Consider the following 72089-nt stretch of genomic DNA (forward strand, 5'->3'; position numbering starts at 1 on the left):
AAGGAAGAGTCAAACTGTCACTATTTGCAGATAACATTATATTATTTAGAGAAAACCCTAAGACTCCACCAAAAAAACTGTTAGAATTAATAAAGGAATTCAGTAAAGTTCCAGGATACAAAATCGATATACAAAAATCTGTTGCATTTCTATACACTAGTAACAAATTATCAGAAAGAGAAATTAAGAAAATAACCCATTTACAATTGCCTCAAAAAAAGAAAATACCTATGAACAAATTTAACCAAGGAGGCAAAAAACCTGCACACTAAAAACTATAAGACATTGATGAAAGAAATTGAAGACGATAAAAATAAATGAGCAGATATTCTGTGCTCATCAATTGGAAGAATTAATATTGTTAAAATGTCCATGCTACCCAAAGCTGTCTACAAATTCAATGCCAGTTCTATTAAAATTTCAATGGCATTTTTCATAGAAATAGGACAAACAATTCTAAAATTTGTATGGAACAACAAAAGACCTCAAATAGGCAAAGCAATCTTGAGAAAGAAGAACAAAGCTGGAGGTATCACACTTACTGATTTCAACTATATTACAATGCTATAGTAATCAAAACAGTATGGCATTAGCATAAAAGTAGACACATAGATTGATGCAACAGAAGAGAGAGCCCAGATAAACCCACCTATACATGGTCAATTAATTTACATCAAATGAGCCAAGAATATACAGTGGGGAAAGGATAGTCTCTCCAATAAATAGTGCCTGGAAAACTAGGCAGCCACATGCAAAAGAATGAAACTGGACCACTAATCTACACCATATATAAAAATTAACTCAAAACAAATTAAAGATTTGAATATAAGACCTGAAACCATAAAACTCCAAGAAGAAAACATCGGTAGTAAGCTCCTTGACACTGGTCTTAGTGATGATCTTTTGGATTTGACACTAAAAGCAAAAATAAACAAATGGGACTACATCAATCCAAAAAGCTCTGCACAGCAAAGGAAACCACCAACAAAATTAAAAGCAACCTACTGAATGGGAAAAAATATTTCAAATCGTGTATCTGATAAGGGGTTAATATTCAAAATCTATAAAGAACTCATACAACTCAATAACAACAAAAAACAAACAAAACGGGCAGAGGATCTGAATAGACATCTTTCCAATGACCTACAGATGGCCCAATAGGTAAATGAAAAGGTGCTCATCGTCACTAATCATCAGGGAAACGCAAATCAAAACCATATGGTGGTATCATCTCACACCTATGAGAATAGCTATTATCAAAGAGACAGGAAATAAGTGTTGATGATGATGTGGCGAAAGGGCAAGACTTGTGAATTGTTGGTAGGAATGTAAATTGGTGCCGCCATTATGGAAAACAGTATGGACATCCCTAAAACTTAAAAATAGAACTACCATATGATCCAGCAATTCCACTTCTGAGTATTATACAAAGAAAACAAAAACACTAATTCAAAAAGACATCTGCACCCCATGTTCACTGCAACATTACTAACAAGAGCCAAGACAGGGAAGCAATGTAGGTGTCCAGTGATGGATGAATGAATAAAGAAGATATGGTGTATATATATATGTATATAAATATATATATAGTGGTATGTATACGTATTTATGTTGTGTGTATATATATATATGTGCAATTGGACATTTTTCAGCCATAAAAAAGAAGGAAATCTTGCCATTTGCAACAACATGGATGGACCTTGAGGGCATTATGCTAAGTGAAGTCAGTCAGACAGAGAAAGACAAATATCATATGATCTCTCTTACATGTGGAATCTAACAAACAAAGAAACAAAAACTTACAGAAAAAGAGATCAAATTTGTGGTTACCAGAGGCAGGGTGTGGAGAATGTGGAATCGGATGAAGGTGGTCAAAAGGTATGAACTTCCAGTTACAAGATAAATAAGTACTGGGGATGTAATGTACAACATGATGACCATGGTTAACACTGCTGTATGGTACACTTGAGAATTAAAAGAATAAATCCTGAGTTCTCATCACAAGGAAAAAACTTTTTTTTGTATCTATATAAGATGATGGATGCTAACTAAACTTATGGTGGTGGTCATTTCACAATATGAGTAAGTCAAGTCATCACGCTGTACATCTTAAACTTACAGTGTGTATGTCAATTATTATCTCAATAAAACTAGGGGGGGAAAAAAGTATAGGCAATTGAGTCTCATCTTGGCTCAGCATTAGAACTGCCTATGGAGCTTTTGAAAACAAAATCCAATGTCATATGTGCACACACAAAATTTGTAAGGCTCCCAAGGTTATTCTGATGAGCAGCCAAGAATATCACTATTTAAAAGTTTTCAAAGGGAGAGTAGTTCATTTATTAAAATGTCTCATTAACAGTAATCACCTGCTTTTAAAAATATCCATCTATGAGGGTGTAAATGAAAAAGGAAATTGACACCAACTCAAAGAGCAGTTTGGAAGCAGAAAATTAAAGGTAAATGTTAAAAGAGAGAAAGAAACTGCTTTTTTTCTAACAGATATTACCTGCTTTTTTATCTCAAAGAAATGAGCTGATGAAAATAGAAAAAAACAAGTTAATAATAGGAAGGAGAAAAGTAGCATTCTGAATTTTTGGGTTCGGTTTTACAATTAGCTTTTCCACTAAGCAACTACCATCATAAGCACTGCCTTAATGGATGCCCACTGAAACACTCTACAAATAAATCAGAGAACCCTCCAGCCCTTCCCTCATTCCACACTACAGTGAGAATCCAGCCTGTGGTGTTGCCTTTCAAGCTTATCACCAAAAACCCATTTGTAGACTCAGTTGTCAGCTGACACCATTGTCAATTGACTTGCATGAAAAAAGGTATCATTGTTAAATAGATAAACTAAATAAATTTTCTAAACACACACCCACACATTATTTAGGGGGAAGGAAATGTTTATTTTTCATTAATCTTTCGAATGCCACCACCATAATTTTTTAGGTTTAATATAGTAGCAAACTTGATTAATAACACTTCCAGGAGTTCACAATTTCAAGGCTAAGGTTCCTAATAAGGTAATACAGTTATCGATTTAATATAAATGAAGTTTTTAAAAAGGCTAAAAGCAGTCTGACCTCTTAAAAGAAAATATAAATGACCAGACTTTAGTCTTAGTAACGTAAGTACATTTCCGTACTACAAGAGTCGAAGAGAAAGACCTTAATTGAAGATCAGAAAGAAGCACCCACAATGCATCTGTTTTGGTCATTAGCATGCTAGTATGAATAAGGCAATGTGTCAAGCATTGGCATACAAAAAGTGTAGCGAGATGCGCTGAAGGCAGGCAGTGGCAGCGGGCAGGCACAGCGCAGGGGTCTCTCCGGGCGGTACATCAGTCATCTTCTCCTCCACAGAGAAGCAGGAGGGCTTTCTTATAGTCCCCAGATGTGTCACTCTGAAACCCAAATGTACTCCGTTAACCTCCGTGACTCACAGAAGCCACAGAAAATAAGAAACTAAGAAATATCTGGCAACCAATTTTATTCACATGACTTTTCTCCCAAGTGGGTAATCTCTCTGCGTGTGACTTTCACATCAGGAATGTTACACAGGGAGTTTCTTCCCAATGGAACTTACATTTAACTTTCTAATTTTACCCCTTAAAGGCACCGTTCTAGCTAAGACAGTGAAGTATCTTCTTCCCTCTAGTAACACAGAGAACAGGGAAGCTTTTACGACCATATTCAAATCAAGCTTTCTAATCAAACTCTAAGTTTCTATCACATAGTATATGTCTGCCTGAGGGGGCAATGCTGGGACTGCCTGGCTGTCATGGCTTTCCTTGAAGACTGAAGGGCACAATATGCTTTGCCTCTGCTTGTCTCATACACAGATGTGTGTAATGAATTCACGTTTCAACCTGTGAGCGCACGGAGAACTCTCTAGTGCTCTTCAGCCATGCCACACACACTAAGGTAAAAGCTTGCTCAAATGAAAGAAAGAGAGACCAAGAGGGAGGGGGAAAGAAGGGGGAGGGAGGGAGGGATAGGGAGAGGAAGGGAGAGAGAGAGAAAGAGAGAGGAAGAGAGGAAGGGAGGAAGGGAAGAAGGGAGGAAGGAAGTTAAAAGGTCTCAAGCCAAATTTAACTATAGGCCACAGCATCCCTTGCTTTTAAAGAACAAAAATGGTGGTAATACCTAAGTTCTTTCCTTATTCCCGATATGACCCGGTTGGTTCTTTCCTGAACTATGAACCAATATCAGAGACAAGGTGCTAACAGACAATAAAGAAAGGAAAGACCAACACGAAAGAAAGGAGGAACTAATAAAGACAGCTGGAACTCATGAAAGAAAGGACAAACACACTACTATCATGGGCAAGGGGTTGGCTTTGTTGAGTCATCTGTCGCCACTCCTGAATAACGCTGCTAAGCTCCCCAGAGCCTCGGCCTCACCCACAGCCAGTCTGTCACTCAGGAGCCATCGGCTGCACTTCAGGAAACATTGTGCCGAGCTCATAACTCACAGCTCCAATCAAATCACAAAACTTTAAATGTAACACGAGAACTGGGTTCCCCCCACGCATGTCTTGCACGCTATACATCGGTCTGCTGTGGATTCCTAGACACAACTTAAAGAAAGGTTCTACTACCTTAATCATGGAATAAAGAGAGGTGGCAAAATTCTTCCTAAACTCCTTCCTAATGTTAAACAGGTCAATCTCACTCCTGGAAACCACGACTCTGATGAGGGTATGATCATCTGTCCCAGCTCCCTTTAAAAAAGAAAGAGAGAGAAGCGCATTGTTTAAAAACATCCAATACAGCATCAAACTCCCCTGAGTTGGGGTGAATCACTAAGTAAAACAATTTAGTACAATTAAGCTACATGTTTTCAGGAGAAAAAACAATCTCCAAGTCTATCATCTAAAACACAATCACACTTGGAGAAAGACAATAACCAGAAAGATAAATTAATTTGATTGAAGATTCAAGGTATGCACTCACCTTCATAGCATAGTAGAGGGTTTCTGCAAGGTAGGCAGGTATACTTCGAATAGATTTCACTGGGAAAATAAATAATAGTCAGATGCTATTCTGATATGAAAAGGATAAGTAACTAAAAATCCAAAGCTGCCCCATGCTTATAGCTCTACTTACTTACAAGTATCAAAGGGAGGCTAAAGAGATGCTCATTTGCAAGCTGAGCTGACCTGCTTGCTCACCAGGTATTTTCTTAGATACTGGCTTGAGTTCTCCTTAGAGTTCTGAGTGCTGCATAGAGAGGCGTGCAGGACAAGGGGAGCACGTGTTTTCAAGACCCCTTTGCTCTAGGAGTACCCTTTTGCTATAGCACTTTTGGCAGCCCGGGTTGTTATGCCACAACCTTTATCCTCGATAAATTATACAAACATCCGGGAAGTTTGCATTCCAAACGTTCAAGAAATAATACAAGATTACTACTCTATCTAATCTTCAACAAACCTTGGACCATCTTCCTGCAATCTTAATCTAGGCATTCTCTCCATATTCTTTACTATCCATGATTCACATAGAGCAGCACGAGACGTACCCATTTCAGGAGGAATACTCAGATAAACTGATAACAGAAAAGAATATCTCCCCTGAACAGGTACACATCTATTGCATGTTAGGGCTGCTCAGACTTCAGTCTGCTTAGCTTCAGACATCTATCATGTGAAAATTCCATAATATACAAAAATAATAATCCTTGAATTGTGCAGATTCTTTTTATTCTCTTTTTTTCCAAAGCTTAAGAAAAACAGCTACCATTAATTTAAAATGCCATAATTTTTATGTGTATTCTAATTCTGAAGGGGCTAAAAGTTTTCTATTAAAATTTACTAACTACACGGGCTAGCCCCAGTGGCCTGGTGGTGAAGTTTGGAGTACTCCACTTCAGCAGCCTGGGTTCGGTTCCCATGCATAGACCTACACCACTCATCAGTGGCCATGCTGTGGCAGTGGCTCACATACAAAAGATAGAGGAAGACTGGCAACACATGTTAGCTCAGAGTGAATCTTCCTCAGCAAAAAAAAAAAAAACAATAATAATTCACTAACTGCAGACTCAAAAGAAAGGCTACTGTTAGTGTTGGTTCATGCACAGCTTCAGTTTATTCTCCTGAAGACAGAGAGTACAAAAACTTGAGCTCCACACCAAACACTCAGAACAAACAGCAGACAAAGTTCACTTCAAACCCATGTGAACGCTAGGACCACGGGGAACTCACAAACTAGAGCCTCTCTGGATTTGGAGACTAAAGATATTTTTTCTAAATCAGATGCCAATTTCTCAGTCTGCCTCAAAGCTGTCAGGATGGTATTAAAAAAGGATTCTAAAATTCCACAGGTATCAGAAATAACACTTGAAAGCCTCTCCAGTAATACCCACGACATTTCAGGTTCATAATGAAATAGTAATTATTTTTAATGCAACTTAAAACAATTTTTAAACAATTCTCTTAGTATCTCCATAGGATTAGATGAACTAACCAGATAATCATGTATTTTCAACATCAAAACAGACTTTGAAAATTGCAAATTAAGGAGTTTACTTCACCCAAATATCATGTCAAGCTCTTTTCATGAAGAAACAGGTGGTTATTTTCAAACACAGCTTCCATTGCATAAAATACTTCAGCTCTTAACATCATAAATATTATACACATTGTAAGATTACCTACCAACAGCAAGGAGAAGCTGCTCCAAATTACCAGAAGTCTCTCGGTCAATGGTTTCCTCAATTTGAAATCCTGATATAGTCATGTATTTGTCAAACACTAGAAAAATGAAAATGATTTTTTCATCATGTAAGGACTGCTCATTTCAGGAACAAAACATTTACTCTGACCAGGTATTATCCTACTGAACTCAAATCTCTCTTTTTTTTCTTGCTGACAGAACCATAGTTTTGTTCAGAGTCTCAATGCCCCAAGCCCTATACAATGGATTATAAGTGTTATCTGTTCACTGATTTCCCAACCCCCCCTTACTAGCTATAACCAATGAGACCTAAAGTAAATCTGCTGGAAAGGATTCTTGGAAAGCTTTCTCTTTCCTTATAAAAAGTGACATAGATATGACTAGTTTACCCCTTTCTTTTCTTCTTGCTGTGAAACGGTTGATACGTTTGGAGCTAGAGCAGCCATCTTGTGACAAAGAGGTACCAAGCATGAGAAAGAAAACCCAAAAGACTAAGGACAGCACAGCAGAAAAACAGAAAGAGCCCAGGTCCTGCTAAATCAGCCAAGGAATCCTACCTACAGAAGGCTCAATTTTTAAAGCTGCTATTTGTATGGTTTTCTGTCACTTGTCATCGAACTCAATCCCAACTAATAGTGCCACAAGGATTGATGAATATCCAGAGATGAGGTCCTGCATATCACTATTTAGGGGGAAATACTCGTAGTGAGCCACCACTTAGTGATTTGTGACTCTAAGAAGAACAATCTAGAGGCCCACCTCCCTCATTACCCTCTGATAATGAAGGGCAGACGAAAGATCTCTAGTTTCCTAAAAGCTGCAATAGCAGCAAAAAGAGTTACGAGATACCTCAAGGTCACCAAAAGGAAGAAATACAAAAATTGATTCATTCAGTAAGTGCCTGTTAAGTAGCAGGTATTCTGGCGTGCCGGCTCACGCACTTTCAAAATTAACCCAAGTATCTGTATCATATGCGTTTTTTTCACTCACCCCTTCTCAAATGAGACACACTTCGTGTTCCAAAGATGGTGATAAACTTTTCTTCATCTGTCCCCCATTTAAGCTCTCCAGCTTGAAACAAAGTCTGCGAAAATTTCAACCGCAGTTAATAAACCGTTGCTCCCTCTCATTCCTAAGGTTCTTAATTGTGCTTGTGTTTTACTCTGTGAATGCTAATTCACCTGACTCATCGTCTCACACTTTTCATTCCTACTGTTTCCTACTCTGAAACTCAGCTCAGTGAGTCTGGAGCTACTCCGGAGCCTGCCTCTGAGCTGGGCCACAGAAGACGAATGGGTCAAAGCAAGAAAGCAGAGCAATGGTGCAGGTTAAATGCTCCTAAAATGTCGACCGGGACTTCCAATGCTCCAGGAGCAATGGTGTGGCTGGTGGACAATTCTGATGACCTCTCTGTTGACAGAGCCATTTACAGACTGGGGAAGAACGGAACTAAGAGGTAAGTTGTCCGCATTGTGTTTTGCTTGCTCTGTAGCTGTTCAATAACACATGATAAAAATTAAACTCCATAATGTCCCTTTACAACTGAACTTTCACCAAAGCCAGCTACAAAGTTTTCACATTTCTGAGAGATCACAATGAACTTTTAAAAGGTTGTGGGTACAGCACAGTGCCCAGCATATGGCAGGCACTTAACATACACTTATTGAATAGTTTGAGAGTCCATATTTACTTTTTGACATGGAAAAGGACATATGCTTTCCAGAGTTCATATAACTGCTGAAAAAATAAAATTACGTATAAACATGATCATTAAATATGAGTCCACTTACTGAGATGTGGATAATTTATTAAAACTCAAAGAATCAACCTTTAAAATGTCTATACTATCCTTTTAGTTATTCACTTCAAGGTAAGTACATCCATTAAAGCAGGACGAATGCAACTTGCTGAGGCTGCTACTTGGAGCTGGCCTTACACCCACAGTAGCAGACTGGGGAAGGACAGGAGGCAATCACAGCACATTCGGGTGTAGAAATTTTAATCCCACTAGTATGTTTAAGGAAGTAGATTACGGTGGTATGATCTACTTTTTACTATATATATATACTATATACAGAGAATTTAAAAAATAAGACATCTTTATACTCAATTTTGAAATTAATTTATTTTAATGATAAACAATATCAATCCCGGTCATGTGAGCATGGTCTTCAAAACTGAAAAGAGAGTTACTGTGGAAGTCAAGCAAGTATCTAAATGTTAGAACTGTGTTATAGACCTGCCTTAAAACAACGTTTTTTAATCTAATTACAAAAATGACACAGGTTCATTGAGAAATTTTGTAAAACAGAGAAAAAACATAAAGAAGAAGATAAAAATGACCATGAACAACAACATTCTGGACACTGGGTACTACATCTAGTGTGTTTTCTACATACAGATAAGATATACACACACACTAACACCCAAAGGGGGAGGGCTCACCCTGTACAATATTGCAGACATCGATGCAGCACTCCTTTCTTATCAACTGTTCTGTATTTTTAGGAATTCTCTCTAGTAGGAACAGCAGTTAAGCCTGTTGTATGGGAATAATTGGTGAAGTGGCTATTTTTAACTATAATCTCTTACTTTTCTTGGAAGAATTACGTTTGGGATTTATTTTAAAACAATGATTAAGTAAATCATATGCAACAATAACAATGGCATTTGCACGTAGAACAGTATTTAAAAGTTTTGTCTTGTTTTAACATAAGGGTCCTTTCTGCTAAACGAGGATGCCCACAATCCACAGAGCTGTTCCGGATGAGGGACCCTCACACCTCCTCACCCTCCCCGCTTCCCTCAGAGGGGGCTTTACAGTTTAGCCCAAGCACAGTCTGATAACCTCTGGCTCAGTGCACAGTACAGAGGTTTTGGAGTTAAAAAATATCTGGTCCTTGTCCTTATCTGCGAGTCTTAGATGAGTTACTCAATCTCTCCTTGAGCCTCAGTGTCCTCACCTACAGAGTTGTGTCCAGTGCATCACTAATGGAGATGATAAACTCACGTGATGGATGCATTGAACAGTGTCAGGTAACCCACAGCGGTGCTCAACAGACACTGATTCCCTTCTCTTTCCCCTCCTTTCCCCTCCTTCCCGCAAGGGCTCAACGTTTCTCCAGGGAAAACGTAAAACAAGGACTTGACAGGGGAGGAGGGAAAATCAGCTCAATATATTAAAATTGTTAAAAAGCAAAGTGCGTTATCTATAAACTGTTCAATTCCCAGGTGAAAGTCTCATTGTGGCTCATCAAATCCCCGAAATAAGAGGAAACCTCCGGGTGCCAGGTATCAGTAGAAAAAATTCCAAAGCTTATGAGAGGGCCCTTCGGTTATCTCGGCTTACTCTCAATTAAGAAATCTTAAATTCCCATTAGTGATAACAGTCCAACTGCCCTTGCTGCACAGAATAAATGGGTGTGTTCCTTTTTACAATACTGAAAGGATCATTGTTTTCAACAGGCTGAATTAATTAATACTAATACATTTCAAAAAGCAAACACTAATAGCCAGTGTAGCATGTTCTGTGTCGCTCTGGTCACTGAATAGGTAAGGGAAGCCCAGACTGTATTCAGGGGATATTTCAAAGGAACTTCCGCAGGAGGTCTTCAGAGGTACCAAGTTCCGCATCAGGGTCCCGATCGATGGTCCTATCCCTGCATGACAAGGAAGTGACACCCACACAGCCTCGGGACTCAAAGTGCTCTCCCAGGACCAGTGTGGGCATCACTGAGAGCTCGTCTGAGATGCAGAAGCCCAGGCCCCACCCGGACCTTCTGAGTCAGAATCCATATGAGCCTGAGAACACTGCTCCACACTGGGGGCTCCGAGGAGAGAAACCCGTGAAAAGGAGGGAGAATGTCCTGTCCTGCTCAGTGGCCTCATGCTGCAGCAGTGCTCTGGTTCCATCACCACTGTGCTGGGAATCTGCCCGCTAACGAAGGCCTCCCCGAGGTCCTCTGAGACTACTGGAGCTGACTTCCTTCACTGTGACCCTTGAAAAGCATCCAGAGCTCCTACTCTTGAGAGCAGGTGTGTGAGAATCAACACCGTCTCCCACAAAGCTCACAAATAATTAATCCCAGAAAGGAGTAAGGTGGTCTCGGGAGTGAACCACGCCCCTGAGAGCTGGGGGTACGGGTCTATAGGGCTGCTCCAGCCCTTGCCCCTCAAGAAAGTGGAGTTAAGCCAGAACCGTGCTTCTAATCATAACCCCTTCACACTGTAGAGGAATGAGAGGGGCTGACAGGTGAGGATACTGAGATCACTGTCATCTAGTGAAAAAGAAAGGGCTGTGGGGTCAGACAGGCCCAGGCGGGACACCAGCTCCACCTCTACTCAGTGGGGGCCATGGGCTTGTTTCTCCAATTCCTCCCGGAGCCTCAGTTCCCTTATCTATAAAAGGGAAATTATCCCCTCCACCGTAGAGTTACGCACTAACTCACTCATCGGTTATTTACTGGTTGCCTACTGTATGCTAGGAGCTGAGGATACAAACCGAACCGACAGCTCAGAGGGCCCTGGGTAGGCAGTCAGGTCAACAGGCAGCCTCAATGGAAGGCAGCACCGATTGTGACAGGAAGCTTGAGATGCCACAGTCTTCCCTGTAAGGGACACCTGACATCCCCTGGTTGTGGGGTGGGGGAACGGGGGGGGGTCAGGCAGGGCGACCTGAAAAGTAGCTACCTGGGGACTGATGCTAGAAGAGGAATTAATCAGGTGAACAGGGAAGGAGGGGCAGGAGAAGAAAGAGAGAGCAAGGAAGAGCAAGGAAGGAGGCATAAGAAAGCAAGGGGCAGATAACGAATAAAAGAGCTCATAAACCACATTTAGGGGCTTGGACTTCATCCTGAGGACAGTGGGACCCAGGGAAGGGTTTTAAGGTTTTAAACAGTGACACCACACAACAGCTTTGCATTTTAGAAGGGGTAGTCAGGCGAGCATCAAATGCTGCACAGCCAGCCCTCAGTAGATGTTCGTTTCCTTTCCTTTTCTCTCTCCAGCTAGACAGAGCTAACAGCATTTCAAATCCATTATGAAATCAACCCTAAAGAACAATGCCCTCCTCCTTCTATCAGCAAAGCCAGATCACACACCCAGTGGCTGTTCCATAGAGAGCAGTCGATTGGAGGGGTGAATCTGCTCTTCCTTCTCAATGGTGCAAGACTAACAATCAGAACTGTCTATTTTACTAACTGAAACGTGACCACACAGACAGGGCTGTGCTATGTGATTCCAGGAACCCAAGTAATTCCTTTATTACCAATTTCCAGTTTTCAAGTCTCATGTTTCAAATTCTCTGATGCTTATTTCCTGCATTTGATTACGTTATAAACCACACTGTGACTCTACTGGGATTTAAAAGCCACTAAGTGCAAAATTTCACTTGGGAGTCACTAGAAAGCAGTTATAAAAGAATTTAGAACTCTATCAAAGGAAAGGTGGAGGAATTTCTAAATACCAAAATAACTTGTCGTCTATTATGTAATAAAACACCATTTATCACTACAATACTTTATTTTTTCTTCTTTATCCTCTCCTGCCAAGAGACTACTGCCTCATGAGCAGTGGAAGTAATAACACTTGCGGGTTTTTTGGTAGAATTCTCTATTTTGTGAATTTTCCATAATCACAAAACAATAATGTATCTAGGTAGAACTCATTATTTATACATAACTTATTTCATTTCATTTCAGCTTTGGGATAAAATATTTTGTTGACCAGATCAAAATGAGAGGAAACTACTTACTTGAGTCTTATGATTTGTAAAGGACCCATAAATAAGATTATTTTTAGATGCTATTACAACATACATTATGATTTTTCATTAGCATGGATTTTTTCATTTATATATCATAATAAAGTCATCATATACTAGGTCTCACTCACCTGGGCATCTTGTTCAACCTGCGCTTCATCAATTCCCGCATCAGGGTCTCTGTTAGCCTATAAGAGGTGACATGTCATGTTACTGAATTACACAAGCATTTTCATTCAAAAGGAAAAATGGTTCCACCTGATGGTTATGCACATAAAGCTGTTCCTCTTAGGAATAATGTGCTTTTATTAAGATCATTATCAATCCTCCTATACTTCACATTATCACACGGCACCATCCAAAATCAATCTGACCCTCTTGATTTTAAATTCTACGAATAAAAGAGCATAGTGATATTCCAAAAAGTACGAGTTAGCTATTAAGAGTTTAGGTCAGATATTCTGAAACACAAACACATACCACACACCAGACACTAGACACTAGAATCAAACAAGAACCAGAAACGATTAAAAGAATTTTAAGTGACCTTACTTAACTAGATTCAGACCAGTCCAGCTTCAGACTTTTAATCAAACTATAAATAGCCTCCACCCGATACCTGAAGGAGAACCACCAGCATCCTCTGGTAGAAGCCTGAAGTATCCGCCACCACGTCGTCTTCCAAGTTTGAGCCATATTCTGCAAGAGAATAATTTCATACTTACGTACAGCTTCTTTCAACTGGAAAAAGACACCTTACCTCATTAATCAAACGGGAGAGACATGAAGGAAGAAATATCACATTAGCATAAATGTTCTCTCCTCCGTCTCTGAGTTCTGAGTGCTCTGAAGACTAAAGGCAAATGCTTTAAGTGAGTGGCTGGACAAAAACAAACTAAAGTCTCCCAAAAGCACTCGATTCAACCCTAAATCCTGACTCAGCCTTTCAGAAACGCTCTCAACCAATGTACTTGTTAATCTGTAGACAGAGGATGGTATTGGAAAGCCTTTAAAGTGCAATCAATCCTAATTCCAAACTTTGTTTGGCTTTCTTTCAAATGTTGTACGTGATTAGTTTCCAGAGGTTTTCCGTCCTCTAAGATTCTGAGTTTTCTTTCTTCAGGCACGGCTATTCCTTCCCCTAGCAAGATATTTTTTCTCTGCAGCAAATAAAGTTAACTCTGAGAGACAGCAATGGTATTTTAAAAATTGCCCCTCCCCACCTCTACTTCCAGTTATTCAACATAATTCCATAGGAAAGAGGGGAAGTGGGATCTACAAGCCCTTTCACTAACTCTCAAACAGCTGCTACCGAAGGAAAGCAGGTATTCCTCTAAGACATTTAAATATTTAATCATTATTGAAAGCAAATAAACTTTAAAAGCTCAAAACTTATATTTTAAAAGGTCTAAAAGAGTTACATGTTTATTTTAACCAGTTACCGAAATATAAAACCTTGAAGGAATCCTTTATTCCTTCCTCCACTCCAACTCCTACACATAATCAACCATCAAATCCTCTCGAATATTTCTCCCCTCTCTGATTTATCCCCTCACACCTCCCACCACCCACGCTGGGCCCTAACTTCCTAGCTTACCTCCCCACACACAGCTACCTCATCAGTCTCTTGATTCAAATCTCCTTCCTTCCTCCATTGTGCCTTCAATACTCCACTGCCTGTTCAGGCACTTACCATACCTTTGAATCAAGTCCAAACTTCTAATCCAGTCACGCAAAACCATCTCTAACATAGCCTAACTGTTTATTCAATTTCTCTCCGGAAATGGACATGCCCATATTCTCCACTACAGTCAGGTTCTCTCTGTTCTCTCAATATACTTTTCTCACTCCAGTCTCCAGGCCATTGCACATAGCAACCAAAATGCCAAAAATGCCTTCTTCACTTACCCAAAACCCACCTAATCTTGAAACCCTGTCTGATTGCACCATGAAGCCTCTCCTAACTTCCAAAGCCACAATGACCTCTCTCCTCCAAATGAATTCTCACATTAAACATTTTTGGTATTTGACTTTAGTTTGGATTTTACTATCCTTTAACTACTGCACTTATTTCTAAGTCATGTCACACACCTAAAAGGATTGCAAACTCCTTGAAGGACAGGAAGAATGTTATGCCATCTTTTGTTTCTTTCATGACAGCCAGTACACTGCCAGACACACAGCTAGAGCACAATCACACAACTGAGAAGGATGGGCCATCTGTGGTTATTATACCCTGGCAGGGGGCACTCCATCTGTCATCCAGCAGCACAAACGCTCGCTCACCAATGTCAACATCCCTACAGAGAGATCTCTGAATATCACATCAAATAAAACTCAAAGGTGACCACCTGCAGTCGAGATACATGTGTCACCTCTGCCTTAGCGGTTGGGACCAGTCCAACTACAAAAAGAGAAGCAGAACGGGAGATCCAGCACTTCGGAAAGCTAATTATGTAGTTGCTGTCAATTCCACGCTGTTCTGACTTACATCATTTCTAAGATTAATAAACAAATGCCAAGAAAGGAACCCATTTTCCTGGCTAAAGGCTTGGAGGTCTGCTGATTGAGCTGACAACGTGGATGGTCTGGCCCTCCTCGGTCAGGTGGGGAAAGAGTCTGTTACAGAAAATCTAACAACAAAGGAACTACACTCTGACTTGACTTTTTATGTCATTTTCTTGGTTCCATTCACAGGATATGCTTCAGATTGAAATATAGATTTTTTTCACAAAAAAAAGTCATACCAAAAAGAAAAATCAAACTGCAGAGTACTCAAGCACTGCCATTAGCTAAAACAACACACATTTACTGCAACAATTTTATCAACTCTGATTTGGACAAGGTTTCTTCTCCCAGATTCCAAAAGGCCCTTTTAGATAATTCTCAACTTCTACTAACATAGAACTGTAACTTCTATTAAAATACAACCAAATTTTTCTAAGGAAGAAAACACACTTCCATCTTAAAGTAAAAGAAAGACAACCTCTATAGCCCTACCCTGCTAGCAAATCCTATGTCAAGCACCCTCCATCTTCATCGGAAGCCTCTTATAAATACTAAAACAGTTACAGGTCTATTAAAAGGCAGTCTTTTCCTCCCTGAAGGAGAAACCTAGCCTGAATCATTGCCTATTCATTCATTCATTCATTCAGCAGTCCGGTATGGGCTGCCCCTGCAACTATGAAGATCTGCACTCACTCAGAGAAATGAAAAAGCGGCCCTGGAGACGAAGGGGAAATAGAATCCAAAACATTTACCTTCTTCATAAACTTGTTTTATGGCTCTCAGTTCTGCAGGTGTCCTTGAAGCAATAATTTCTGTCAGTACTTTTTCATTAGTCCCAGCTCCCTGTTTAGAGATTTTTAATAGAGAAAACGTCAATAAAATTTAAAAAGAGTCATTTTCCGAAAATAGATGTTACCCAAATAGCATAATTATACAAATATTATCCAACAATATAGTCACTCGTTTGTATACCAGTTCTATTAGTTACAGAAATAAAAAATTTCAAGTTAATTTTCTCTCCAAAGACAATTTTATCATTTTTTGTCTAATGAAAAACAATGTTTATTGTATGTCTATGTGTGTAATATGACATAAAACACTGTATAAATTTGTAATTTTATCATTTTAATTCTAAAGAGTTTAAAAGTAAAACAATTTAATGAAATAATAAAAAAGGCTGAAATGGTAAAAATGAAAACTTTACACAAGTTCATATGGAAAAGCACTGATACTTAAATAATCTGTACCTCAAAACATAAACCCTGCCCCCAAGTTAAGTTCTCTATGGATCCACAGGGAAATTCCGCACCAAGGGTAACAATAAATACAGCATCATTTGATTACTGGGAATTGGATCAGTATAAAGGAATTGAGGCTTGCTTTCTGGATTTCTCAAAAATTATTTTAGTTGGTTTTCCTTTTTCCGATTAGTGAAGTCCTATCTACATCGTCAAGTTAGAACAGACAAGCAATGATATAGCTGAACTTCATTTTAAAAGACAGCATATTTAAGCCTTATTCTTTTTACATTTCTGTTTCTTTCCCAAAAACCAAATACTGAAAAACCTAGGTTTATGCTCTGGCAAAATTTCAGCTACTGCTGACATTTCAGAAGCACTCCACAAAAACACCCTTTTTTCAATAAACTAAGATTTTGTTTATTCCAAAAGAAACACTGTAGGAAAATGAAGAGAATAGCATAGAAACGCTCCTAACTTAGTAAACTCTCTTCTCCTTCACTGCGTAAGTAAGAACACCTGAGCCACAGCATCTCCTTGTTGTTAAATCTCAGTCCACCCATTGAAAATCTAACCTCCACCAATTTCCCGTCCCGTAAGTCTAAACAAATGTTTCAGTGTAGTCACATTTATACAATATTCCAAACACCAGTAGAGGAAATATACATTTAGTTATTTGCTAACGAAATTATAACATTTACTTCATTTTAGTGTTTAGAAGTATAGGAAAGAAGGAAAGGGTATTCAAAAATCTTATCGAAAATTCTCTCTGAAGCTTTATTTTTTAACCTAAAATGATCAACATTATTGTTCCTTAATCAGGCAACTTTCTATTTTAAAAGATAAAATACCTAACCTGTGACTTTTTTAAAATACATCTCAAAATTAGGAAACAGACATGAAAACAAAATATTAAAAGCTGTAAAAACTAGTAAAATTTTAAATAGCCACTATTATTGAGTTAACAAAACAAAAAGATTAAATGACACACTTGCAATTTTCTCTCTCCTTTTCTTACTTCCTCCTACACAGTTTTGTCATCCAAGAAACCCTCACTGAAATAATTCAAATAATTTTTAATATAAAAAATAAGGTGAATTATCAACACAAAATAATAATATTCATGACAGGAGTGTTGCTGTACGCATCCTTTTACCTTAAGAGCATGCTTCAGTTCATAGGCATCATAAAGCCGAGAGGGTTTCATCAGAGCCACAATTAATTTTTCAAATTTTCCAGTCAGTTCTGATTTCAGGTCATCCAGAAGGTCCTAAACTCACAGAAAACACAAATTTGTTAACCAGGCAGAAATTTTTTTTTTTTTTAAAGATTTTATTTTTTCCTTTTTCTCCCCAAAGCCCCCAGTATATAGTTGTATATTCTTTGTTGGGGGTTCTTCTAGTTGTGGTATGTGGGACGCTGCCTCAGCGTGGTTTGATGAGCAGTGCCATGTCCGCGCCCAGGATTCGAACCAACGAAACACTGGGCCGCCTGCAGCGGAGCGCGCGAACTTAACCACTCGGCCACGGGGCCAGCCCCCAACCAGGCAGAAATTTTAAGGAGATTCTTCTTAAGTATGAATGGCAGCCCTTTGTCCTGATGAATTCTGTATGTTGCCATCTCCACGTAGAAACAAGGCACCCGAGCTACACAGACCCCATAGCTTTGAATAATGCACTTCTGACATCTGACCTAAGGCTTAAACTAAAGCAGAGCCACTTACGTGTCAAGGAATTTGTTTTTAAGAGATGTTTTTCTTAACTTCAACAGTTTAAAAAAACGAATACTTTAAAAGTGGGCTAAAAATATTTTATTTTTAAAATATTGTTGTGAGAAACATATATCTTGAAAAAATTTCCCCCCCGAAAAAAATCACAAATGCATTCTTACAAAGGACAAAATCTGGCCCATCATACCTAGACAGAACAATTTTTTCTTTTCTCTCAATATCTAGTAACATTCTAATACATAATGGATAATGTTCATGACTGTGCTCCCGGCTCCTGAGGGACGGCTGTGTACATAATTATGGAAAGAAAAGCAGTAATTCCTCTCCATTTCAGTTTCAGCACACCAGGCAAACAGAAATTATCCTTAAAATACTTTTTTCTTTTTCCTTTGCATTTGTTTCTCAATAAAATGATAAACAGAAATTTTCAGAACAAAACGACACTGGAGTTTTTCATGGATTCATTAATTCATTTAGTAACAAACAATTTTTACTTTGAATTGTTAATCAAATAAAAGCATTTAAATCAATCAATGAAAAACTCATTGATTAAAACACCATTCCAAAAGGAACCAAGACTGTGACTGCGTCATAACAAAACATATTGTGATACAGGTTTGCACCTATACGAGGGGACAACAAAACAATCCTGAGTGGGAAGCACAGAGGAAAAGAAGAGGGGCAGTCACCACCAAGCGGCCTTTTGGCACCTCTACAGCACAGCAAAAAAACCAATAATGTGAGGACAAGTTGGGCAGTATTGTATACCAACAGCTGATAATTAAGAAACTGGGGGGGAGAAAAAAAAGAAGAGGAAGAAAGTCAGAATCATAAAATAAATGATGTTTACGAAAGAACATTAGTAGATTTCAAACTAGTCTAAAACCTACAGCTGCTCTCACATTCCACCTGGGGATGAAGTGCGGTCTTACCCTGCCAAACAGAGTTTTAAAAGCCACAGCGATTTCCTGGCGCTGAGCATTACTTCGGGATGTCAGCAGCGTCAGGATGCTCTCCTCATCCGTGCCTGCAATTTACGTTCAAACGATTACATCTCAGCATCCACATGCCCACTATCCCAATAACCTTTGTAACCAGCTCCCCAGTCACTTTAATTCCATACTTCACAAAACGCATTTTATATATTTCATTAAGTAATTTATTGAACTATAAAATTTACAATACGTAAAATGTCATCTTATTTCCAATATATACTACCCCTTATTCCTGACACATTGTGAAGTCGGCACAAAAATACTCCTGACTTTTTAAAAACTGAGTGCACCTAGCTTTTCTTGCAACAGATAGTTACTCAAATAACAGCTATTCACAAGGCGCAAAGTGCTGGGTGTTGCAAGGGATTGAGAGAGGAGAAAGATACAGACCGTGGTTTCAGGTTACACACAATTTAGAGGAAAAAATATAAGGACACACAAATAATGTGAGCTAGGGGAGAACGTGAGGAGTGCTCAGGAGAGGCCCAGGGGTTAAACGGGGTTCACAGGAGGTTGTCTTAGCTGACAAGAGGTGGAAGGGAGTTTTGGGAAAAGCTCCACAGAGAAGGTGACACCAAAACAGTCTTGAAGGATTTTGATAGGCACTGATGTAAGGAAGAAGGACAGGCTTTAGAATGCAGGAAAAGCTCAGCATTAGGAAAATACAGGGCTTTCATGAAGAGCAGATGGTCCAGCATGGCTGGATCAGAGACCAAGGCAATCCGTAATGTGAGCCCAGGCCCACAAGGTGGGCGGGGAAACCAGAGAAGGCCTTGCAAGGCCAGAGGGCCTGCACCTACTCCTGCTCCAAGAGGAAATCTCACAGGACATTTGGAATTGAGAGTGACTCGACACAGCCAAGTCTGAGGAAGGTGGATCCCTACCCATGGACACTAGTGCAGAAGGAGGCTGAGGACAGGGGCATCGGCTATCTGTGGAAATCCTCGAGATGAGACTTTTTCAATGGCTAGAAAGAGAAGACAGTGGAATGAAAGAGACTTGCAGAACTGAACATCTGACTGGGCACAGGGAACAAAGAGCTGCAGAGCTGAGCACTTGGCAACGTCCGCTCATCTACACAGTCAGCCACCATACAGGAAAAGCTGAGAAGCACAGAGGCCGAATGTAACTTCCTGTTCAGTCCATGTGCCTGAGCACTGGATGGTCAGTCATATTATTCTGTTATCTTAATCAACATCTATCTTTTCTCTTTCTGTGCATTTCAGATCAAAATGTTCTAAAATTACTCTTACTGTAAATCAATGATTTGTTTGTTCCGAAAAACAAATGCCACATTTTTTTAGAACAAAAAAGGCTTGTATTCACCCAGGCCTTTCATGGCCTTCCGAAGAACTTCCGCATCAGCCCGCTCATCAAATCCAGGGAAGTCAGTCACGGTGCCTTTGAGAACCTGAGACAGGAAACACAGTGACATTATTCACAGCATGACTAACACGATGAAGCAAATAACATAAACAGCAAGCCACTCACTGTGTATCATGTTCCGTCTTTAAATAAATTTACCATTTTATAAGATCTATAACCCCATTTGAAGTGTGAAGCATGGATGAGAAGGACCAATTCAGCTCCTGAGCCACCCTGGCCCACCTGTAGTATCATTAGTGGGAAGGTTGGCTCCCAAGGTCCTGTTCCCTTGGGCATCGCCCCCAGGGGTCCAGCTCCACCAACACCTCTTGATTCATGGAGCGCATTTCCTTGCAGGCTTCTTTCCCATTAGGAATCACTTTGATCTAGGAGCATGCTGAGCCTGCATGAAAACTTGATGGCCCACCCTAGGCATTGAACCCTGAGCAAAACTCTTCTTACACAACTGCCATCTAGTCCTGTCTCTTTATATTTACTTAGGGATTTTAAGATAACCTGGCAAAGCATGAAAAGATATTTGGTAGTTCACGTGCCAGAAGAATACAAATCTTTGAATTTAGAACTTTATAAGGGTATATTGGAAGATATTTTTATAAAGTTTCCTGTTACCAATTATTTTATCATATACAGTGCTTTTTTTTTAATTTTTTTAAATTTTTTTTTTGAGGAAGATTTGCCCTGAGCTAAGGGCTGCCAATCTTCCTCTTTTTGCCAAGGAAGGCGGGCCTTGAGCTAACATCTGTGCCCATCTTCCTCTACTTTATATGTGGGACGCCTACCACAGCATGGCTTGTCAAGCAGTGCCACGTCCACACCCAGGATCCAAACCAGCGAACCCCAGGCCACCAAAGTGGAACATGTGTGCTTAACCGATGCGCCACCGGGCCAGCCCCTCAGATACAGTGCTTTTAATCATCAAAATACATTAATGCTTCTCAAAAAAACTGTAATATCATTATCTCTTCAGAATCAGAAGGCTTTACTGGTACTGAGTCATGAATTTTTATATTATAATAAAGAGAGGCTCCAAGCATTTACTTTTACCAATAAATGTTTTTGAAGTCCTTCAAAACTCCTGCTAAGGTTCCATCTAAAACCAAGGAACAACAGCTCTAAGGGGGAGGGGTTCACAATACCTGCCTGCTTCACAATCATGTGTGTTTTATTATGAATGTGTGGAAGCACAACCACCTACAAGGAAAAGAACTTCCCTTTCATCTCAGCCTCCAATTACTGCATTTGCCAATAATATCATAATACCAACCCAATAAAAAAAGGTGACAACAGAGAGAGAGAGCCATGGGGAAGAATTTCCATGGTCACAGAGCCAAAGGCCAGCTCTCTTCAGTGGCACTAAATTATGCCTCCTGAGAAAGCAGCACTCATGGATCCAGGAGACAGTGACAAAGACTGTCTCCTTGACCAAACTTTAGACAGGTTCTTCTGAGCCAACTTTTCAACTAGGTCTCGTCCTCAGCCTGCCTAGCTCAGTTGTAGCAAGAATCCTAAGTCAGTTTAGGGAGGAATCCCCTAACCCTTGATAACTGACTGAGTTCCTCTTCTCCCATCTCTAATGTATGAGTCCACGGGCTACCTTCAGCAAGAAACATATTAGGCCAGCTTAGCAAGAATCTCCCTACCCTTGATGTCTGCTCTTAGTAACTTTCCACCCACTGACCTCCTCCCCCTGTTTGTTGGCTGCAAATCCCCAGCAGTGTTTGCTATATTCAGACTTGAACCCAACCTCTCTTCCCCATTGTAATGGTCATGACCCCTACTGCAACAGTCTTGAAGAAAATCTTCCCTACCATTTGAACAAGCATCAGAATACTTTTTTCTTTAACAGTTGTCTCTCCTCTTATTCAGGAAAGACGGAAGACTCTTCTTTCCTCCGAACAAAGAGTCAGCCATGAGAGAACCTACAGGAAAACCTCAGTGTTGTGATTACGAGGCCAAAAGAACACAATCCAAGAGGAGGGGTGCTTCTCAGTTTGGTCTCCCAGATTGACTTGTAGCAGCTTTCATTCCCTCTGTCCCTGAGCTAAACAAAGGAGTGTGGCCAACTCAGAAAAGGAGAGGGAGGGTAGGGTTTCGCTCCCACTGATTTCATGGGAAAGGTCATGAAACTAAGCCAGAGCTCTTCATTCTACCAAGTAGAAAATCCACCCACAGCCAGGCTAGTCTCCATTTCCACCCTATTTACAAAAAATACAGATGCATAAAGACCAACAAATTCCTTTCTATTAGTCCTATAGCTTGAGCCATATGAAACTGATGGTTGAATACTGGCAATTTCATATGGTTCAACATAATTAAAAGGATCAATAGGTTGGGAAATAAATAAGACTTGAGAAGACAAACCTTCAAAATCAGCATGGCTTGGGAAAGCTATTTCTCTCAGGTCTAACTGCAGTTTCTATGTTTAGTGGGACTTCAAATGGCTTATAAAGATACTATCAATATCACTGTAAAAATGAATAAATACCCCAGGTTCTTGCAATGTGAGAACTTGGTACTGACAGATTACTTAGTTCACCTGGCTGTTTATTCATTCACTCAACAACCATTTTTTGAATGCCTTCCACGTGCCAAGTATTGTACTAATCACTAGGAAAACATCATGACCGAAAAGTCAAGAGGGATGGCAGGAATGTAAAGAATCAGTGGCGTAGGGCATACATACACAGAGGTCTGATCAGGGTGGTGTGAGCACATACAGGAGGGACTCGGTGAGAAAGGTGTAAAGAAAAGAAATCAGAAATACCTCCCAAAAATGTCTTAAATGATGCCTGTGATTTTGCCAGGCAGGTTCATGAAAGTAAAGAAGTGCAGGAAGTTATTTCAGCATGCACACACACATGGAATAAAACAATCTAGCGCTTTGGACAAAGGGTTAAGTATTTCAACAGACTGGAACAAGCAGTAGGTTGGAGAGAAAAACAAATAAGGGGAAGGTCAAGGAGATGGGTGAGGCGGGGCTCGAAAGCCACGTGAGGAAGAAGAGACTTCACGCCACAGGCAACGGCAAGCCCTCAGAGGACATTCACACAGGGAAGAACAAAGTCAACTCTGCACAGTGGCATTACCGGGGCAGCAGTGGAGGCAATGGCATGCACTGCGCAAGAGTGAAGACAGGAAGACTGTTGAAAAACTAAGAAGAAGAAGATGAAGACCTCATCTAAGTCAGGCGCAGTGGAAATGGAAAGGAGAAGACACACGGAACGCGGTCAGGGCAGAAGGGAACCATGCAGGATGATTCCTTTTATGGATGAGGGACAGGCTGGCTGGTCTTGCCTTTCTTCACTGCAGCCATACTGGGAGAGAAGCAGGCTTGTCAGTAACCGGGGCACAGAGGTGGTAACTGGTGCCGTGTGAGGAGGCTATCAAGCAAGCCACTATTAATGGGGTGGAAAGAAGAGCCAGAGGAGCAGGGCAGGTCATCTACAATCAGAATGGCAGCTAACATCTGCTGAGGGCAGCAATGAGCCAGGCACCGTGCTCAGAGCTCCATAGGGATCATCACAGAGAAACCCCATTTTACAGATGAAGAAACACACTGGCTTGGAGAGGTCTGGCCAATTTCCCAAGCGACCAGAAAGCAAGCAGCAAAGCTGGGACTTGAACACAGGCCATTGGGACAGAGGGCTCTTAACCACAATGCTCATAGCCTCCCAAAAGTAAAAAGAAAATCCAAAGAGGATGATGGCGTGGAAGCCAAAGGAGAAAGACCTTCCAAGAGGAAAGGAAGAAAAGGTGGTGTGCAGTACCACAGGGAAGTCAAGTAAGAGGGAAGACCAAAAACGGTCCACTGGATTTGGCAACTCGGAGGTCTTCAGTGGCAGAAAAAGCCTAATTGTAGGGCACTAAAGGATGAATGGAGCGCATGGCCGTGTACTCGCATTTTACAAATGACAGTTTTTTTAAAACATGATTTTAAAAACACACTTTATCCAGTTTACAGGCTGTGAAGATGTTGCCAGTAGATGGAGAAGTTAAAAACAAAGGAGAGGTTAAGAACAGAAAAGACAAGAGATTCGCCTTCAAAAGAAGAGCCATCTGACCCCTGAGACTGAACGAAATGATGTGAAAGATGGAAGGAAGAGAAGGATCCTAAGAATCTCAGCTACTAACTAAGAAGAAATAACCACTGGTTGTATTTTTGAGAGCTTTCCAGAAACTGGGACGCACTTTTGCTACACTGCATGTGATCAGAGTCATGGTCAGAGCTAGCAAAGCCACATAACGGTCTTAGGGGACCAGACGTGACTCACAGACATGAATCATCAGGGCAGAACCCTTGTTTGGACATCCTGTCCAAACCTCATCCTTCACCACACAAAGCCGTGTACTCTGGGCAATTGTGACTGGAGATGACTCATACAGGAGGGCTTCCCCTGCTTCCTGTGGCTCCCAGTGGCCTCAAGTTAAACTCTCACACCTCATCCAGGTTAATTCCACCTACAAGGAGGTACTGCTCCCTTCCCCCAGCCTCAGTCCATCCTTGTTCCCTTATCCCCTGCCACCAATGCCTTACCAGGGGAATTATCATCTATTCTCAGACAATAGGGGGCCCAACATATAATTCACTCTTCTCTCACCTTCAAAGTTATCCATTCTTCTGGCTCTATAATTTTGTAGGCTTTTTCTGTTTGTTTGTTTGCTCTAAATGAAAACGTTCTTTTCCTTCAAGGACTAGGTATGCCAAAATAAAATGAAACCAAAAATAAGTGAAGGGTTGCTTGTCTACACACAGAATTAAAAACATAGGAAAATAATACAGAGATAACTTCAAATTTAAAGATGAGAAAGCATTTGACCGTCTGCAACACTTTAAACTGAAGCTTTCCTGAAGACACAGAGGAGAGCTAATTTTTTTAATTTGTCTGCCAGTTCAATGAAATCTATATTAATCAAACATCTACCCAATGTCCCACACAATACTAATCAGGAGCTAGAGATCATGAAGCAAACTACTATAGCTGAGCAACTGCTAAGCAGCTGTACGGTGATTTTTAAGTATGGTTTTTCTAAGGCTCAAGTTTTGCAAAAAGCCCTCTGGGGTCACCAGGAAAGGTGGACGGGGGGAGGCCAACTCTGTCCATTTGACAGAGTTCTGCCCACCCCCTCCAGTCAGAGCAGTTCAGGTCTTACCTGATGGACACAGTACAGGCCCATTAACATTTCCTATGATAATGGGCCCCGCTGACGAGCAAAGAAGAAAAAACCTGAAAATCACGTACTAAGAAAGAAGTGAGAGAAAAGAGAGAAAATCATGTCAGTGTGACATGATTGTGATTTGCGCTGCAAAGTAAAATAAAAATCAGAAAGGGGTCGGCCCCATGGCTGAGTGGTTGAGTTCGCGTGTTCCGCTTCAGCAGCCTGGGGTTCACCGGTTCAGATTCTGGGTGCAGACCTACACACCACTCATCCAGCCATGCTGTGGCAGCATCCCACACAGAAGAACTAGAATGACCTACAACTAGGATATACAACTATGTACTAGGTCTTTAGGGAGGAAAAAAAAAAAAAAGAGGAAGATTGGCAACAGACGTTAGCTCAGGGCCAATCCAAAAGAAAAAGAAAAATCAGAAAAAAGCTAGAAGCTCCGACAGGACTGACAAATACATAGAATCAGATCTCAAGCCCTAGTCCTCACCCTTGCTCCAATCCCATCAAAAAAGTGGAAGTTAGAGTTCAAAGCCTTAAAATTGAATTGGCTAGAACTATTGCTTAGTTTTGCATAACTTCCTGTCCCTTTCATGTTCCTTCTTATTTTTGCTTCTTTCCATTTTGTCTGATTATCCTACCTTTCAGCTCTTTCTTAAAATCAAGTGTAAGGGAAAAAAGCATCACTATAAAATAGCTTAAGTCACTGCAGAGTGGCAGAAAAGAAGTTTTTGATAACTTAACAAAATAAAGATTTTGTCAATATGATTTAGCTTTTTCTTGTTTCTTTAATTCTCCTATGGTGACCTCCCTGTCACTATAAGAATGTCTCCCCTTGGCAAATACCAATAAAACGCAAAGTTAAACTGCCCATGAATAACAGCGATACCTTGAGTCAGTTACAGGGCGATCGCCTGACCCTCCACTGACTACACATAGGGGCCCAGGGCTATTCTACCTAACCGTTCAACCAGGCATTCTGGGAACTGCACTTGAAACCTATCTCGCTGATCAATTCATTCACACCAATGCTTCAGAAAACAACCAAGTTTATAGATTTCTCATATTAGAGAAGCGTGCGCATGAATTCACAACCTTATTTCGTTTTGTATCCAGACAAGGTGCAGAAATCTGATGAACACGGCTGGTCCTACACAAAGGTAGGAAAAAAGTTAACTTCAACTAAATCTTATTTAGTTGTAGGAAGAGATGGATAATACATAAACAAATGGATGACCTCTAGAGATGAAAGAGGATTTAAAGATCATATATACCCTGCTGTTTACTAGATAGCACCACCTAAACATTTTGGAAGGAACTCAAATTCAACAAATCCACCACTATCTCTGTCTTTCCCCCTGCCTCAAACCTGCATTCCCTTCTCAAAGAAAAACACCATCAACCATGAGGTCAAGCAAGCCAGTCACCTTGACCCTGACATGACCCTTCACCTCCAACTACCCACTCATCAATCGAATTTGCCCATTCTCTTCTACAGTCCCTTCCTGTCTAAAGTCCCAGCCACTGTCTAGTTTAAGACCCTGAGATTTCACTGATATTACAGCAACAGATTCTGATGTGGTCTTTCAATATACAGCTTTCCTCTTCTCCTCTCCCTCAACCCCTGCACCGCCACCCCACCTCCCTACCCACAAATGCAACATCACATTGGCACCAGAGTGATCTCTGTTAAATACAAATATGACCATGGCACACCCCAACTTACAACTTCTTAACAGCACTCCATTACCTACGAAATGGTTCATATTCTTTAGCTCTGGCTCCTTGTGTGCCTTTCTAGAATTGCTTTCCAAGACAGGGCTCCATCTCCCCACTTGACTGCAGCTTCACTCCAGCAACACCAGACTGCCTGCAGCTCCTGGTCCCGCCAGACTCCTCTACAGCTCTGAGCATTTAACTCTGCTGCTGTCGCCTCTACACAGAACGCCTTCCCTCCTTTGTCCCATATGATCAATGTCAGCTAAGCAACCTCAATTTCCTCTTCTGTGAAACAGAAATAGTAATACTTAGTTCCAAAACTATATTGTGAGCACTAAACAATGCATACAAAGGACTTGGCAATGCATCTGTGATATCGATAAATCTTAGGCACAACTCAAAAGCTTCAGACATTCATGAATGCAAAGTAAAGAGAAGTTAGGAACTGGTGTCCAAAGAAATGACACCAACTGGAATATGCATTCCTTCCAATTAATGAATTGCTTATAGGTTTACACATTATATAAATTACTAAACTGAAAGGCTGGTTCCAAAAAACACTTAAAGCAAAGGACTTAGGAGCACTAATTAAAAAAAAAATCAACTGATGTGTCTGTGAAGTTTTAGAATAGTATACAGATTATACAAATAAAATTTATTTCAGAAATGGCTCTATGATGTAAAAATATTGTTATTTTTCTACTACTTTGAAGAAAACCACAGACTGTCACCTCTAACTAGCTTGCCACCTGTGCAGCTCTTCCAAGGGGCACTAGATGCCAGACAAGGACAAGGAAATTAATGTTGCTGAATGCCAATGAACTGCACAGTGGCTTGCAAAGCAGCCACGCAGTTTTGGATCTGGGTCTTTCTCAGCATCCAAAATGAAGACAAGAGTCAAAGGAATCAGAAACTGCGAGAGACTAACCCGAAGCAGCACAGGCCATGGGTAACAGCTAACCCTGATCTAAGATCCCAAGAAAGAATCATCTCTACGGAGAGATTTGACCTTAAAGTGAACGGCATGAAAAGATGCAATCAATACGCAGCCAACTCCTCAGGAATGGACCTCATCTCAGATTTACTCATTTACATTGATTTCTGCTTGTTCCGCACAGGGCCTTTGTAAGTTACAAAGCACAATGATTTCCAGCCAACCAAAAAAACTTCTAACCTAACCTTGTACAGTTTAAATACATATCAGGGAAATAACTCTGATGTTCACGAAGTTTCTAGTGAAAAGTTATGAAGACTGATTTTGCCTTCATGACATTCCTATTGCCCTGAATATATTAATTCGTTATAAACTACATTATAAATAAAGTTCAGAATGCCCAGAATCTAATTTTTTAAAGTTTCATTATCTTAAAGAAAACTAAAGATACAAAAGCCTTAAATTGAAATAAAATAAATGGATCATTCATCCATGAAATACAGCCAACTCTTGATTTTTCCAAACCAAAGAATACACAAGTACAGAATGTACTTTTAAGTAATTAAATAAAATAAATTAAAATATCTATGAGCCAATTTGGCTCTAGCTAAACAGTGAGATAAAAAAACCTACATGAGCCAGTTAAGCAATAAGAAAGAAATAGGCTGGGACCCAATTTAAGAAATCTAACCCAAAATATTGTAAGTCAGATTGAGGATCTGCATATACAATAACTGACTCCTGGACTCTTGCAGCTGTTATAGGTAGAGTGGTCCCAACATTAACTAAAAAGAAAACAACGCTGGTATGGAAGATAGAATTCATAAACATGAAGAATTACTGCTGTGGGAGGCTACAATTTCACTTTTTAATATCTAAGTCATTAATATTTAACAGTACATTTTAAATTGCCAAAACGTGCACCTCTAAGACTCAGGCATCTGATTCCATTACGGTGCAGATGGCTATGGAGTGGAGGTCTCTGGTCCCCAAACAACAGGCCAGCAACAGGCACTACCATAGAAACCGTTTAAAAACAAACACTGACGCTGCTTCAGCTTTCCTACAATTACACTGGAGTCCAGGGGAAATTTTAGACAATAAAAGGGCAATTCCATAATGTGGGCATTGTGTACACCATCAAAAGGTAAGCATAAAGACAATAAAACTATCTTAACATTAAATATTTTAACAAAGTATTTTACTTCTATGGTTTCCAAAGATAACTAATCACAAACCTAGTGCAAAGTTCAGCACTGTGCCTTTCCTAACACTCCTGGTAACTTTTATGATGACTAAAGACTGCAGTTTTGATAAAAAAAAAAATCCTGGTGTAATACTGTGATAGAGATTATGTACATAATTTTAAAATGCAAGTCACCATTTTCCCAGGTTTTGTACATATAAGGGCCGTTGAACTACATATTTTCATTCTTTGAAATCGTCACAAGTGAAAAGACATGTTCATTTATGCTCTCTTGGATTGAGAGTTTCCATAATTAAAAGGAATTGACTGAAAAACTTCAGACATCGGGTAAACTCACAAAAAGATTTGAGAAACAGTCGAACGAGCAAGGATAAAGGGAATTATTCTTTGATGCTTGCTAAATCATCATTTATATCACCACACTAGTATATCAAGATAGGAAAAATAATTCTCAGGGAAGGAAAGTTAATTCCACATAACAGTATCTTTTATACGGGGAAGAACCTAAACCAAAATTTCCACTGAAATGAGAATGGTTTATTGTAATATTTCTTAAGTGCAAAAGAGGAAGAATGAAAGCACTGTATAAATTTAATAAAGTTACCAACTCATCTTAATCTTCCCATTTTCTCTTGGAAAAGGCCATGAAACCTTATTCAATTTTGATAAGTCAATCTGATTAAAAAAAAGTGAACTCTAAATGAGAGAGGGCATTGTTTAAACAGTTAAAACACTTGTTTAAAAAAATTTATCTGTACTCTGACAAACCAGGTAGATGGATGAGATTTGGAAAAATTAGTTTTGGGGTGGAGTTGTTAAGCACTGATATTTCATTCACAAAAGACTATCACACGGTCAATTTTTTTTTTTTTAAAGACTGGCTCTGAGCTAACATCTGTTGCCAATCTTCCTCTTTTTTTTCTTCTTCTCCCCAAAGCCCCCCCGGTACATAGTTGTATATTCTAGTTGTGAGTGCCTCTGGTCGTGCTATGTGGGACGCCGCCTCAGCAGGACCTGATGAGCGGTGCCGTGTCCGCGCCCAGGACCCGAACTGGCGAAACCCTGGGCCGCCAAGCAGAGCGCGTGAACTTAACCACTCGGCCTCGGGCCGGCCTACACGGTCAATTTTTAAAGACTGCTATATAAATTAAACGATTTTGTCTTTCCCATATGGTGAATAAATGTTAAGAACAGCAAAGAGAGCCAATAATTAGGTAATCAACTTCTTAAACAATCTCAAGGCAAATTCAATTCAGAACTCGTTCCACGAGTTCATTACTTAAGAGAAGCAGCTCTTCTGTTTAATCTTTCGCATGAAAAGAAAAAAAAAATCAGTGCCGACGAAGAATAGTTCCTTTTAGTAAAATCAGGGCTGAGCAACCTGAAAAAGTTCCACTCGAGCTCCACCGCAAACAGCCAGTGCCCATCCAATGTATTAAAATACAGGAAACTTGGAGTAAAAACTAAAGGAAGCCAAAAAAAAAACCACAGCGTTCGCCTCACGTGACCAAGACGAGCTGTTCCTGCTCTGGTTCTAATTTTAGCGGCCTCTGGATTTGAGGAAGGGCCCCTCTTACACATTCACTCAAGAGAGGGAGCGCGCCACCCCCGGCCACGTCACCGGCTGCAGCGGCCGAAGGGCGGCTCCACCGGGTCCGCGCGGGTCCCGGGGAAGAAGCAGGGACAGAGGAAAGGGGTTGGGGCGAGCAAAGGGGAAAGTGGAAAAGTGTAAGATCTCCCGAAGGCAGATTCAGTTGACTCCTAAACTTTTTTGGCTTTTAGACAAGTTCTAGGACTCCCTTGGTGCAGCTGACAAAGTTGGGAAATCCGAGCGCGCCGCGGGGTCGCCCGGCCTTACCTGTGCCATCGCGAATGCTCGGGTCGGGAGAAGGTGATGCACGACTGCAAGGGAACAGAGACAGCGCGGGGTTAGCGAGCCAGACCCGCGCGCCCCGCAGACCGGGGACAGCTCCCCGCCCGCGTCCGCACGCCAGGCGCCCCCGGCCCCCTCTCCGGAGGGAGCCCCCTCCCCAGGCTAGCGGGGCACTCACCCAGGCAGGAGGATCCAAGCGCCCGGAACCTCCCGGAGAGCGGCGGAGCGCGGGACGGCGGCGCGCTGGGCAGGGCAGGGATGCGGACGCGGGACGCTCCGGGCAGCGGCGCTCAGTCTGCTCCGAGCAGCGGAAACCCCGCCGGCCCCGCCCCGGCTCCCCGCCCGGGCTCAGTGCGCCTGCGCGGGGCGCGGCTTGTCCTCGTCCTTCCCGCAGCCTGGGTGGGGCCCGGCCGCTGCTGCGTTGGATCTGGAGGGGGCGCTGCTGCCGGAACCCCAGGGGACCGCGTGCTCCACGCGCAGCTGGGGGGCCGTGGGGTGCTGTCCCAGAGTCCCGGTTGGGGGTCACAGGGACCTCCCTTTTCTCTGTGGCCGCAGGAACGGTGGCCTCGCCCGGTGCGCGGACTCAGCGGGGCGTGGGCGTCTTTTTGGAAGACGAGACAAAGTCGCTGGGGCCGAGAACAGCGCGTCTTTGCCATGGTCTAGGAAAAGCTTGAGGCTTGGAGGACCATTTCCCAAGTTTGTTTTTAAGTGTGTGTGTGTGTTTTAAGTGTGAATGGTTGCTTCCTAGATGGCCCTTTCTTAACTGCATAGTCCTTTGGTAGCTTGCGTGGGGTATTTCAAACCCTCTGCCTGGGATCGATTTCTAGTTTCAAAACCGGTCTAGAACTTTACTATAACAGGTTTGAGCCATGTCCTATATTAGTTCGATATAAAATATATGAGCACCTGAGGCGGGGGCGGGGAGGGGGTTGCAGGGTATGGTACTAGGCTGGTGCAGAAGAAACCACGACAGCGCCCTTCTCAGACTTACTGGTGTGGGGGAGGGGAGGCACTAGGGCGGAGTGCCCGGGACAGGACAGAAGCTTGCAGTAGTAAGTTCCAAGAGTAAGACACAGTAAGATAAACTAGCAGAGGAGCAAAGTGCTGGGAGATGCAGGATAAGAGAGAAGAATCTAGTGTGCTTTGGAGAATAAAGAAGAGGTTTTGTCGTAAATTAAATGGAGAACTAATGTGGCTCTTTGTACAGAACTTTTCATTTGCTTTCCCATGTGAGCCACAAGCTTAATCAGGCCCTGACAAAGTCACAGCAGAGCGGTTGTTTACTGGGAAGGGGGCAAAACTGCAAAGTATGTGGAGCTCACACACCCGCCCCTCTCAGCTTGCCTTCCTTCTTCCTTGGGAGCCCCTTTTCAACCAGCCCAACACCTCATAGGGCCTCAGGTTCCCCACTGCAGCACCTCTTCCAGAGCATTCCTGACAGGCCTGTGTATCTGAAGGCAGCCCTTTCCTCTGCGTCTCTCTTCACTCATACTTTTCATGTTCTCTCTGCCCTACACCAAGAGTAGCTCCTTTTATCTGGCCTAGAGGATTCTTCTTCCAACACACATTCACTTGAACTCGTTTCTTCATTGCCTCTCTCACTTTCTACTCTCAGAGTACTGGAATTACACCAGACTTCAGAGATCCTATATTTAACAATCTTAATTTTATGATGCCCATCATGGGTTAATGACTTGCTCTGTGTCCTGCAGCTAGATAGTGATAGAACCAACGAATTATTAGACCCAGTGTCTTGGGTCTAATACCCTAGTTGGTATTGCTTTCACTTCCAGTTACAGTAGTCCCCCCCATCTGCGGGGGATACATCCCAAGACCCCCAGTGGATCCCTGAAACCATGGATAGTTCCAAACCCTATATATACTGCGATTTTCCTATACATACATACTTGAAGTGTGACAGCAAAACTAGCACAAATTTCTTTTTCCTTCTTCACAATTTCATAGATAGAAGATTCGTTCTTACCATACATTTCAGCAACCTCAGCATACAATTTTTTTCCTTTCCTATTAAGTCAAGAACTTTCACCTTTTCACTTAAAGGAAGCACTTTACGGCATCTCTTTGGCATATCCAAATTGCCAGCATCACTAGTCTTGCTTTTGGGGGCCATTATTAAGTAAATGAAGGGTTACTTGAACACAGGCAGTGTGATAAGTGACAGTCAATCTGATAACCTAGGGGCTACTAAGTGACTAACAGGCAGGTAGCAGATACAGCTCGCATGGATCCGCTGGACAAAGGAATGATTCATGTCCCAGGCGGGATGGAGAGACATTTCATCACACTACTCAGAATGGTGCACAATTTAAAACTTATGAATTGTTTATTTCTGGAATTTTCCATTTAATATTTTTGGACCACAGTTGACCACAGGTAACTGAAACCACAGAAAGCAAAACCAAGGATAAGGGGGGAGTACAGTACATGATTTATTCAGTTCCTAGTCTGGGCCGGGCACAGTTCTAAGTGCTGAAGATAGGATAACACAGTAAACAAAACAAAGTCCCTGCTCTCATAGGTCATACCTTCTGGTGGAGGAGAAACACAATAAACAAATATGTCCAGTATGACGTGTGCTATAAGGAAAATAAAGCAGGGCTAGCAGATGGGGGTGAGGCTACTATTTTGCAAAGGTGGTTGGAAGGTATTCTGAGAAGATGGTGAACAGAAACCTGAATTGGTACAATGTAATTGTATCTGACAACTATTTCCTGAGCACCTGTGGAGAAGGCAAACACAAGCGTTTACACTTTAATGTTATAAAGCATGAGTGCAAATACTAAAACAGAAGACAGACTGTAAGCCATGAAAGAAATGCAGGAAATGCAATCAAAATGCAACTGGTTTCAGAGGAGACAGCTAAATTTTGTCAAGGGATTTAAAAAATTGATTGTTGTGACATTTGAATTAGTCTTTGAGGGAGGACATTCTATCAGACAATAAAGAAGAGAATGGGTGACCTGGTTAGGTGAACAAGGAAACCAAAAGAAGGCATGTGCCTTTGTGTGTGTGTGAACTGAATTTTCTAAAATGGCTGGAGTGGTAAGTGCATGAAGAGAAACTGCCACCTAAAGATTCTGCTTTGAGTGGTATGTTTAACTGATGGATTTTGAAGGACGGATGTTTCTTAACTAGTGAGTGTTATAAATAATGGGCACTCAAGAAATCGCCTTTGCCAGCTCTTAAAAACAAGTGTCTGTCATCCATCCCCAAATGTCCCTGATCAGTGTCCAAAGGTCATCTTCAGAATCTACACCAGATTCCCCAGTTAACCCTTCCATCCTCTGAATTAAAATTCTCTTTCTGTGCATTTAAAATTAAAGTCCTTCCTAGCGTGTCATCCTTATGTTGTGTTAATTTTAAATATTGCGTTATAATTTTGGTTGGTTTGCTGTACTGTTCTTAGACACAAATGATGGATTTCAGCTCTTTTCTGATGAGACAATTAGGTCACATCCCTACCTAAAATTTTCTTTTCATTGGGGAAATAAACCAAATGTCAGATAACTGATTTACGAACACACTTTTGAAACTCAATTGATTTGTAAACATGGGATTTTCCCTATTTCACTCCTTCCCTCAATTATTTGGATCATTGAGGAACCAGCCAATTTATTCTAAACAAGTCTCTGAGCTTCTTCAGGTTGCAGTTTCTACATCTCTCAACTCCCATATTTTGATCATGTGTTCATTGACCTACTGTTTCCCTTAATTATACTGATCCATAAAGAGAGAAAAAATGAGTAGTAGGCTTTATGTCAGTAAGTACAAGACAATTTTTCCCTAATTTTAGAAGAATTGGAGCCTTGTTTTTTAGAAGAATATAGAATTTTCAACTAGTCTACTTTTTAAATTAATTTTGTTTAATAATTTGTTGTAAATTATGATTACTCAAAGAAGAAGGAAAGTAAATTACAAGAGGCAGAGGAAAGACGGGAGAACCCTGAGGAGTGAGGTAGGGGTCATGGATGCCAGGGGAGGGAGGAGCATCCTGCCTGTCACATCAGAGCTGGAAAGAGCACCCCCTCTGAAGTCAGAGGGAACTGGGTTCAGATCCCCACGCTGCCCGTGTGCCAGGTGTGTGATCTCTCTGATCCTCAGGTTCCTCACCTAGAGTGGTGGTTAGGATTAAATGAACTAATTTGTAAAAATGCCTAAAAAGTGTAACAAGATTGGTTTCATTCCTTCATGCTTCTTCCTCCTTGGAAAACTCTCACCACTCTTCTCAGCTCCTATTCTGATGATTCAGCACCTACTTCACATCAAAAACAAAATGAACCTCCTCCGGACCCGCTACTGCTCTACTGCAGCGGGACCTGTTCTATCACAGCCCTCTCTCAGATCCCAGCTTTCCAGCCCATCCTGATGCTTCCTGGTGCCATTGCCTTTCTGCCTCCTGTTCTTCCTCAGCCAGAGTCTTCCATGAGTAGCTCCTGTCAACGTGCAGCTAGACTACACCCCTGCCCTCTACACTCTTCTCCATACACAGGCCCCATGGTCCCCATCTGATGGTGCCAAAGACTCCAGGAGCACCACTTGGAATTTAACTCAAGCCACCTACCTGGCCTCACCTTGTCCATCCTGCAGGTGCTGGGGTGAGAAGTGGGGTGAGGCTGCATTTCTCAGCAGATTCTGCCATATCTGTTTCTACCATCGCCTCAGCAGCCCAGCTGTCTACTGGGATGTAGCCAGCATTTTAGTGGCTCCACATCCTGGTCTTTATCTTTAAAGTGGTTGTAGTGTCCTTATGGGAAACAAGTCCAGATTTCCTTCCAGAACCTTGTCCTGAGCCCACAGTGGTAATATCCTCTTATTGAGATCTATGTACTCACCAGAATTTAAAGCAGAGACTCCTCAGGAAACTTTTAGCTTTAGCTATCCTTCTACTATTTTTTTTTTCAAAACATTATTTGTATTTGTCTAGTAAAATACAAATCAACTTCCCTAATAGGAGACTGGAATGTAGGTCTTAGATAAATAATTAGGCAAAAAAGATTCTCATAACCTTTCAGGCAGAATGTTTTAAGCTTGATTAGATCTTCAGAACTATTAATAAAAAGAGGCAATAAAAATACTCAGCTTACTTATAAGAGGACCTGCATCCAATCTCTCTTGTTTATTGCTGAATCCCCAGCACCTAGCACAGTACCCAGTACTTAGTAGTTGCTCAAGGAATGTTTTGAATGGATGAGTGATGGATGAATGAATCCATTGTGGTGTGGGGTTCTTATTTTTAACAAAGTTGCTATTATCTGCAAACCATTGATATTCAGAATGATGGGGAAGAAAAGAAAAAGAGCTAAAAGGAAACCTTGTAAGAGAGAATGCTGCCAGAGGAACAGATGTATTCTCAGATAGGGGTTCTGAATTCTGGAGAGGACTCGTCCCTGGGTGGGTAAAGTTTTGTTTTATGATCTTACTGGCGTGCGAACTTGATTTGATTTTTCCTAATTTGGGGTGGTGGTTAGGATTAGATGAGTTCATTTGTTTAATGCCTAAAAATAACAGGAAGACTGGTTTCAATTTATCATCGCTCTTTCTCCTTCCAAAAACGCTCACCACTAAACCCCACCCTCATCTTCCATGCTGATGATTCAGTCCCCACCCATCCTGTTCAAAAACCAAAATTAAGTCCCTATGAATCCAGCTGCTCCACAGCTGCCGGCCTTGCTTATCAACAGGCAACCTCTCAGCACTCGAACCCTCTCCCCCAGCCCACTCCCACTCCTGGGCCCAGGTTATGGTCCCCTCAGTATTGGTTTCTTTATCTGGGATTTTTCTTTATTCATTCAACAAATTTATTGTGTGTCAGAGGCTATGAGAGGCACTAAGGACAAATGATTTAAAATAAAAAGATACACACAATCTGTTGAATTAGAGCACTCAGTCTAACAGATGAAATGAGGTAATGCAGCAGAGTCTGTTAACTTTAGGGTCAGAGGTAAGAGAGGAGGAAGTAGGCTCATACAAGGAGACCCTGTGCAGGGTGGGTATGTGTGTGTCCATCCCAGAAGTCAGCCTACCAGGGATCAAGGCATGTGATGGATGGAACAGCAGTGTTCATTTTTTCCCTTTATGCAATCTTATTATTTGGATGAGATGAGAATGAAGGTTCAGGAAAGAAGAAAACTGAGAAGAGGGATTTTGCCTGAGAAAGGAGATGAAGAGGACTCGCCTTCTAAAGGAAGGTGAAGGAAAGTGTGTAAGTCACTCTCACACAGTGGGACGCTGTCAATCTCTGAACGGTTCCTCCTCTAAAATCTTAAAGTCAAATCCCACTCTCTGATGGCTTCCTCCTGTCCTCCATGTTCTCTTACCCTTCCAACCACCTCTGATTTACTCTCTGACTTCATCCAAACTTCTAGCCTCTCTCTTTTCACCCAGCCTACCATCCTTTCTCCTGCTTCCAGTTTCTTCTCTATCCAACCTATGGCCTATATAGTGTGTCATTTCATCCACCACCTTGTCATTATTCTCACTTTTCTCATTCCAGTCTACTCTCCTCATGCATCCAGCTGACCCCCCCCCCCCCCACCACCAACACCTGCCCGTATGTTCAGGCTGCTGAGTGCAACTGGACACAACCAGATCATACCAGAGACAGCCTCACAACACATTTGGGGTCATCGGTGTCAACCGGACCCTCAGCATTCCTTAGGAACCCTTTAATGTGTGCCTGCTCAGCTCTTTCTCCATCCCTCGTGATACTTATTTTACTCTTTCACTGCTCTTCTTAAGATCCTAGCCTTCACCCTTTGCTCCCAGCAGATGGCTTGAATTCCTACTTAACAAGCCTACTTGCCCTGACTTCTCATTCTACACCCCCCTCTCATCTTTGCCACACCCATTCTTAACTCCTCCGTCCTCACTCAGAGGGAAAGAGGACTCTTCCTCTCTGAGGTTTAAGGATCATCCTCCAGGATTGTGATCTTGCTCTCACCTATATTTAAATCCTTTCCTTCCACTAGCTTCTTCCTCTCAGCCTAAATTAACAAAGCTGTTCAAGTCAGGACTCTCACCTGCAAGTGACAGACTCCCAATTCAAGCTAGCTTAGGTAAGGGATTTTTTGGGGGGAAGCTGTGTCCGGCAAGCTAACTATAAACAACAGAACCATTCTAACTATGTTCAGCAAAAAATTATTAAAAGATTTTAGGTGGCTGGCACAGTATCTGGTAGGACCCGGAAATCATGCTTGGTGGCCATGCAGCCTGGACCATGTCCAAATCACACTGCCAACTTCTCCATTCAAGAAGCTGAAACCAAGTACTAAGGAGTTAAAAAATCTTCTCTAGAACAAAACCTTTAAGATAAGCTTTGCTAACTGCAGCTGTGCATATTCAGCATAATCAACTGTTGTTTAAAACTAACCAGGTTTTTCTGTCCCTCCTTAGTGTATGAGTGAGCTGTTTCTCCCAGGAAGTCAAGGTCCAGGCATCAAGATTCGGCCTCACAAGGCCAAACACAGGCTGAAGATGAAAGTCCAGACAGTGAAGGGAAAAGAAATAATTCTGTCTTCAAGGCCAAACACAGGCTGGTGGGAAGGCGTCAACCAGCAAGGCCACATGTTCTCCCCCTCCCGTCCTAAAACCCCAGCACTCGATCCCCCTCCCCTGCCTACAACCCCAGCACACGCTCCCTCCCCTGCCTAAAACCCAGACAAAAACTCCTACCTTTTTCCCTTCTAGGAGGTGGATCTGAGTTCTAACTCCCATCTCCTCATCTGGCTGCCTTTCCATAATAAACCCTCTTTCCTTGCCACAAGCCTGGCATTTCCAGTTTTTGGCCCTCCTGTGCAATGGGTAAATGAACCTGTGTTTGTGTTTGCTAACAAAGATACCACTGGCACCACTGATGCTGGGCATGAACCTGCTAGAACCTCAGACCTATTGCCTCTGAAAGCTCACATTTCTCCACCCCACTCTACCAGCATCTCCAGAAGAAACATTTGTATCCTTACATTGCTAAAGTGGTCACACCACACACACCGCTGGAGTACCCACTGTCATTGCCACCTCTTTCCAAGGTCTCTTCTCCATTGTGGAGGAAAAGCTTGGAATTACATTTCCCAGAAACCCTTGTTAGAATTTGCCAGTGAGAAGCATTTGCCAAGATTTGGGCTGCAATAGAGAAGGTGAGAGTTGCAATCAGAGGCATGGGCCCACATGAAATACCCAGCAAGATCCTGGAAAGTTCTTGTGAACCAGCAACTCTTTGAGGCTGCAGACCAAAACAGTCGGTGGACTTTGTGAGGATTGCAGAAGCTTCCTGGCTATCTCTTGAGAACCCCAACCCTCTTTGGTACTTCAGGCTAAGCTCTTCAGTGGTGGCTTCCCTGACCTGTGCTCCCCAGTTTCTCCAGCAGTTGGTAAAGCCACTAACGCTTTATATTAAACTTTTCATAACTGTATTAAAGTGGCTTCTCTTCTCCTAAATGAACCCCGACTGATTCAACTGAGTTGGAACCTTGGCAAAAATAAGCAGGCTGCTGCATAAATCTGGCAGTTACAGTATATTATAAAGGAGACACCATCAGCAAAACATACCAGGAGACATCAATTTGGGGGACCTCGGATGGGGTGGCATCTCAGATCTCCCCAGTCCTCACGGGAGACGTGCCTGGGTTAATGGTGATGGTATTTTGTCTATTTAGGGCAAGGTCCTGCCAGACTGATCCAAGCATATCACTGTGAAACTAAAGCATACTACCTTCCCTGTCACAAACGACATGGATCTAACCCCTAAGTTCTGGATGCTTTCCTTTTTTTCTGCCTTCATCATGAGCCTGCTACTTGGCCCACAATTTTCCTATGAGGTGCACAGTTGCTCTGCCATTATATAAAATGTTTTGGATCCAAGAGGGCCTGAGCTGGGCAGGTCTGGCCCAGCCCCGACTGGGTTTCCCTCTCCTGAATTAGTCTCCCATGGTTGGTTCTGAGTGGTGGAGCGTAGTACCATGCCTCTCCAGCTTCACGGTACTCAGGAAGTGAGTTGTGGCTTCAACTTTATGGAAGCAGGATCCTTCTTTCCCACATTAAGTTCATAGACATTTTTAAAAAACCAAAAAACAGAAATGCCAATAAAGGGAAAGTGTGACTGACGACATGCTCATAGCTCTCTCCTTCTCCTTTTCCTCTCGCACAGACTTGCTTTCTCCTTGAGACTAGCACACGGCTACAGTGACCTCAGGCACACATTCTTCCCGCTTGACAAAACCTTTCTTCCCCATGCTCAACTTGGAAGAATCTGACTGGACTGGCAAGGTCACAGACCCCAGTAACAGCCCCCAATATGGTCACTCAATCTGTGGAGAATTTCCCAGAAGAGATGACTTTTGTAAATCAGGGTTTCTCAGTCACGGCACTGTGGACATTTTGGACTGGATAATTATTTGTGGGGGGGACGGACAAGAGGAGCTGTCCTCTGCATTGTAGAATGTTTAGCAGCATCGCCAGCCTCTACCCACTATTTGTCAGTACCACCTCTCCTCCCCGTTGTGACAAACAAAAATATGTCCCAACATTGCCAAATGTTCTCTGTGGGGCAAAATTGTTCCCATTGAGAACCAAGGATGTATACAAGGGATTCCCCACTGAGCCACAGCTCACTGTCCCATTTGTTACTGTGTCACCCAGTCTGCAGCAGGCCTGGCCATAGCAAATGACACTTCTAAATCACCAACTGAGCTCTAGACTCATATTTATGCTTCTGCTACTCATGCCTCAACCGGGACATCCCATCGCTAACTCAAAACCAATATGCCCAAACCTAACTCATAGTTTTTCCTCCCAGACCAGCCTTTTCTTTCACATTCCCTGTCCTGGTTAAAGACATCATTGTTGATCAGTCACTCTTGCAGAATTCTGGCAGCACTTCTGGATCCTTGACTTTCCCTCATGAATCCCTTCCACCACCACATGGAAGGTGGCAGATTCTAGGAACACCTCTGCTTGTCCCTCCTACCCATTTGCTATTACAATAGCCTTCTACTAGCCTCTTAATTTCTCCTTTCTCTACTTTATCTTCTAAATGCAAATCCAATTGTGTTACTCCCTGCTTAAAATCCATAGATTTTTAGCAGGTCCAAATTGCTTGTGGAAAATAGTCAGAATTCTTCAGCAAGGTGTACTCTGACCTTCCTCCAACTTTTCCTCCAACTTTACTCCCACCTTGTTTTCTTGCTAACAAACTACTTAAGGCTCCCTGGTTTTGCCTTTGTTATCTCCCATGCCTGCCTCATACACCCTCCCCCACGTTCTCTTAGTTCACCTCATGAACTCCTAGTCCTCCTTCGAGACCCATGGCAAGTATCTTTTCTCTTAAGGCTCCTCTTTGACCATGTGTCCTGGCATCTTGACTGGAACCTCACGAGAGCCCCTGAGCCACCTCCACCCAGCTAACCAGCTCCTGAATCCCTGACCCACAGAAAGTATGAGATTAAAAAATGTCTACTGCTTTAAGCCATGAAGTTTTGAGGTAATTTGTTACACAGCAATAGATAACTAATTCAAACAGTTTACCTACAGAATGAAATTCCAGACCCAGATCCAAGTGTAGGGTGCTCAGACTTTCTAACTCAAGCTTCACCTGGGTTTTGAATGATACCCATGACCTGTCTTTATTTCTCCAGTCTCATTTTGAAACTCAGTAAAAATAATTATGTTAAATAATGTTTTCAGTGCTTTAGCTACTCAACATTCATACAGTAACATGCAAAGGAAGATTTCAAAAATCTGTAATTATTTAATATGGCTTTAAAGACTCGGAATAGGAATTGAGGGAGCATCAAGACACATTCTCCTGGGGCCGGCTCAGTGGCATAGTGGTTAGGTTCGTGCGCTCTGCTTCAGCAGCCCAAGGTTTGCAGGCCTGGATCCCGGGCATGGACCTATACCCTGCTGATAAAGCCATGCTGTGGCACATCTGACATACAAAACAGAGGAAGATTGGCACAGATGTTAGCTCAGGGTCAATCTTCCTCACCGAAAAAAATATATATATATTCTCTTTTCACATTCAAATTGCCATCTTTCCAAGAATCAGAGTGTATAGGATACAAACAGAGACTCTAATTCCAAGTTTTAGATAATCAGCTAGGAATGTAATTGTGATTTCATAAAGAAAACTCTCCACTGTGAAGAAAAGTTCTAAATCTTTTTACACAGTCTACTCATTTTAAAAATTAGTGTGTAGGAACAACTGAAAAGTCCATCAAAACAAGAATAGATAAATAAATTGTATATTCATATAATGGAATGGTATTTAGAACACAGCTACATAGAATATCTCAAAAACATGTTGAATGGAAGAAGAGAGACACAAGAAAGATACATTCTACGGGATTCCGTTTATAAGTTCAGGGACTTGAAAACTAAGCTATGGGGATAGAAATGAAGAGCTGTTTTTTGTAGGAGGACAGTTGACTAAAAGGGGGAGCAAGAGAACTTTCTGGACGTGATGGAAAGGTTCTCCGTCTTAGGTGAGTGATCATTACGTGGGTGTATATATTTTTCAAAACTCACAATTTACAATTTACTTACGTTCATTTCACTGTATGTAAATTTTACCTCAATTTTAAAAAGCCGACATAAAAAAAATAGTGCCTAGCACCAAAAGCAAATGATGTTTCCCCGTTGGAAGGGTAACTTCTCTTTTAAAAGGTGTAAAGGGGAGATTCAGAACAGCAAATAGAAAGAGCTTTCACATCCCACAAGAGAAACAAATATTTTCCAAAAACTACCTTTGAGAAGGGTAAAGCTCAGCAGCCTGAGCCGCGATGAAAACCCGCTGATTCTTAGCGCGAGCCCCGCCCTCCCTCTCAGGCCGGACTGGGGAGGAAAGCCCAGGGTCAGCTCTCCTCTCTTCCAAGACGCTCTGTGCGAAAACGCTGCTGCGCAGGCAGAGCCCCCTGCACGCCGCCGGCAGAGGAACCGAGTCAGTCGCAGCGTCAGAGGCCCCGCGTGTGACTCAGCGTCTCGGAATCCCCCGAGGCCACAGCAGAGGGCTTTTGGCACAGCAAGGAGACTAAAAGGGAGAAACCACATGGGCAGGGCCTTCACAGTGGCGAGCTGGGACTGCCCGAGGGACAGAGGGGCGCTGCGGCTGGAAGAGGCAGGGAGCCTGGGACACACTCGGGGCGGCAGGGGCCTCGGCGGCCGCCAGGGGACAGCAGTTAGCACCGCGCCCCATCTGCGTGGGGCAGGCGGCCAAGGCACAAACGGGAGGCCCAGTGAGAAGGAAAGGCATCATGTGGGGGAGAAACCATTTTGTAAAGAATTCGAGCTTCTACCAATTACGTACAGACGCCAGATTCCTCGCCCTGTCTCCTAGGACCTGCTCTTGCCTGCTGCACAACTCCGGTTCTGATTCCGCCTTTCCTCGGGATGAGGTCCAGACTCACGAACATGGTTTACAGGGTCTTTACCACGTTCCCCCAACACACGTAACACAAGCGCCCCTTACTTTCTTGGGGAAATACAGCTGCCCCACCCCTGGCCCACCCGCAGCCCCTCACCTCCTGCGCTACCCATGTTTCCCCCAGGTTGTAGCTTGGATGGCATTCCTTCCCAAGTCTTTCCGAATCGACCCTCCCAACCTGGGTTAGGTTCCCCACCTTCCTCTGTGTAACTCTCGCCTCGTTGTGTTGTGGCTGCCTATTGACTTTCTTGTTAACTACGAAATCTCTCAAACTACTATAGAAAAAGGAAAAGGATACTTTTTTACCAATCTCGTTACAATAAATACTTTGTTAAACAGATTTTAAAATAAAGAAATGTTACAGAGTAGTATTAACATCGTTATTCCTGCTTATGTATCTCCGTTATTTATGTATCTCATCAAAAACCATGTATAGTGTTGCTTGGCATGATTCAAATTTAACGTAATTAGTAATGTACTGTACATGCTTTTTAGCAATTTTTTCAATCTACATTGTGTTTTGACATCATATTAATGAAGTAATTAAGACCACAAAGAACAAATCATAGAAAAATTAATACATTTGACTACATTAAAATTAAAAACTCTGAATGATAAAATATTATATAAATGAAGTTAAAATACAAGCTGCCGACTTCTTTTAAAAAATATTATTCTTTCAAAGATATTCATGTTCATAATTTTAAAAATCAAATTTTTTAATGTTTACAATAAGAAGTCTCTCGCCTTGCTCGCTCCCACTATTAACTTCCATTCTCCAGAAGTACAGTTTCTCAACTCTTTTAACTGTTTTTTTTCTAGAGTTGGCCTCTACGTTTTTAAATCACACTCCTTTTTATAGGATAGTATTTAACTGACTCCATACCATGGAAGATAACAATTATGAGCTTTCTTCACACACACTCTCTTGCTCCCTCTTTCTCCACCATCACCATTTCAATAGTTATAATTTCTGGTTTGAACAATAGTCAGTACTTCATTATCATGATTATATAAATATGATTCACAGAAGAGCCATGTTAATGTCCTCCAATCTCACTTTCTTTCATCTGTAAGTTTCTGTTTTCCCTGATGTCCCTTCTACCCTTGCTGGTGTCACTGACTGTGTGCCTACAACTTATTTATCTCTAAACTCTCTCCCAAACTCAACAAGAAATATGTATGCATATATTTTTTTATGCATCTACAAACATGTATGCATATATTTTCCCCTGGATGTGTTTTCCAGACATCCCTTCCAGAGCACTCTCTCCCTGTCTGGTCCAGTTGTTCCACGTCTGCTGCCAGCTCTCCGCTTGGGTCTTCTCCTCACTGTTATCCTGGACATAGGATGACTAACTCGTCCCGGTTTTCCAGGGACTAGCCCAGGTTTAAGGGTGAAAGTTCCGCATCTGGGACCTCCCTCAGGCCCATGCAAGCTGGAAAACTAGTCAGCCTACCCAGATGTCCCTTTGTCTCATTCCTTTTTTAGGTCCTGTTTCCTAGATCATATGGCTTCTTCTTTTTTTTTTTAATTTTTATTTTTTTCGCATGTACATCATATTTCGAATTCTGTCATATGTCTTCTTCTTAGTTTATTTCCTTATTTGGTGGAATAGATTCTCCAGTATTTTCCTAAAAGTGAGGTAAAATTTTTTAAACTTGCATGTCTGAAATGTCTTTAGTCTGCCTTCACACTTGTTGGAAATTTGACAGAAAATAGAAATCAAGATTTGGAAAAATTTTTTTCGTCTGAAATTTGAAAGGATTGCGCCACTGACTGCTACCTTCCCGTGTGACAGTAAGAGTCTGGTGTCTTTCTGATCTGGATCTTTTATCTGTTTTTCACCTTTAAGACTTTGTAGGATCTTTTCTTTTTTTCTTTTTCTTTGCTGAGGAAGTTTCACCCTGAGCTAACATCTGTTGCCAATCTTCCTCTCTTTGCTTGAGGAAGATTGTCCCTGAACTAACATCTGTGCTCATATTCCTCTGTTTTGTATGTGGGTTGCCACCACAGCATGGCCACTGACAGGCGGGTCCTCACCCAGGAACCAAACCCAGGCTGCCAAAGAGAGTGTGCCGAACTTAACCACTAAGCCATGGGGCTGCCTCCTGTAGGATCTTTTCTTTATCTCCCAAGGTTCTGAAATTTCACAATGGCATGCCTTAGGCTGAATTTTTGACTTTGCACTCATCCTGCAGGGCGCTAAGTGAGCTCTGTCAATCTATGAACTCATGTCCTTCTGTTTTCAAGGAACTCATCTTGATTATTTCTTCAAAAATGTCTTACCCTAGCTTTCTGTATTCTCTCTTTCTGGAACTCTTACTTATCAGAGTGTTATGCCTCCTGAACTCTGCTTTCCTTTTCTCTTCCATTTTCCATTTCTTTGTGTTTGATTGGCTTTCTGGAAGATTTCTTCTAATTTATCTTTCAAACTTTCTTCTGAAAAATTCTGTTATATTTAACTTCAAGGAGCAATTTTTTGCTCTCTGAGTAGTTTCATTCAATATCCTGCTCTCATTGTTTCCCCAGATGCTATATCTCTTCTTACCACATGAGGATATTAATGATAGGGTTGGTTTGTTTGTTGAGTTTTCTTTTGCTCCATACATAGTTTCTTTCTGTCTTTCTTTTTTTTGTTTTTTTTTTTGAAGAAGAAGATTAGCTCTGAGCTAACTTCAGCTGCCAATCCTCCTCTCTTTGCTGAGGAACATTGGCCCTGGGCTAACATCTGCACCCATCTTCCTCTATTTTATATGTGGAATGCCTGCCACAGCATGGCTTGATATGTGGTACATAGGTCTGTGCCCAGGATCAGAACCCATGAACCCTGGGCCACCCAAGTGGAGCATGCGAACTTAACCACTATGCCACTGGGCCAGCCCCTATAGTTTCTATTTTCCGCAAGTGTTTATTTAATTTGGTTCTATCCATCATGGCATACATTTTCCTTAAATGTCTGGTAATCCTTGGCTATCTGCTTGTATTTAAAAATAAAGAAACAAAAAAACCCTGACTGCCAACAGACTGGTACACATACCAGGAATGTGATCTGGCTAGGTCATTTTGTTGGTTTTTGTTTGTTTCCTTGTTTTCGGTTTTAGCTAGCTTCCTGTGGAGAACTCACCCTCACTCTCACTGAGAAAGGGAAAGTTTGGCTGCCAATTCATTTCATTTACAGGCCTGGGACTAATCCTCCCCTTGTCAGCTTCACCTGCAGCCCTGCTCTAATGTTTCTAGAAATTTCTAAATCCTGTAATTCACATCAGCCTTCTTCTCGGCTTTCGTTACTGCCAGCTTTGGTTTCCATTGTTGAGTCAGCTTTACCACTAGTCCATCTGCTTCCTAGTTTCCAACACTTCATTGCTGCCATATCCACTATTCACTCGTATTTCATTTGTGCTTTTATAGGTTTGTGCTTTAAAAAAACAAAACAAACAAACAAAAAACCTTTTACTGTCACTTTTATGTAAGGGAGAGAGTGTTAGTAAACCTGTGTGTTCACTCTGCCACATTTAACCAGAAGTCCTGAAATTGTCTGTCTTGTCCGTGTGTGTTCCCTGTTGATCTGCAGGTGGCTGAGGTGAGAACTGCATCTCATTCATCATCATAGTCTGGAGTCTAGCATATCCTGGCATACCTTAGGAGCTCAATAAGTAAGTAAGGGGTTATTCAATGAATACACATGTGGCACAATCATTTTTTTTTTTGAAATATTAACCAGTGTTTGCTTTGTTGTTCTCTCCAGTATTTCATTTTCCCCTTTTCAGCCAGGGTAATCTGTTGTCATTGCTTCGGGGGATACATGGGACAACAGAAAGCAAACTACTTCTGGAATTTGAGTTTCAAAAGCTTAGGTCTTTAGGAAAATTGACAGGACTCATGGCATAAACAAAATATTGAAGCAGAACATTGTGAAGCATGCTTCTAGCTCCCCCTAGAACTAGAAGATTGGTCAAAAGAGTCAGAGCTTAGCTCCAGAGAGGCAGCAAAGTCCTATAGAAAAAATTGATAGGGTGTCTAGACACTGGGACCATTTCATTCCACTAGAATGGCTGAGGAGCACTGGAAAATTTCTTTTGCATTCAAGAATGAAAACAAGGTAAGTAAAGAAAGCCAGTGGATCTAAAGAAGCCTTGTAGATAGGAATGAAGCTCAAGAAATGCCAGGCTGGTCCACTGAATGGGGAAACAGGATGATGCCCATGTCGGTGGATACATCATGGACAGATGACACTGAGCATGAGATCCCTCCCCAGCCCTGACTTGTTGGCACTATGTAACTCCCTTGTTACTTAAACACATCCTAGGGAAATCCCCAAGTTGATGAGATTAAGTTCTACCACCCCAGTAAAATGGGAACTCAAGATTGAAATTAAGTTGAGTTATAAAAAACTAAAATTATGTTTTCCTAATACCTCCACTGGTTAGTTGAAATTCATATAGACTACTCAAATGTGATGATTATGACCACTGGGTATTCATTTTAAAAATTCATTAAAAAATCATAATATAAATATTTACACAACAGATGATCAATATGTTAATATAGCAACATGCTAAATTAAAGTCCAGATTTATGCTTGTGAATGACAAGTCATCCATAAAATCAAGCATGTGGTCCATAGATCAGGTAGATTGCTTGGCTAACTGTTTACACTATTTGTTAATCCTAACAGAATAAATAAGGAAATGCAGAAACATCAGTCAGGAGTGTGTGTCAGGACCTCACTTCCAGCTGAGACGAAGGCCAGTGCTCTCACTGAGAATGACCGGAAAGCTGGTTAAAATACACAAAACAGTATCTGTTTGAAGGCATTGAGGAACTGCCAGGGAAACTCAGACTTGAGCAGCAAGATTCTGCAGAAGGAAGAAACTTGGAGACGGGAGCTGGCATTCTGCAACTGATTTTTCCTTTGGGGCACTTGCCAACTCTGAGTACATTCTCTTAGGCGAGAGGCCAAGAATTCAGGCCATAGAGTTGGACAGGCGGTCACTAAGGGTCAAAGAAGGCAGCAGAGGTTTGGGCAGTTTGGGGAACTGGAAAGAAAAATTGGAATCTTGGGAGGCTAGGATGCCAGCAAGAAGGAGGGTGGAAAAATGAGTCTGACCCTTGACCTGGCTTTCCCAAATTCTGATGCTGCATGGAGCAGGGTATTAAGAAATGAAACAGAAAGCCTCTGGAAAGGAGAGTTGAGATTTTCCCATCTCAAAAGACTCACCAGGAGGAAGGGGCCACGGGGAGCACCCCAGGTTTTTGGGTGGAGCCCTAAGAAGGTGTTTTAGCCGAATTGGGCTGCTACAGCAAATATCATAGACTGAGGGGCTTAAACAACAAACATTTATTCCTCGCAGTTCTGGAGGCCGGAAAGTTCAAGATCAAGGCACCTGCAGATTCAGTGTTTGGAGAGGGTTGGCCTCCTGGTTCATAGACAACCATCTTCTTGCTGTGTCCTCACATGGCAGAAGGGGATGAGGGAGCTCTGTGGGGTCTCTTATAAGAGCGCTAATCCCATTCATGAGGGCTCCACCCTGATGACCTCATCACCTCCCACGGGTCCACCTCATAATACCATCAAATTGGGGGTTAGGATGTCAACAGCTCAATTTGGGGAGAGACGCAAACATTCAGTCTAGAGCAGAGGGATGCTGTCTAGGAACAGGGATGAATCAGAGATGGAAAAGAGCCTCACAAAAACTGTAATGCACTATGTGACCCTCTGAAAAAGGCAAAACTGTGAAGATAATCAAAAGATGAGTGATTGCCAAGGGTTTGGGTTAGGGAGGGATAAGCAGGTGGAGCACAGGGGATTTTGGGGGCAGTGAAACTCCTCTGTACAATGCTATGATGGTGGATACATGCCATTGTACATTTGTCCAAACCCATAGAATGTTCAACATCAAGAGTGAACCCGAATGTAATCTGTGGGCTATGGGTTATAAAGATGTGTCAATGGAGAGTCATTCTTGGTAAAAAAAAAATGTAGCATTTTGGTGGGGAATGTTGACAATGGGGGAGGCTATGCTTGTGTGGTTGCAAGGGGCATATGAGAACTCTGTACTTTCTGCTCATTTTTTCTGTGAACTTAAAACCGCTCTAAAAAATAAACTCTAAAAAACAAAACAAAACAAAACAAACCTGTCATGCAGCCTGCAGTTGGTTCTATCTCTGATTAGATTAAAGTGGTCAGCTCCCTAGCAGAGGAAGGGGTGAAGCCTCTCTGGAGGAAGATTTCACCCCAAAGCTTCTTTAACTTTAAAAATACAGTGTCTCAGGGCACCCAGTGGCATAGTGGTTAAGTTAACATGCTCCACTTTGGTGGCCCGGGTTTAGCAGGTTCAGATCCTGTACACCACTTATCAAGCCACACTGTGAAGGCATCCTACATACAAAATAGAGGAGGATTGGCAACAGATGTTGGCTCAGGGCCAGTCTTCCTCAAAAAAAGAAAAAGAAAAATACAATGTCTGGCATTGGATCAAAATTTACCAGGCATTCCAGGAGAGAATAACAGTTAGTAAAAACCAGAAAGAAAACACAGAAACAGACAGCTTGATACAGATATTTTTAGTTACAAAAAAACACTTAAGTGTGATTAATATGCTCAGGAAAAACAGATGAAAAGACTGTATGTCATTAGTTTAAATATGGATATGAACTGTGGAGTACAACATACATCAAAAAAGTAATAACAGTGTTTCACATTTATTGAATGCTTATTTTGTGCCAGGCATTGTTCTAAGTGATTCTTTGATTTCTCACAATAATCCTGTGAAATAAGTAAGGTTATCACCCCCATTTTACAAATGAGGAAACTGAGGTACAAGATGGTTAAATAAATGTGTATGATCAGATGACTAGTAAATGGCAGAGCTAGAATTTTTTTTCTTTTTGAGAAAGATTAGGCCTGAGCTAACATCTGCTGCCAATCCTCCTCATTTTGCTGAGGAAGACTGGCCCTGAGCTAACATCTGCACCCATCTCCCTCTACTTTGTATGTGGGACGCCTGCTGCAGCCTGGCTTGACACGTAGTACCATGTCCGCACCCGGGATCTGAACCGAGGAACCCCAGGCCACCGAAGCAGAAGGTTCGAACTTAACCACTACGCCACCCAGCCAGCTCTGGCAGAGCTAGAATTTGAACGCAGGTAGTTCAAGCCCAGAGCCCTCACTTTTACTCACACTGCTATATGGAGTATGCATCTTGTACAACTACCGTAGCCATAGGTAGATAAGGTTCTGGTTGAAGAGATGTAGGACCCTACACTTCAAATTATTTAGGTCAACAAAATGTTTTCTGTTTTCTCATGGCTCCAAACCACGAGAATTTGAGAGTTCCAATATAGCCTAAATTGCATAGAGATGTATTCTTGAATCATGCTGCCCAATAATGTTTGTCTGAGGGTCCAGCCCTGTGGCCGAGTGGCTACATTTGCACACTCTGGTTTGGTGGCCCAGGGTTCACCAGTTTGGGTCAAGCCATGCTGAGGCAGCATCCCACATAGAGGAACTAGAATGACCTACAACTAGAATATCCAACTATACACTGGGGCTTAGGGGAGAGAAAGAAAAAGAGGAAGATTGGCAACAGATGTTAGCTCAGGGCCAATCTTAAAAAATATAAATAAATAAATAATGTTTGTCTGAAAGACTGAGAAGAAATGTGTCTAAGTTTAAGTAGACTAAAAATAGAAAATTTAAAAAGTATGTGAAATTTGACCAAAAATAGTGCTCAATATGAACCACCACCTAAGTTACTTCTGTAAACTTCTGCCTGGACACTCTCTAATTATTATAATTGCTAGCTGCAGAACTACAGTGAATTCATTTATCCCATCTTTGAGTAGATCTCTTTGACAGAAAATTCCACCCCACATACCCAGGTCTCTACTCCTTCCAGCAGTACTCCCTGAATAGACCAAGTCTTCATTCTCTCATACACACCGTCCTTATTGACAGACGCACCGACCTGTTTTGCCATCTTACCAGGTAAACCTTTAAGAAAGGTGTTTGAAAGGACAGTGGACTCCACAGCAAGAAGTCCCTCCCTCACTCCCTCACTCCCTTCCCCAACAATGTCTTCACTGCCAGAAAAATCCACCACTACATTTGATTTCTCCAAGTCTTTTCCATATAGATAAATCAAACACTGGTCATCGTTTTTACATTAGTATAAATTAATGAAATGACTCAATCTTGTAGGCAGCTAGCTGTGATCAGAGATATAAGGAAGTTGGAGTTCTGACTGGCATGCAGTCAGCACAAGTCATGACAATTTTTGAACATAAAGAGTTGTTGTTGTTTTCTTAATCACTATAAAATGAAGATAATAATGTAATCTACCTCCTAGAATTGTTGTGAAGACTGTGTGAGAAAAATGACCACGAATATGCTTAGAATAACATTAGGCACACAGTTGCTTAATAAATTATGGCTTTTGTAGTGAATTATAATGACTTTGGCGATAATGGAGAAATTTAAAGGAATTAAATATATTTTAAAAGCACTGGCAAGAGGGTTATAGTAGTAGATCCGAATAAAGTTTAATAAAAGAATAAAATTAACCCCTCAACTCACAGAGCTAGATTTCACTGTCCAACATTATTTTGGCTGCTTTGGATGATGTACGAAAGACCTAAATGTTTAGCATACACGACTAAATCTTCATAGATTGACAAATCTATTTAACATATTTAAGAAATTTTGTGCAATCAGGATGTCAAGTTTATAGTGGGAATAGTTCTCTCCATTTATTGAGTGACCCATTATCTCTTTATATGTCTATTACTCGTGAACAAAGTAATCACCTAGTATAATGCCCACTACACAGGGTTATGTGCTCGACTGTTTTTCTCATATGAAAATTATCTTTCTGACTCAGTATCAGCAGGATATGCCCTCTGAGCTATTTTTTTCCCAGTAACACCAGTGAATTGTCCATATAACTTCAGCATTTTCTCACTGGGTTCCTTTTGTGACCAGAAGTAAACCTTTCCAAACTCGTTAAGAGGTTTTATAGGTGCAGTTTGGCTACAGATCAAAAATAAGCCAATTGTCTCCCAGGAGGCAAGACTCAGGAGTTGGCCTCATTAGTGCCATGCTCTTACCTACCTGGCTCCTCAGAATGATTTCCCTTTGCTAGTGTCCTCTTTGCCTTGTGGATGATGCAATGTTTACTCAGTCACCTGAGAAGTATGTATATCTATGAATTCATGTGACTGGAGACAAAGATCGACAAAGGCAGAAGCCTCTGTTTAAACTAGGATATCATGTGTGGGGACAGGCCTGGCTGGAGTCCTCCATGAGTCACCAATCACTGGTTAGTGGCTCCAGCACTTACCAGCTGTTTGAACTTGAGCAAGTCATTCACAGGCATCTTGCCTTTTCTCACAGGGTAAACAATACTGTTAGAGGGGAGGGCTTCTAAATTTCCTTTCTTGCCCTAATAGGCTACTGATTTTACCGATGGAAGAGGAAATTGAAGTTGAAGATATTTTGTTTCTTATTAAGAGTTGCCAGTTTCAAAGGCTAAGATGATGGCTACGTATGTCAAGATGAAAGAGTTTAATAAAATTAAGTTATACATACTAGTGGAAATAAAATCAAAGTCAACTAATTTTCTCAAGAATCTCTCTCAAGTATACCTTCGATGTCAAATGAATTGCCCACACAAATGTAGTCAACTGATTTCTACAAAGGCACAAAGTCAATTCAATGGAGAAAGGATAGTCTTTAAATGGTGCTGCAACAATTAGACATCCATGTACAAAAAAAAGTAAACAATACTAGGCACAGACCTTACACATTTCATAAAAATTAACTCAAAATGGATCATAGGAGGTGGAGCCTATCTCCTTATCCCTTAAGTGTGGGTCACATGCAGTGACTTCCTTCCAAAAAGTACAGTATGGAAAGGGGGAAAAAAGAGCAACTTTATGGTGGAGAACCTTGACAAACACTGCCTCAGCCAGGTGATGCAGATCAACGTCAACAGCTGTAAGTCAATCATATACTCCTCATACAATTTGTTGAGAATTGTGCTTTTCCTCTGTGGTCTTCCTCCATAAAACCCAGAAACCCAGTCTAATCAAAAGTAAAAAATCAGACAAGTCCCCATTGAGTGAGCTTTTACAAAATACTTGACCAATACTTCTCAAAATTGTGAAGGTCATCAAAAACAAGGAAAGTTTAAGAAACTCATAGCCAAGAAGAAGGTAAGGAGATGTGATGACTAAATGTAATGTCACATCCTGGACGGAAGCCTGGAACAGAAAAAGGACATTAGATAAAAACAAAGGAAATCTGAATAAAAAAAGGACTTCAGTTAAGAATAATGTATCAATATTAGTTCATTAATTGTGTCTTGTGTAACATATTAATGTAAGATGTTAATAATAGGAGAAATTGGATGTAGGGTATATGGAATTCTCTGTACTATCTTTGCAATTTTTCTATAAATCTTAAACTATTCTAAAATTAAAAGTTTATTTAAAAGAATCATATAAACCTTTTATGTATTTCCAGGCAAAATGTTCACACCAATAATATTGCTTTGAATTTTTCCTTTTCCTTCCTTCATGGTAAATGATACAGCTGCTATGTAATATAATCCCATCCTTTAATGTTATTTGGTTCTTTAAGGACACTTTGATTTTGGAAATAAGTTGCATCCATAGAATTACATCTTTGAAGGTAAGATACCGCCAACTAAAAATAAGAGAAAAAAACACCTTACTTTTTGTACGTGAGCATTTCATCAACTAAACAATAACAACAAACCATCATCTTAATGATGAGAAATAAGAAACAAATGTCTTGAGGAGCCCCACCGGTTTGCGGATGATCTTATTCTTATTCTTATTCTTACTCTGCAAGTTAAGTGATATACAGCATGTTGAAATAGGCAAAAGCCTACAGCAGGCTGGATTCTCTGTTGCACTGTTGGTTTATCCAAGGTTATACTTTGATTTGCTGCCTGTTAAAATGTTTCCCAGGAGTGTGGTCTGGCGTGTGGCCTGCTACTCTGAGTGTTCCGAAACTCGTGTTTTGGTCCTAATTTACCCACCAACAAGTTGTGTGACACTGAACCTCCACTTTTTTCCAGGTGTAAATGTGGAATTGGGTTGAGCTGACCTCTAAGGTCTCTTCCTGTTGTGTGATTGTAGACATAATGGTAACTTATTACCACAGGCTGACACAGGATCATGGGTTTGTTTTTCAGATCACCTGGCCTCGCTTGGCACAGAGTGAGGGTCCTGAGGGAAGGGGGTGCAGGACGGGTATGAAAAGAACAGCTGAAGTTGAACACAGAAAAGAGAAGTCTTAGAGAGGTTCTAACCCCAAATTTTTGAAGAACAATCATGTGGGAAGGGGTAGCAGACATGTTCTGGGAAATTCCAGGGAACAAACTTAGGACCAACAGATATGTACATCTGAATCAGTGTAACCTTTGAGGTGTGGTGGCATCAGTCACAGACACCCAGAGGAAAATGGCTCACTGGAGCAATGGTGACTCCCAATGGCTGAGGAGGTAAATTTCCACTCACCTGGTTGGTTTGTTTTTGGTGAGGAAGATTGGCCCTGAGCTAACATCTGTGCCAATCTTCCTCTATTTTGCATGTAGGACGCCACCACAGCATGGCTTGATGAGTGGTGTGCAGGTCCACACCTGGGGTCCAAACCTGCAAACTCCAGACTGCCCAAGCGGAGTGTGGGAACTTAACCACTACACCACCAGGCTGGCCCCTGGTTGTTTTGTTTTTAAAACTGCCTTGCCTCCCTTTCCTGCGTCATCTGAGTTTCTGATAACCAGCCCTGCAATGGTTTCCACTACAAATATTTTGTGTCTGTCACGTGTTCAGGGCAGAGAAAAAGAAACGTTGAGAGGAACTGATCTAGATAATTTAAAAGCCCTCTGAAGCCCTGAGAGTCTGTGACTACAACAGAAAGCATCAACTCTGCATAACTTCCCCTCTCAGCAGCCCTCCCTCCCCCAACACCTCCTCCTCTCTCCAGAATCTCCTCACATCCCTGTGTAATATCTACTTTTACAACAAAGACGTTGTTTCATAACCATGCAATTTCACCATGCTTGGAAGTAGCTCTTAACGGCTTTTTTAAATGTTTAAAACTTCTACACGTTTTAACCCAGCTACCTAGGAGATCTATGTAAGAAGTCTCCCTTAAATTCACAAACTTTTTCCGTGGGAAAAGGCCCATTTTGCCAAATTGCAACATTAGACTCTAAGGGAGCTCCTTTCTGCCCTCGGTTAGAAGGTCACAGGCCCTGAGTACGCATAACTGGTTTTCCATCCCTTAGTGATGGATTGGTTGAAAGCCACAAAGCATTAGAGACGGGCCTTCCTGGAACCATGGCTTTTTCTCTGAGACCGCAGTTCTCTTCCAGGCCATCAGTGAAAGTGAGAGGAGCACAGACACACGCTTGGTGGGCAGCCTTCCCAAGGAGTCCTGCTCTTTCACATTTTCCCGAACAACTCCGAAAACAAGCACTTGACATAGAAAGTGGCCCCACAGAGGAAGGACACAATCTGAAACGTTTCTTTCTAATTTCCTCCTGCTCAGAACAAACCTTGAGATCGCCATCCTGCAGTCTGATACTGAAAACACAGTCTCCTCGTAGAACATAGACATCAAAGCAGGGCACTTTTTTATTTTTGTGGGACAAGTTGAATATCTGCTTCACAGTTTATCAATTTTTACTGATAATGACAATACATGAAGCAACCGCCTAGCTTCTAAGTCACTTAATATTTTATTATTATGCTTTTCTTAGACAAAGAAGATAATCCAGGTAGTAAAACAATGAGCTGAGTGGCTAATGACAACCTAAATTATCTTCAAGTAGGTTTCAGACTAAGTTTATCAGGGGTTACCTGCGTCTGACCAGCCACACCAGCTGCTGAGAACTCTGCTGTAGCAGGGCTGGTCATCTGTTTAACTCATTCCAGCGGCCGCTTTCTCTGAGGAGACATTACCCAGAAAATCAAGTACCACCAGAGGCGCTTCTGCTGGACCTAACACCGACCTCTGTTGCTGCTCGTATCACATGACATGGAAATCATGGGTTTACGTGTCTATCTCCCCTCCTAGATTGTGAACTCCTGAGTTTCAGTGCCCGAAGTAAAATAACTGTTCAAAGTGTGTTGGTTGAGTGAGTGAACAAAAGAATGAATGGCCATCAGACAGTAAGGCCCAGTGGTTAAAAAGGTGTGCTCTGGCAGCAGTTGTCTGTGTTTTTCAATTCTGCCTCCCCCACTTGTCAACTGTGTGACGTTGCACGGTGAACCCATTTGCACCTCGGTTAATCTAAGTGGGGTTAATAATAGAACTTTCTTCATAGCATTGTTGAGTTAGTGTATACAAGCATGTAGAAAAGTGCAGACACACCAATGCTTAATACATGTTCACCGTGGTTGATATTGTTATTAATAGGATCATTTTTACTAGGCAACAATAATATCCTTCTCAATAATACGGGAGGAATTTCTGACGTGGGTTGACGGTTCTTTGCATGCAGACCCTTTGACAGGAAGGAGGAAAGCCAGATAGACACGGCGTGGTGGACAGACAGCAGAACAATGTTTGAAATGTGCTCTGTCGTCTGCGAACAAAATGTGCCTAATATTGGGCAAGTACTCCCTGCATGTTAGGCGTGTATTATATGTTTTATACATACAGCTTTTTTTTTAATAGACTTTATATTTTAGAGTAATTTTAGGTTCACAGCAAAAGTGAGGGGAAGGTACAGAAGTTTCCCATATACGCCTTGCCCCTACTCATGTATAGCCCCCCCCACTATCAACATCCCCCACCAGAGTGGTACATTTGTTACAATTGATGACACATCATTATCACCCAGAGTCCGTGGTTCACATTAGGGTTCACTCGGTGTTGTACATTCTATGCATTTGGACAAATGTCTAATGACATGTATCCATCATTATAATATCATACAGACCATTTTCACTGCCCTAAAAATCTACTGTATGTGACCTCTTTTCATTTTCAAAACAACGATGAGAGAAGTGTTATTATTATTATTCCCATTTTTAATGAGGAAAATGAGGCTCAGAGAGGTTAAACAATTTGCTAAAGATCATACACTGACAAGTGGATCATCTGGCCCCAGAGCCCATGATCTTTCTGTTTCAAGTTTCCTCCCAATGGAACATGCAGAGAGCAGAGGAATCCCAGGAATGTGGTTAAACGTTTGCTACAGCAGCTCCCAGCTTATGAGGATGTAAGCCAGTGTCTCCAGACCTCTTCAGCCTGTGGTGCTAACAGGGTCCCAAGAACAGTATATCCAAAGAATGGCAGTTCTTTGGCCTCCCTCTAGCCCCGAGTGAAGTCCCCTGGATATATTTCTAGGAGTTGAAGTACATAATTTTTAAAAAATATTTTTAATGCAAGTTGTTACTGTTTACTACATAGTCATAATCAAATAATTAATAATGCGTAAAATTTCCCTTGAGAGCCCTCAGTCAAGACTATGCTATGCCCAGCTACAAAGCTCCAAGGATGAAGTTCATATAATCTAGCCCGTCATTGGCCACAGCTCATTTCTTAAAGAGGCACTGGGTGAAATCACAACACTGCCCATCAAGTTGTAAATACTACTGGGGCCGGCCCAGGGGCACAGCAGTTAAGTGTGCACGTTCTGCTTCGGCAGCCTGGGACTCGCCGATTCAGATCCTGGTCCAGGCTGCTTGGCAAGTAGGCATTCTACATATAAAGTAGAGGAAGATGGGCATGGATGTTAGCTCAGGGCCAGTCTTCCTCAGCAAAAAGAGGAGGATTGGCAGCAGATGTTAGCTCAGGGCTAATCTTCCTCAAAGAAAAAAAAGTTGTAAATACTGTTATCTTCATTTTATGGATGAAGAAGATGGATTTTTGAGAGTTAAATGACTGGTCTAATGCCATGTAGCTAATAAAGAGCAGAGTAGCATTGAAACTCAGATTTTCAGCTTCCACACTGCCTCTTGGACAATCAGTCCTTAGCCATTTGCTGTGGAAAAGCTTTGTACAGGAGCTGTGCTAAGGGCTGGAAGTGGAAAAGTGAATGAGACATAGCTCTTACCATTGTTGGAGAGCCAGACCCACAAATAATTATAATAAAATGTAAAAATGATGATAGAAGATATATGTAAAATGCCACTGGAACACATGGAATTCTTTTAAAAGGATGTGACATTTGAGCTGGCTGTTGGAGAACGACTAGGAGTTCGCCCAGGAAGAGGAGTGCCCCGTAAGCAGAAGGCAATGCTTGTGCGTGGAGTGTGCCCAAAACGTGGGGGGTGATTTCCTGATTCTTGCTGCAGTTTAAAAGCTGAGACATTTTAAATTACATTATTCATGATACAACAGTAATAAACCTTGCAACAGTATCCTTTCAACATATCTACTTGATAAGTCCTAAAAACATATATATATAATTAAAGTCACTTAAGACTGGTATATCTTAGGACCATTATCCTGACTTTTGTCCTTAATCTCTCTCAGTGGTTCTTGACTGGGGCCATTTTGACCTCAGGGTATAATTGGTAATATGTGGAAACATTTTTGTTTGTTACAGCTTGAGGTGGGTGGAGATGCTACTGGCATCTAGCCAATAAAGGCCAAGGATGCTGCTAAACATCCTACAACGCACAGGCCAGCCCCCCACAGCAAGAATTATCCTGCCTGAAATGCCAATTGTGCCCAGGTTGAGAGTCCCTGCCTATCAGCTTGGGAAGCCGTGATTCTCTCTCAGACTACCAGCAAAGCCCAGAGCAGGAGTGCCCTGAACAAAACCACAGACATTTCCATTTCAGAGGAATCGGTACTGGAGCTGATGAGCCCACTCTGCGTCATCTGGGTGCAGAGACACACAGAGAAGACGCGAGAAAGCAGGTGGGTCAGAGGGCCTGAGAGCCAATGACGTCCCTTAAAAATCAATTCAGGGGTCAGCCCAGTGGTGTAGTGGTTAGTTTAGTGCATTCGGCTTCAGTGCCCCAGGGTTTGCAGGCTCGGATCCCAGGTGTGGACCTCGCACCATTGGTCAAGCCACTCTGTGGTGGCATCCCATATAAAATAGAGGAAGATTGGCAACAGATGTTAGTTCAGCGACAATCTTCCTCAAGCAAAAGGAGGAGGATTGGCAACAGATGTTAGCTCAGGGCCAATCTTCCTCATAGACACACACAAAATTAATTCACTAATGGTTTACCCAATAAACAGAACCACCAAGCTAAGTGTTAAAAGGCCCTGCCTCCTTCTGTGAAGTGACACAAGAGCTAACAGTTAATTTTGTGTGTGTTATTTTGCCTTTACTCTGTTTACCGAATAGCAATAACAGCCACGGGGGATACTACTGAGTTCTTACTGGGTTGATGAGCACCGTACTAAATGCTTCATGCGAATTATCTAACTGAAACTTCCCCATCGCAGTATTATTTCCAGAGCACACATTTTCTCCTGCTCGAGACTCATCCTTATCCTGAGAGAAAATACTGAACAACACGAAGGCGTCAGTTTTCACAGGACGAGGCAGGAGAGAAAATCCAGTCATCAGACCAGCGGAGTTCAAGAAGCAGTTCCTGAGGGCCTCCGTCTGTCAGGGTTGGTGCTATTTTCTCAGAAGGCCCTTAGACTCAAGGAGCTTGCAGAGAAAAAAAAGCATATTTATGTCAGCTTCTGTTCCACAAAAGTTCACATGTAAATACCCTTATAATAGATGAACCACTTATATTCCTCCTTGATTCCAGACAAGAAAGGTATGATCCTCTAAGCAAAGACATGTTTCAGGGAACTTGGCTGAATGCAGGCCCAGGGCTGGGGTTCACGTGGGAGGAGCTGCAAGAGTTGCTTTGTTGGAGAGCTCTAGGTGGAGCAAAAGAAGGCTGGAGCAGGGAAGAACGTGGAGAAGGGAAGCACCACGACCTTTCCTAAGGCGCCTCTGCAGACCAGTCTCAGCTCCAGAGGGAGATGACTGAAACGTTTGGTCCTTGACTCCAGTAGGAAATGTGTTTTACGTGCTGCCAGAGGAAGTTTCACAAAACACTATTTATACTTTCAATATGTGACACACTGGTATTTTCTGTTCTGATTCCTTTTCATTTTCTTTAATGCTGGACTTGAACTGGTGGGTGAGCACATGTCCAAGTTTGTCCAGGACAGACCCATGGAATTATTAATAGCTCCCTCTTTCATTCACTAAACTGATTTCATAACCTATCAGCTCATGTTTGGAACAATCCTGCTATAGAGAAAGAAGCCTCAAGCAGCAGGTGAAGGAGCTGTTTTCACCAGGAGAAAGAGCTGCCCCAGGGCCCAGAGGGCAGAAAAGAAACAGCTCGTCAGGGAGCTGCCTTCCCCCAATTTCTAAACCAAGGTTTGGGTCTCTGGGGAGCCAAGCCCTTTGCGGGGTACACAGGCAGCCAGGACTGAGGTGAGACGTCGCCCCCAAGTGGCTTCTTATGGGATCATCATAGGACAAGGCCCTTCTCCCGTCACTCACAGACCTGCGAGAAGAGTCATTGCCTCAACACAGAGACTCACTGAGATGCTAGAGAAAGCTTGTGAATGGGCTTGGGTCCTATAGTACGTAGGCTGGGGCAATAATCCAACAACACTGAGTTATTTCTGATCATGTTCCAACTCAGAGTTTGAAGAAATTAATTTTACCATTAATTTACCATTAATTTTCATAAGTATTTGTCTAACCAAAATATGCTAAAATAAATGAGTTGCTTAATAAAGTTGCCTATTTATAAGCTATTCAAAAGCAAAAGAAAAGACAAAAATTTTGTCTCCTTTAACTTAGAGAAATTTTCTCAGAGGTACAAAATTGTCAATAGCTTTCCTGTGAATAACACTTAAATTTGAAACGAACAGCATTAAACATTTTAGAAATATTTTTTCCTATGGAAAAGGAAACTTTGAATTACTTTAGACTGCTTTGGATATACATTTATTTAAATCCTTCTTCACATTTCCCCTGTCTTAAAATATATTTGAAATGAGTGAAATCACACAGAATTTGTTATGATGCTATAATTCAGGAGAAAGTATTTGAAGAGGACTGATACATACTCTCCTCAAATATTGTATTCCCATCAAGAAAAGAGTAGTTTTTTACAGCATTTTTTAAAAGTGATTTCACATTTCTACTTGAAATGACTAATAGCAAAATATATCAATTCTTTTATCCTCTAAAATATTTGTTTTAAAATTCCTATTGTCGCTTCCCTCTCCTTAAAAGTCTTATTTAAGAAAACAGTAAAGCATCCTCCAAGTTGACTGGTAACACGTGGAATTTCCAGGTTATTTTTACTTGCTGCTGTTTCTGAGCCTGGCTTCAGCAGTGCCGCCAATGAATCCAGGAGGAGATTCACACATTCTTCTCATGTACTGTGCTATGCTGGGGGCTTAAGACAACAGACAGCTTCTGGCTATTTTTTAGCTTTCCAGGCACGAGTCCAAAAGTAACTTGTTAAAATAGGTGTTTTAAGGAAAATAGAAATGAAAGAAGTATAGTCCTGATTGAATGCTTTGAAATCTCTTCTCTAACTGTGGATCTCGCCTCTAGAAAACCAGACTTGCTTTGGGAATGGTAAACTGGACCTTTATTATCAAAGTTCCAGTGGGATGCGAGGACACATAGTCTCTATTACTCCACTGGCTTCTTTAAGCCTAGATGCCGGTAAGTGTGGGTCAGATTCAAACAGTCCATGGGACCAACTCTGGTAAAAATCCTGAGACCTTATATCTGGCTAATTCATTCCTTCTGTGTCCCTTCCTGAAGCACTGTCTTCATTTGGCTTCCAGCAGAGCTCTCTGGTCTGGATTTCTTCCCTCTCCCTGACTGCTCCTGCTGCATCCCCTTTGCTCAATCCTCCTCATTTCTCAAAACTCTGAATATGGGGTACATTAGTTCAGTCTTTGGCTTGGTTCAGTCTCTATTTTTTTCCTACCCACACTCATGCCTTAGATGGTCTCATCCATTCTCATCATCCTTACTAAGCCATCTCAGTCATTTTCACGGCTTCCAATGCCATCTGTATGTTAATCCCAAATGCATAGCTCCAAACGCTTCCCATAGTTTTCAGGCTCACATAGCTAGTTGCTGACTGGACATTTAACAGGCTTTTCAAGCTTAATGTGTCCACAACTGAGTTCCTATTGTTGCTTCCACCCCCAACCTGCTCCTTCCACTGTCTTCTCCATCTCACTTAATGGCAACCCCAATTTCCCAGTTGCTCAGGCCAAAACCTCAGAACCATCATTCATATCTCTCTTTCTCTCACGTTCTATATCACCAAAACTGGTTGTCTCTGCCTCAAAATGTAGCAAGAATTTGACTCACCCAGTACCGCCACATGATACAACTCTGAGGCCCATCTGACACTGAACATATTGTGACTGCTGCCTCTGGAAGCTCTGCTCTGTGAGACCACCCCCACTGTCACATCCTGGTTCTACCATCACCGTCTCTTGCCCAGTTATATAACAGCCTCATAACCGGTATCTCTGCTTCCACCTTCCTCCTTGGTCTATCCTTAACATGATGCTACAGAGATTCTGATAAAAACATAAACCATATCATATCACTTCTCACCTCAAAACTTTCCAGTGGTTTCTCAGGTCATTCAGAGTGAAAGGAAACATTTGACAGTGACCTCTAAGACTCTACCTGATGTGGTCACCTATCACCACTCTGACCTCATCGCCCAACACTCTGCTCCTCTCTCTCTGTTTTTCTCACACTGACCCCTTCACGGTTCCTTGAGCACACCAGGAAGACCCCTACCGCATGCTTGGGCACTTTCTGTTCTCCCTGCCTGGAATGATCTTACCTCAGATTTCTCTTTTCCTTTAGATCTTTACTCAAATGTCACAGCTTGGTGAAGCGTGCCCTGGCCACCCTATCTAAAATTTTAACCATCCCATCCTGCACTCCCTTTGCCTCCCTGATTTTTTTTTTTTCTTATTAGCGTATATTACTACCTAAAGTTTTGCAAGGATAGGACATTATCCTCCAGGCTCCTGCAGTAAGCATTCTACCTCAGATGACTTTTATATGATGCTGCGTTCCTAATACATGAATCAAGGAGTCAATAGATGGAAGCAGAAATGGCCTGTTTACTATCACTCCCAGTGATCTACTTGGAGAATCTGTGCTTCTTGTCCTGTCAACTCTGGGTTCTGTGGGTTTTGAGGTCAGTATTCACAGTGGGGAAACACTTCCCCCAGGGGACACAGCAAGAGTCCCAAAAGCTCCAGCTGCCACTTCTTCACTTCAGGCTCCTCTTGCCAATAGCCCGGCAGGCAAGAAATGGAGCACCGCCTGGCTGGGATAATTGACCCACATCATCAGGGGAGGCAACAGCTACTGTTACACAATGGGCACAGGGAGGAATAAGTCAACATTTGGTGATTCACTTGGGCACCTCTACATACTCCCTGGGTCAATTTTAATGGCAAATTGACAAGAATACAAGCCACAGCCTGAGAAGGACATGGTTACCAGGATACAACTCAAGATGCTAGGTGGTCCAAAGAGACCAGCAGAGATGCTGAGATTGAGGACAGTCTAGAATGGGTCATCCGGGAGAGAGACAGTGAATTCCAGTTGCAGCCCTGAGACCGACAGCACAGTAGGGCTGTCCTTCACATCCCATGAATCTTCCTCTTGTAAGTTTACCCTGGGAAAAGAAGCCCGCCAAAATCCTGGAAGATCTGTTCCCAAAACTTTCACAATGAAATGAGTCTGAGCAGCACAAGGGGAGGACTTTAGTGGAAGCTGTGACGTGCCACCCAGATCCCCTTTGGGACGGAAGGTCTTGTTCCCCCAGCAGGTGGGAGAGCAGACAGCAGAGCATCCTCAGCTGTCAGCCCTCTGTGGGAATTCCCTCGGCTAAAAAGAGTTGCCTTGCCCAAGGCCAAGTCCCCTTAAGACGCCTACATGCAATGACTGGTGAATATAGAGTATAAAGGTTCCACCCCATCCCAACGTGGGACAACTCTGCAGAGCAAACCTAGCTCCAGAGCTCCCTGTGAGGCTGGCTGAGTCCTTTGTTCAGACTGCGTTACAGTCCAGCTTTTCTCTGTGCCCACTCATGCTTCGCTCCCTTCCCTTCCCTTCCCTTCCCTTCCACAGGTATGGACCCCAAGAGCTCTCCTTCATAAACTTCCTACACACAAGTCTCCATCTCAGACTCTTCTTCCCAGGGAACCTGACCCATGGCCCCTTGAAACTCAGGAATCTTGACTGTTTCATGCTACCTCATAAGTCTACCTAGAAAACCTGCTGCTTTGACAATGTACCACATGTCTGTACGTGACGTTCATTTATGGGGTTTCTCTAAAGCTCTTAGTGCAAGAAGAAGAACACCACAAAATTACAGTCTTCGTGTTCCTGTCTATTCAAAAATAAAATTTAAGAAAGGATTTTGCTGAAAAAAATCAATGGCTACTGATCTCTAGCTACGTTTGCTCTTGCCTGACTAATACATTAAAGATAGAATATAGATACACTACATCAAGAACCAACTACCATTGTCCATGGATAGGTAAAATTGTCTGATAAAGATTTCACTGGTATGTCACACAGCCATTGCTAGGTTATGTTACTGTAACAAATAACCCCAGAATCTCAGTGGCTAACAAAAGGGTTTTGTTTTTCAATCATAAGGGTGCACTGTGGCTCAGTTTCACATGATTTTCTCACTCCAGGATCCAGAAGGAGATGCCCCGAACTGGGGCATGTTGCTCTCATGGCAGAGGGAGAGAGGAAAGGAAGAACCACAGGATGGCTCTGAAAGCATCGTCTTAAACGAGGCATATATCACTTTCGCTCACAGTTCATTGGCTCAAATAAGTTATATGGCCAAGTCTGACAAATGCAATTTCTTCCCCAGGAAGGGATTCTGTAGGAATAAATCCACTGAAGAGGGGCAGACAATGTTTTGAACAAACAATGCAATCTGCTGCAACTGGTAACGTGAAGGTCACAGAATCTAATGTCTATAATAAATGTTTAGCCCCCTTGAGTTAATCCTACACTGAAATCACATGAAGGTAAGCTCCTGTGTCAACCAAACTGACAAAACACTCAGCAGCACTCTTCCTGCAATAACTCAACTTTAAGAAAGCATATACGCGGGGTGAGGGAGGGTAAAAGAGAGCTGAAAATAAAACAGTAAAACAACAATGCACTTCTAAATTCACCAAAATGTGTTTATATTGTCAGATTCACTTCTACTCTGAGTTTGGCAAAAATTCAGAATGTTTGAAGATAAAGATGGGCCTTTAAGCAGGACCATATGACGTAACATTCTCCCTGGCTCCTTCTCATGTTTACCACCTTTATTCATCATCATCATGACTGTTAAGATTATTATTATAAATAGTATTAATAGTATAATTTTTATTAGCGTGCTTTTCTCCTTCACCCATTGTGATGATCTTCTATGTATTTATAGGAAACATTTTAAATTTGTTCTGGAAAAAGATGTGGGACTGCTATATATATTATTTAGTTATTTTCAAGACAAAAAATCTTACAAAGGAACAGTATTGAAATGAGAGAGTAAAAGAATTAAAGTAAACCCAAGTTGTCTAATCAGAAAGGCTTAATTTAGGAAGGAATCTGGGAATTATCATGAGAGCAAGACTGAACAAGTGGTAACCCTGAGAATGGAAGAAAGGGCTGTGTTGGAGGCCAAAAATGGACCCCTGCTTTTGAAAGACCACACTGGTTTGAAAAATAAGTGAAATATTAATCAACATGAATATGAAGGGCCAAGATGCAGAACGAAAGACAATCTAAGTAGCAAGCAGGGGCTCAAACACCAGAGAAGATAACCACAATCACATCCCAAGGATACACATTTGGAAGAGCTCTCCTTGTGGAAGGACATTGGCATCTCGAGTCCTTTCCTGAACTTCCAGGAACCATAATGCCAGGCTCCCAAACTAACCGTGGATAAGCACGCCACACGTCCCAGCCGTGCCGTGTTACTTAATGTTATTTTTGCGATTTAAAATACTGAAATGTATACGGAATAGAAATCAAAATCCACACCACTTGTGAAGTGAAACCAGAGACTTCAAAGGCATTGTTGTTTCCAAGGGACTGTTGTAGGCTAGTCCGCGGTTCTTGGGAGACACATTTACCCTCCTCTCCCATCGGGAGCAAGTTTGAGAAGCAGCAGCATAGGCAATGCTAGTCTAAGCATTCGTAGAAAGCATTAGAACTAATAACAAGAACTATATACTAAGAATGTCTGTGCTAAAGGGTGGGCGTGTGTGGAGTTATGACGTCTCGAAAATCTTCAAAACAATGCAGTGTTCCCGATATTCCCCACTCTCTGGTATCTTGAAAGAGGTAAAATGTGCTTTTACAAAAGAAGTTTGGCTTTGATTTAGATAACATTTTCACCCATTAAAATCACAAGCGACCCATTTGAGGTAGATCTCCTGACAATCACAGTGAGTCTCTTTTCTGGAGAGTTCTTTGCAATCCCAGTACTCCCACCTGGTGGCCATAAGAGCTCATGTGCCGAATAAAGAGTTTCCATCAGGTTGGCAATGTGTTCCCCAAAATGGGGCTGCAGAGTCCTGGTCACAATGGTGGACCCAGGGACCCAAGGCTAAGGGTGTGTTGGGGACACCATGTGTTGTGGGTGCCAAGTGTGAAAAGGAAAGGAGGTGTGGGAAAAATGACACAGGCGTAATAATAGCATGCTCCTCGGGGTGTTGCTGCGAATGAGTGAGTGACTGCACATCAGCCCAGCGCCTGCTGCATGGTAAACACTTCATATTATTAGACGCTTTTATTATCATTACTCCAAGATGAAGTCATTTGGTGGGCGCCAGTGGAAATAATCAAAAGACTACCCCAAACCCCTCTTTTGAAGGGAACTGTGATTTTTGAGGGCAGATCTGAGAGGTAAGATGAAATACTAAAGGCAGGCTCCCTCTCCCAGGACAGAAGTTCCACATAAGAAAATAGAGAGTGAGGCTATGAATTTAATGAAATTTAATGAATGTGGAGAGAAGCTCACATCTGAGGTCTGAGCTCACATCTTGTTATACATCATAAATTCCTACAGGAGAAGGGACCCAGTTAAAATTATACATATGGAAAAGGTTTCTATTATAATTCAGAGACTCTCTACATGGAATAAAATCTCTGGGTATAATGAATGTGAAAAAACACTTCCACCCCTGCTCTCCTTAGTCCTCATCACAGAACACACGCTGGAGAGGGTGAAGGCACGGTGACCCTGGGAGCATCTTCAGCCGCCTTGCTGGGTAGAAACCTCACAAATATAATGAGTGTATAACCCTTCAAACCCTACTAAACATGAGAGCTCACACGGGGAATATTTAGACTCTAACCTTCATCTCTCTCCTCCCCAACTACTCAGATACTCATTAGCTATGTGCCCATATATTTTTGGCTCTTGATTATATCCAAGTTAGGTCAAAGAGTCTGCCAACATTGACAAATTCTCTTAAGTATTACTAATTTCTGATGGTTCATCTGGGCATTTAGAATATAGTTGGAACTCTTCAAAATGCCTCTCTGTGCATTTTGAAGCTCTGGGCAGGAAGCTGAAGGACTTCAGGGCACAGGATGTGTTTTATCTTTTCTTCCAGGAAAAGGCTGTGACTTTGCAAGATAAAGGAAGATGTGACAAGTGACCAGCTGCCTCTCTTTATGGGTAAGGATGAATGTAAATTTCAGGGACAGTGGACTCCTGCAGAGGTTGGAGTGTTTTTGCACAGGCTAGAAGGAATACATTTGGCAGAAAAATGCAACCTGAAATTCACAGGGAAGGAAAAATACCCAGCTAAAACCATGCTCGTTCAAAGAATACCAGATATGACATTCGTCATGAACAATAGCATCAGAGCAGACTGAGAATTCTTGGCAGAAAACAAGGAGTTGGATTGGGAACAGCACCACAAACTCACAGGTCTAAATATACATCAACAAAGTATGGTTTATAAATCAAGGTAACTGGAAATTTTAGCAAAATGAGATGAATGCTGTGTCAGACAAAAGAAGATGTTGTGAAATGAGACAAACAGATAGAACGCGGTGATGGAAGAGTACACCTCGTCTAACAGAAACACTAGCTAACATTTATTGAGCATTTACTATACGGCACATAGGGTCACATATGTTCAAGGTAGTTTACAATTATCATTATCTGTATTTTTCAGGTGGTAGACTGAGGCACAGAGAGGTGATGGAACTAGGATTTAAATGCAACCGTCTGGCTCTGACGTCTAAGTTTTTAAGCACCACTTCTTTAACAGATTAGAGCTAGCCAACAGAAGCTGAGAGAAATGGATAAACTGCACAGTGGAATCATTGTGAGATCATTTCAGTTGGAAGTAAAATGAGAGACCAGGAAAAGTGAAATCCTTATAAGATAGGCCTCCTGGCCAGGCATCAGATATAATAATGCCGTTTAATTCAGAGGAAAAACTGGCACAGAGACAAATGTCGTAGTGATTGGTGATTTCGGCTGTCAGGAAAGCTGTTGGTCAAATGCCCTCCTTTCTGCTTGGGTTCTGAGCAGCCATGGCTGGCAGGGGTGGTTTCCTACCCAGGCTGCAGGGGATGCAGAGGAATCACGGGGAACAGGGTGGAAGCCTTGCATTTGGGGATAGGCAAATGGTCCTGTTTTCAAAAAGCAGGCAGAGTGGGAAGGGGTGAGGGGAGGAGTCTGGAAATTATGAGAGAAGGCTTAATGCCAATCCACATCAAAACTCTATATTTGAAAATATGGTTTGTGAGCCTTTAGAAATGAAGCCATCTGAAAAGGGCTGAATCATACTTCGTATTTTGCAGGAGTGGAAATAATATTCTAGATGTACATCGATGGTTTCCAGTTCCTTCAACTCCAGCCTTTCCTGGCTGGAATCTGCTCTGCCCGCCAGGTTAGAAAGTGTACCACCGTCTTAGCATGCCAGGCTGTGTTGGCAATGGGGAATCTGGAATCAGCCCTTCTGTCACCAACCAGACATCCAGTGAGCCTGAAGTAACATTCTGATTCACAGCCTATTTCTGCTCATCACTGTGTTAGCCTAGACGTATGACTAGTATTCTAACTTAGTTTCTTTGCCTTGCTCTCTAATTCTAGTGTGTCCTGGAGGTTTATCCTTTGCTCCAGTCCACCGGGCCCGGCTCCCTTTAGTTCCAGCTGCTGACCCATTGTAAATGGACTGATTGCCAGATGCACAATGTTGTCTGCTGCATATCTGTGTTCTTCTCTGTAAGAGATGGGGAAGGTAGAATTGCTGCTTATGTGCAGTTTAAATGTTGCTAGATCCTGCCAGATTGCCCTCCGATGTATCTGTTCAGATTCACACTCCTCCTACCAGAGTGTATGAGAGGACTCGCTTACCTACACTCGTGCCAACAGCACTTTTTAAGTGGAATATTATCAAATTGGAAGGCTTCCAGAGGAGAACAAACAGAATGGTAGAGTATGGCATCCTCGAAAAGAAAGTTCATATGTTTACCCTAGAAAAGAGAAATTTTAAAGAGCTCTCATGTGGAAGAAGAATTCAAATTATTCCTTGTCATCTCTAGTCTGGATAAAGGTCTGCTTTCTCACATATATACACAGGGGAAGTAAGTCCGCTCGCATCTGGTTCTAAATTGCACGGCATTACTTCTTCCTGAAGACGCTAATGACATAAATTATTTGTATAAGGACCATGGGGCAAAATATCAACTGAATAACCTCTTTTTTGGTATTATGTTTGCTAAGGAGCTGACTCCATCTCATAAGGTAATTGTAACAATGCAACAATTTCTTACTTCTCATTTTTTGTTTGGATCCCAATATTAAGAGGACAAGTACTAGGTAAAAATTGTCTAATAGCCAATTAACTTGTGAAAAGATGGTCAATCTCATCAATAATTTTAAACTACAAGTAAAGAGAGACTTTTTAAATCTCTCAGATTGGGAAAGATACAAAAGACTGACTGAAGCTTTTTGTGAAGCTGTAAGGAAATTAGCACTTTCATGTACTGTTGGGTAAACTAGAAATGGGTATGCCTTTTTGGAAATAAATCGAACAATGACAGAAATACAAAATGTTACATGCTTTAACTAAACAATTTTATTTCTAGGAACTTATCCTGAGGAAGTAATTATGGATATACACAATGACTTAGCTAATAAGGGCTTCCAAAGTTATTTATTTACACTAATGAAGAATTGGAAGCATTCTAAACATCCACCTATGCAGGGTTTGTTATGTAAATTATGGTGCTAGGTCTAATGGGAATACATGTAGCCACTAAAATCTAGAAGTGGATCTGTGTGCTGGGTTATTTCCCATTTGATCCTCCAGATATATTTTTCACGCTTGTCTACCCCGCCTTGTGCCTCAGGAAGGGCATCAGTGGGCTCCCTTGTCTCTGGCTTCTGGCTGGGTTTGGCCGGTGGGAGGAATTGGTAAGAAATGAATAGTTGGGAAGATTGTACAAACTGAGTATTTCTTCCCTCTCTTTGTTCCCTGCTGAGTCACTAAAGGTTGGCGGTGTCCCTCTTCCAAAGACCTTGGCTTCTGTCACTTGGCCTTTTCCTGCCACTTCTCTCCTGGGTCCTAGTAACCAACTTCCCTTCATGCTTTTAGACCTGGGGTGGAACAGCACCAGCTGCCCACTGGTGCTATGCCTGGGGGGCTTCATCAGCCTTTGTTGGTTCCTCCTTAACTCCCGCCACAGTCCTGTAGTACAGGTTTCACTTCTGCCATACATTATTGAAAATTCAAAGACAAAGGAGTAAAGAAATGCAGAGGGTTCTGCGTTTTCATCCTAACCAATCTGAAATTGGATATCAAAACATACGTTGTTGTCTATAGGACACAACAAAATTTAGCTGCATGCAGAATTTAAAATGCATGAAATCTGAACCTTTCTGTATTAGCTCTTGTATCTTGTTTTAGAATGCCATTTAAAAAGAAAAGTATCAAGCTGAGAGCTGGAGAAGAAAAAGTAATCCATTACAAAACACTGTTATAATTTAATGGGAACATGTCCTGAAGTCACAGGGTGAGAGTAAGGACCCACAGACAACCATGGGTTTAAATAAAGCGTAAGAATCCCATTGAGAGGAGAAATGGCAGCTACCTAAACAATCACAAGATTACCTTCTCCAATATACTTTTAAAATAAAAACATAAAAGGTAATCAGTCCTAATTTTAAAATTTCAGGAAAATTTTTAAATCATGGGAATAGCTTTTTCCTCAATATCAAGACATATTTAGTACACATTATCTTATGTTTCAAACATTTTTTTCTAAATATATAAGATCTTATTGAGGTTAGCTTTTAAACATTAATAATTTAGATTGCAGCTGTGATAAGAACTATCTCCAAGCAGCAGTGGGTTTTATTTCCATAGGGAATGGGGATTTCCTCTA

The 72089-nt window shown here is 41.8% G+C and overlaps 1 protein-coding gene across 1 annotated transcript; it reads right to left on the reverse strand.

The window, feature by feature from the left end:
• Positions 1 to 2891: 2891 nt before the first annotated feature.
• On the reverse strand, positions 2892 to 31530 carry ANXA5 (annexin A5). Its single transcript, XM_046656825.1, has 13 exons — positions 31374 to 31530; positions 31181 to 31224; positions 20237 to 20321; positions 18848 to 18942; positions 17343 to 17456; positions 15701 to 15791; positions 13060 to 13139; positions 12572 to 12628; positions 7670 to 7763; positions 6661 to 6756; positions 4961 to 5019; positions 4606 to 4728; positions 2892 to 3409 (listed from the first exon to the last, which is right to left on the reverse strand). The coding sequence occupies exons 2-13, from the start codon at positions 31187 to 31189 to the stop codon at positions 3347 to 3349; spliced, it is 966 nt and encodes a 321-aa protein (XP_046512781.1). The 5' UTR covers positions 31190 to 31224; positions 31374 to 31530; the 3' UTR covers positions 2892 to 3346.
• Between the last annotated feature and the right edge of the window lie 40559 nt (positions 31531 to 72089).

This window comes from Equus quagga, chromosome 3, assembly GCF_021613505.1.
Source record: "Equus quagga isolate Etosha38 chromosome 3, UCLA_HA_Equagga_1.0, whole genome shotgun sequence".
Lineage (NCBI taxonomy): Eukaryota > Metazoa > Chordata > Mammalia > Perissodactyla > Equidae > Equus > Equus quagga.

Bases quoted from the DNA above. Each gene is read 5' to 3' on its own strand.
- ANXA5 (XM_046656825.1), bottom strand. The intron at 13,140-15,700 runs GTAAATGTTTTG...ATTCTCTTGCAG, and splicing joins AAAACAAGTTTATGAAGAAG to AATATGGCTCAAACTTGGAA. The intron at 7,764-12,571 runs GTGAGTGAGACC...AAATTTTCGCAG, and splicing joins AGGTTGAACAAGATGCCCAG to ACTTTGTTTCAAGCTGGAGA.